The sequence below is a fragment of the Oncorhynchus clarkii genome, unplaced genomic scaffold (assembly GCF_045791955.1).
Source record: "Oncorhynchus clarkii lewisi isolate Uvic-CL-2024 unplaced genomic scaffold, UVic_Ocla_1.0 unplaced_contig_12719_pilon_pilon, whole genome shotgun sequence".
In the NCBI taxonomy this organism is placed as follows: domain Eukaryota; kingdom Metazoa; phylum Chordata; class Actinopteri; order Salmoniformes; family Salmonidae; genus Oncorhynchus; species Oncorhynchus clarkii.
Genome location: NW_027261034.1, coordinates 31,664 through 103,752, shown reverse-complemented (window position 1 = coordinate 103,752; position 72,089 = coordinate 31,664). Strand labels below are relative to the sequence as shown.

The following is a 72,089-nucleotide window of genomic DNA, read 5'->3' as shown; positions in this document are numbered from 1 at the left end:
AGAACCGTTTTGATCAGAAGAACCCTTTTGGAAGAGAAGGGTGCTTTGTAAGGCAAAGGGTTTCCTCTCGAACCTTTTAACATCCTAAGAGCCGTTTTTAGAAGAACGGGTTCTTTGGTGATTTTTTTGGAAGGCAAGAAGGATTCTTTTTTAAGGAAAAAAGGGTTCTACACAGAACCATAGTATTTCCCAGCATGCTCTGTTGCAGGAAGACATTCAGATTGGTTTGTTTTACTGTAATATCTGTGTTTTTGCATGTACATTGACTGGTTAATATATTTTATGCTACACAAAGATAAATAACGTACAGTTTTCTAAACTAATCCAATCTGTCGGATTTATGGCACCTTTTACTGAGATGGTTGTTCCAGTTGAGATGATTGAATGACTGCCTACCCTGGCAGTCATTCTGAATGCAGGTTGCGTGTAACGGTTTTCCGTATGAGAAGGAGAGTCGGACCAAAATGCAGCGTGTCTATTGCAATCCATGTTTAATGAAGAAACACACTAAACACAAACACTACCAAAACAATAAACTTAACGAAAACCGAAACAGCCTATACTTGTGTAACCTAACACAGAAACAATGACATCAGGACACTAAGGACAATCACCCACAAACACACAGTGAAACCCAGGCTACCTAAATATGGTTCCCAATCAGAGACAATGACTAACACCTGCCTCTGATTGAGAACCATATCAGGCCAGACATAGAAATAGACAAACAAGACATCCAACATAGAATGCCCACCCAGTTCACGTCCTGACCAACACTAAAACAAGGAAAACACACACGAACGATGGTCAGAACGTGACAGTACCCCCCCTCCAAGGTGCGGACTCCGGACGCACAACTTAAACCTATAGGGGAGGGTGTGGGTGGGCATCTGTCCGCGGTGGCGGCTCTGGCGCTGGACGTGGACCCCACTCCATAATAGTCTTTGTCCACCTCCTTAGCGTCCCTAGATAGGTGACCCTCCTAAGAGACAGCTCGGGACAGAGGGGAAGCTCGGAACAGAAGGACAGCTCGGGACAGAGGTAGCTCGGGACTGATGGGTAGCTCAGCACTGAGAGGAAGCTCAGCACTGAGAGGAAGCTCAGGCAGGTGGTTGGATCCGGCAGATCCTGGCTGGCTGGCGGTTCTGGAAGATCCTGGCTGACTGGCGGATCCGGAAGATCCTGGCTGACTGGCGGATCCGGAAGATCCTGGCTGACTGGCGGATCCGGAAGATCCTGGTCGACTGGCGGATCCGGAAGATCCTGGTCGACTGGCGGATCTGGAAGAGTCTGGTCGACTGGCGGATCTGGAAGAGTCTGGTCGACTGGCGGATCTGGAAGAGTCTGGTCGACTGGCAGATCTGGAAGAGTCTGGTCGACTGGCAGATCTGGAAGAGTCTGGTCGACTGGCAGATCTGGAAGAGTCTGGTCGACTGGCAGATCTGGAAGATTCTGGTCGACTGGCAGATCTGGAAGAGTCTGGTCGACTGGCAGATCTGGAAGAGTCTGGTCGACTGGCAGATCTGGAAGAGTCTGGTCGACTGGCAGATCTGGAAGAGTCCGGTCGACTGGCAGATCTGGAAGAGTCCGGTCGACTGGCAGCTCTGGCTGCTCCATGCTGACTGGCGGCCCTGGCTGCTCCATGCTGACTGGCGGCCCTGGCTGCTCCATGCTGACTGGCGGCCCTGGCTGCTCCATGCTAACTGGCGGCCCTGGCTGCTCCATACTGACTGGCGGCCCTGGCTGCTCCATACTAACTGGCGGCCCTGGCTGCTCCATGCAGACTGGCAGCTCTGGCGGCTCCTTGCAGACTGGCAGCTCTGGCGGCTCCTTGCAGACTGGCAGCTTTGGCGGCATCCTGCAGACTGGCAGCTCCTTGCAGACTGGCAGCTCTATGCAGACTGGCAGCTCCTTGCAGACTGGCAGCTCCTTGCAGACTGGCAGCTCCTTGCAGACTGGCAGCTCTATGCAGACTGGCAGCTCTATGCAGACTGGCAGCTCCTTGCAAACTGGCAGCTCTATGCAGACTGGCAGTTCTGAACAGACGGGAGACTCTGGCAGCGCTGTAGAGAAGGAAGGCTCTAACAGCGCTAAACAGGCGGGAGACTCCGACAGCGCTGGAGAGGAGGAGGGCTCCGAGGCGAGGCGCACTGTAGGCCTGATGCGTGGTGCTGGCACTGGTGGTACTGGGCCGAGGACACGCACAGGAAGCCTGGTGCGGGGAGCTGCTACCGGAGGGCTGGGGTGTGGAGGTGGTACTGGAAAGACCGGACCGTGCAGGCGCACTGGAGCTCTTGAGCACCGAGCCTGCCCAACCTTACCTGGTTGAATGCTCACGGTCGCCCTGCCAGTGCGGCGTGGTGGAATAGCCCGCACTGGGCTATGCAGGCGAACCGGAGACACCAAGCGCAAGGCTGGTGCCATGTAAGCCGGCCCAAGGAGACGCACTGGGGACCAGATGCGTAGAGCCGGCTTCATGGCATTAGGCTCGACGCTCAATCTAGCCCGGCCGACACGCGGAGCTGGAATATACCGCACCGGGCTATGCACCCGCACTGGAGACACCTTGCGCACCACTGCATAACACGGTGCCTGTCCGGTCTCTCTAGCCCCCCGGTAAGCACAGGGAGTCTGCCCAGGTCTCCTACCTGGCGTAGCCATACTCCCTGTTAGCCCCCCCCAAGAAATTTTTGGGGCTGCCTCTCAGGCTTCCATCCGCTACGTCGTGCTGCCTCCTCATATCTGCGCCTCTCAGCTTTCGCCGCCTCCAGTTCTTCTTTGGGGCGGCGATATTCTCCTGGCTGAGCCCAGGGTCCTCTTCCTTCTAATTCGTCCTCCCATGTCCATACCTCCTCTTTGGGCTGCTCCTGTTGCCTCTTCTCCTGCTGCACCTTTAGGCGGCTACACTCCCCTGGTTTAGCCCAGGATCCTCTCCCGTCAAGGATTTCCTCCCATGTCCAGAAATCCTTATTGCGCATCTCCTCGCGCTGCTCCTGCCTGTTGACACGCTGCTTGGTCCTTTTGTGGTGGGTGATTCTGTAACGGTTTTCCGTATGAGAAGGAGAGTCGGACCAAAATGCAGCGTGTCTATTGCAATCCATGTTTAATGAAGAAACACACTAAACACAAACACTACCAAAACAATAAACTTAACGAAAACCGAAACAGCCTATACTTGTGTAACCTAACACAGAAACAATGACATCAGGACACTAAGGACAATCACCCACAAACACACAGTGAAACCCAGGCTACCTAAATATGGTTCCCAATCAGAGACAATGACTAACACCTGCCTCTGATTGAGAACCATATCAGGCCAGACATAGAAATAGACAAACAAGACATCCAACATAGAATGCCCACCCAGTTCACGTCCTGACCAACACTAAAACAAGGAAAACACACACGAACGATGGTCAGAACGTGACATTGCGGGTGATTAACAATATCATAACTCTGGTTGGATTCCAATAGGAAATGCACATCACTTTGCAAGCCAGCATAATGTGACTTGCAGGCCTGATGTGGCCTGTAAACCAGGAGTTTCCTAACACCACTGTGTTAAGGTATAACTAGGTCCTTTAAGAAAGGCCTTATGTTAAACAGTGCATTTGGAAAGTATTTAGACCCCTTGACTTTTTCCACATTTTGTTACATTACAGCCTTGTTCTAAAATTGATTAAATAAACTATTTCCTTCACCAATCTACACACAAACCCCCAGAATGACAAAGAAAATCAGGTTTTTAGACATATTTGCTAATTGATCAAAAATAAAAACTGAAATGGCTTATTTAAATAAGTATTCAGACCCTTGGCTATGAGACTTGAAATTGAGCTCAGGTGCATCCTGTTTCCATTGATCATCCTTGAGATGTTTCTACAACTTTTATTTGTATTTATTTATAAATGTGCAAAAAATTGCTTTGTTATTATGGGGTATTGTGTGTAGATTGATGAGGTCGGAAAAAAAACAATTTAATCAATTTTAGAATTTCACAAAATGTGGGGAAAAATCAAGAGGTCAGAATATTTTCCGAACGCACTGTATGTATTTCCATAAATAATACCATTGTAAAGGCTAATAAGGCTGGTTTAACCCTTCATAGACGGTTCTAGGAAGAACCTTCAGAAGATCAAATGGCTTTTGGCATAACCCTTCATAGATGGTTCTAGGTAGAACCATATACAGGGGGTTCTTTGAAGTACCCCACATAAAGGGTTCTAGATGAAGCCTCTGATAAGGGTTCTACCCAGCAACAAAAAGTGTTCCACTATGGGGACAAACCGAAAAACCCTGTATGGTCTTACTTAGCACCTTTTTATCTAAGAGTGAAGTCATGGCTCATCCTATATAACTGCTGCTATATACACCTTCTCTATTCACACACTGTCCATACTGTCTATTTCAAACCCTTCACATACATGTACAGTACTGTGCAAAAGTTTTAGGCAGGTGTGAAAAAATGCTGTACTCGTTATTCTTCTTTACACTGAAGACAGTTATTAATGACTTGCACTGTATGTTTGGGGTTGTTGTCATGCTGCAGAATACTTTTGGGGCCATTCAGATGCCTCCCTGATGGTATTGTATGATGGATAAGTATCTGCCGATACTTCTCAGCATTGAGGAGACCATTAATTCTGACCAAATCAACAAATGAATTTGCAGAAATGCAGCCCCAAACTTGCAAGGAACCTCCGCCATGCTTCACTGTTGCCTGCAGACACTCATTCGTGTTCTGTTCTCCAGGCCTTCGGCAAACAAACTGCCTTCTGCTACAGCCAAATAATTCTAATTCTGACTCATTAGTCCAGAGCACCTGCTGCCATTTCCCTGCTGCCATTTCCCTGCTGCCATTTCCCTGCTGCCATTTCCCTGCTGCCCTTTCCCTGCTGCCATTTCCCTGCTGCCATTTCCCTGCTGCCATTTCCCTGCTGCCATTTCCCTGCTGCCATTTCCCTGCTGCCCTTTCCCTGCTGCCATTTCTCTGCTGCCATTTCCCTGCTGCCACTTCCCTGCTGCCATTTCCCTGCTGCCATTTCCCTGCTGCCATTTCCCTGCTGCCATTTCCCTGCTGCCAAATCCCTGCTGCCACCCTGCTGCCATTTCCCTGCTGCCACCCTGCTGCCATTTCCCTGCTGCCATTTCCCTGCTGCCATTTCCCTGCTGCCATTTCCCTGCTGCCCTTTCCCTGCTGCCATTTCCCTGCTGCCATTTCCCTGCTGCCATTTCCCTGCTGCCATTTCCCTGCTACCACTTCCCTGCTGCCATTTCCCTGCTGCCATTTCCCTGCTGCCATTTCCCTGCTGCCATTTCCCTGCTGCCATTTCTCGGCACCCCAGTTCTTTCTTTGCCCATCTCTTTGTGCTTCTTCACAGGAGCTTTACAGCACATCTGGAAACCCCTGTCTGCCTTAATGTCTGCCTGGGAGAGACCTTACTGATGCAGTACCTTGTGTCTTGTTGCTGTGCTCAGTCTTGACATGTCTGCCTGGGAGAGATCTTACTGATACAGTACCTTGTGTCTTGTTGCTGTGCTCAGTCTTGACATGTCTGCCTGGGAGAGACCTTGCTGATACAGTACATTGTGTCTTGTTGCTGTGCTCAGTCTTGACATGTCTGCCTGGGAGAGACCTTACTGATACAGTACCTTGTGTCTTGTTGCTGTGCTCAGTCTTGACATGTCTGCCTGGAAGAGACCTTGCTGATGCAGTACCTTGTGTCTTGTTGCTGTGCTCAGTCTTGACATGTCTGCCTGGGAGAGACCTTGCTGATACAGTACCTTGTGTTTTGTTGCTGTGCTCAGTCTTGCCATGTCTGCCTGGGAGAGACCTTACTGATACAGTACCTTGTGTCTTGTTGCTGTGCTCAGTCTTGACATGTCTGCCTGGGAGAGACCTTACTGATACAGTACCTTGTGTTTTGTTGCTGTGCTCAGTCTTGCCATGTCTGCCTGGGAGAGACCTTGCTGATACAGTACCTTGTGTCTTGTTGCTGTGCTCAGTCTTGACATGTCTGCCTGGGAGAGACCTTACTGATACAGTACCTTGTGTCTTGTTGCTGTGCTCAGTCTTGACATGTCTGCCTGGGAGAGACCTTACTGATACAGTACCTTGTGTCTTGTTGCTGTGCTCAGTCTTGACATGTCTGCCTGGGAGAGACCTTACTGATACAGTACCTTGTGTCTTGTTGCTGTGCTCAGTCTTGACATGTCTGCCTGGGAGAGACCTTGCTGATACAGTACCTTGTGTCTTGTTGCTGTGCTCAGTTTTGACATGTCTGCCTGGGAGAGACCTTGCTGATACAGTACCTTGTGTCTTGTTGCTGTGCTCAGTCTTGACATGTCTGCCTGGGAGAGACCTTACTGATACAGTACCTTGTGTCTTGTTGCTGTGCTCAGTCTTGCCATGATGTATGACTTTTGACTGTAAACTGTCTTCAGCAACCTCACCTTGTCAGCTGAGTTTGTCTGTTCCTCACCCAGTTGTATTCCTCCTACACAGATGTTTCTGTTTCAGTTAATCATTTTGTTTCAAACTACACATTGAATTGATGATCATTAGCACCTGTTTGTTATAATATTTTTTAATCATACACCTGACTATATACCTACAAAATCCCTGACTTTGTTCAAGTGTACCTAGAAGATCTGATGCTGTTCTGAAGCCAAAGGGTTTGGTGTAGATTTTTCTCTGTTCACTCACTTTGCATTTAGTTAATTGATAAATATAATCTATTAACGTGTCTATTGTTGAAAACATTCTTACTTTACAGCATTTTTTCAGACCTGCCTAAAACTTTTTGACATTGCTGAATAGGATTTAGATTCTGGACTCATTTTGTTATGGGGTTTTGTACTGTGTATTTAAATACTGTATTTTCGACATAGCTCATTCTAATATTTATACTACTCTACATTACATTTTAGTTAGACTGTTTTAACACACCGCGTATTTATTTACATACTGGATTATTGACATAGCTCACTAATATTTCTGCTGCTGTGCGTATCATTGTTAGTATATATTGTGTAGTATCATCCGGTGTATATATGTATAGATTGCTCCTGAATTACTGTTACAGTGCTGTTGGGTTGTTAATTGGATTCATTCCCGAACTTTCTCGATTTATTTTTGTTCTTTCTTTTTTGTTGTTTTTAAAATTGATAATTTCTGTGTTTGACATTTTACTGCGTTGTTAGGAACTAGTGACATAAGCATTTCGCTGCACCCACTATAAGATCTGCTCAACTGTCTTGGCGACCAATAAACGTTGTTTTGATTTAAAACCATTCATAAATGACTCAACCATGAGGGGAAAAATACTTCAATATGTAGAATTCATAGATAAATAGGTCAATATAATATTGACAAAAGATAGTAGAGCCAGGCCTAGTTCCTGATTTAAAATGTTTTGAAAGCTTAAATAAAAAAGTCATCCGTTAACTATATTGTCCGTGAGCTTTCAAAGCCTCTGAGCTGAATTTTACACGAGAGCACACTATAAGACTGCTTCATTTGATAAATATAATATAAACATGATCCTTGGAAGGTTTTATAGATACAGGGTAGGCAGTAGGCTACTTAAAGATTGAAGTACTAGAACCGAATCTCAGTTTAAATCTCAGTGTGTTTGTAGGAGGGGGTAGGGGGGGGGGGGGGGGTCACGTTGCCTGAACATCTAAGAAGCACAGGTTGAATCATAAAACGAATACAAATGCTTAGCATTATACATGTATAAAGATCACATGTCATGTGATGTTGCAGCTCTCTGGAATGTCTCCTGTCCATTTACCGGCCCTGAATCCTAATATATTCATAAATATATCATATACTTTATATACTTTCTCTTTTGAACAATTAAATGTGACAAGGGACTAGATCTGCATAATAAAGCCTCTTTGTTTGTCTTTAGTTTCAACCCAAAATGAATATAAATATATATATGACTTCAGCACCACATCTTACCCGACAGCTCCCTTGTAGTGAGTTGTTGTGATACTACTCTCACCTATATCTGATTTTAAATACATCACGTCGCTTAATTAAGGTTATAGCCGATATCCGAACTTTATCTCCCTCTAAACACTGCCAACAGACCGTCAGTAAAGTCAAATCTAGGTGGGTGAAATAATAAATATGTTATTTTATCTCCACTACAAACACCGTTGATTGACGTGAAATATAATCTACTTAAAACTTCAAAAGCACATAGACTCACACCACATACTGTATTTCTTGATTGCGTTATTCGGACAAATACAGGGGGGACATCCGAGCTGTTTGTTGGAGATCGTCTATGTTTATTTTAATATTATTTAACTTCAAGACTATAACACTTGTATTGATACCACCTAATAAAAGCCTTAAATTTACAAGCCTACACTATTTTCAGATTGTTATCCAACTCCTCATCATCTTTTATCAGCGCTTTATGCGGAATGTCTTAGTATTTCAGACATAATTAGAGGCCACCAAGTGCAAACACTTATATACAAAAGTAATAGATTAGGTGAATATTCTCTAAAATTATAGATATATTTTATAGGTCAATTCCATGCTTTTTCAAAAGTAGGCTAATAAGGTAACAACTTTTACACGTTCTGAAAAGTGCTTGTTTGACAAAAGAAGTGCACGATGTTGTATTTTAATATTTTATTGCAACTTTAAGGTACAAATCTACAAGACAAACATGTGTGACGTGTATTATACAAAATACATGTACATCTCCCTCTAAAGCAATATATAAAGCAATCAGTCACAACGGAACACTAACATACAGTAACTTACATAAAGTCATAAACACATGAAAACAATCACATTCCACCACAGATAAGAAAGAGCCCTTTCTCCAGAACTAAACTGATACATTACTCCGTACATTCTGCACACACGGTGCCAAGTTGCTTCTCAAGCGTGCATGGTTGATGGCCTATCTGCATTTTGTGTGACACATAAAGTACAACAACAAAAAGACCTTGCATGAATCAGTAATTGTGTTTTGTCTGTACTGACAAACATAACTGTAACTACATATGAGGACACTGAGGTCCGGACGTCGATCGTTTCTTCTAATTTGAAGAAAAATAATAATAAAAAAATATGTATTTTGTACACAAATAAAATCAATTAGCCTACAGGTCATTTAAATATTGCTCCCAGCGTCGAACGATTATAGTCTGATTGATCTGACTGAGTTATATTCGCACCGTCCTTTTTGCGAAGGCGTGGAATCATGTTTTGTTCGTCTGCGTCACCCGGATTTGCCTTTTTCACATTCACCGCTCTTCCAACCCGCTAACCCCCGCCCTCTTGCCGCACAACGAACTACCCCAGTTCGCAGTAGGCTCTGCTGACAGTGGGTTTAGGAGATGCCGGACAAAAAGCAAATTATAACAGTCCCGCCTTGTCTACAGACATCCCGCAAACAAACAAAAACTGAACAAGTGCACAACTGCTAAGTATTTGCTTATAGGTATGTCAGTCAGGTGGCTATACTATATTGCAGTAAAGTTGAAGGGCTCTGGCTAGTGTTACTTAGCCAGCTAGAAGGATGAAGTGAGAAGCTAACGTTAAAAGGTGCCTACCTCAGCAGGATGAAAAAAATACTCTACTAAGTTATCATTGTAACTTTGTTTTACAGAGAGCAGACTACTGAGACAGACAGTGAGTGATGTGGCACTCAGAGGTGAGGCTGAGGCAGGCTGCAATGCATACAGGAGGAAGTAGAGTAGACAGAGAGAGCGAGGAAACTTGGGGTAGGGGCCCCATGTGGGGTCCCCTGAGAAAATCTGAACTAATCTTATCAAACAATTTAGGAACTAAAAAATAAGATATGTTTCAATATGATCTCCACAGGACCTATCTTCCCTGGAGGCCAACATTAAAATACAACCCCTGTATGTTTCTATGTGAACATCTCCACAGGACCTATCTTCCCTGGAGGACGACATTAAAATACAACCCCTGTATGTTTCTATGTGAACATCTCCACAGGACCTATCTTCCCATGGCCCTGATGACTAAACAACAAACCTGGTTGTGGCCCTGCTGACTAAATAACAAACCTGGTTATGGCCCTGATGACTAAATAACAAACCTGGTTATGGCCCTGATGACTAAATAACAAACCTGGTTATGGCCCTGATGACTAAATAACAAACCTGGTTATGGCCCTGATGACTAAATAACAAACCTGGTTATGGCCCTGATGACTAAATAACAAACCTGGTTATGGGCTTGATGACTACATAACAAACCTGGTTGTGGCCCTGCTGACTAAATAACAAACCTGGTTATGGCCCTGATGACTAAATAACAAACCTGGTTATGGCCCTGATGACTAAATAACAAACCTGGTTATGGCCCTGATGACTAAATAACAAACCTGGTTATGGCCCTGCTGACTAAATAACAAACCTGGTTATGGCCCTGATGACTACATAACAAACCTGGTTATGGCCCAGATGACTAAATAACAAACACTTAGTGTTCTTTCCATTCAAAACAATACTACTCCGCAGACAGACAGTTTGAGCAGGTATGGGGCAGATTATTCTCTCTCTCTCTCTCTCATAATTACATTTATTTGGCTGTGCACTATGTGGTCCAATGGCACTAAACCTTCTGAGCCCATAATTATAGAGCCAAATACACCAAATGGCACAAGCACAGTCTGTTTCCAGACTTGTTTACTGTGGATGGCACACACAGACACACACACACACCACACACACAGACACACACACACACCACACACACACACACACACACACACACACACACACACACAGACACACACACACACACACACACCACACACCACACACACACACACACACACACACACACACACACACACACACACACACACACACACACACACACACACACACACACACACACACACACACACACACCACACAGACACACACACACACACACACACACAGACACACACACACACCACACACACACACACACACACACACACACACACAGACACACACACACACACACCACACACACACACACACACACACACACACACACACCACACAGACACACACACACACACACACAGACACACACACACACACCACACACACACACACACACACACACACACACACACACCACACACACACAGACACACACACACACACACAGACACACACACACACCACACACACACACACACACACACACAGACACACACACACACCACACACACACACACACACAGAGAGAGAGAGAGAGAGAGAGAGAGATACACACACAAACACACACACACGCATATATATACACACAGGGCTAACCACACTCAGTCCATTAAAATTGTTTACAGACTCAATTTACCTGTCTGGACCTAAAAATAGGACACATCCTTGTTTTGTGTTTTGAGATTGGGAGTAGAGATCTGTTGAGCAGATGTCAGTGTGTGTCTGTCTCCCTCTCTCTCTCCCTCTCTCCTTCTCTTTGTCCACTCTCTCTCTCTCTGTCCTCTCTCAATTCAATTCAATTCAATTCAAGGGGCTTTATTGGCATGGTAAACACATGTTAACATTGGAAAAGCAAGTGAAGTAGATAATATACAAAAGTTAAATAAACAATAAAAATGAACACTCACTGTCTGTCCTCTCTCTCTCTCTCTGTCCTCTCTATCTCTCTCTCTCTCTGTCCTCCCTCCCTCTCACCCTCTCTTTCTGTCCTCTCTCCCTCTGTCCTCCCTCCCTCTCTCTCTCTGTCCTCCCTCCCTCTCTCTGTGTATATATATTATGACTCTGTGCATCTATATCCACAATTCAGCTAGCACATTTGGTTCCTTGGAAGATGAGGGAACCTATGTTTTTTGTTTTCCATTGGTTCTGGGAACGAAGCCATTTGTTTCCTTTCTGGTAAAACCAAACATTTCGTAAACGTTCTGAGAACGGAAGTGAACATTTCGCCTGTTCTGCGAATGTTCATTTTTAAATTGCATGGAGTTTCTGAGAAAGTTTTACGATGGTTCCTTGAAAGTTTTCCTGGGAGGTTTTATTAACGTTCTGAGAACGTAAATTATACGTTATTTGAAGATAATTAAATAACGTTCTGAGAACGTAAATTATACGTTATTTGAAGATAATTAAATAACGTTCTGAGAACATTCTCTAAATGTTGTGAATGTTTTGAATAAATGTAAAGGTTATTTGGAGATTTTTTATGTATCTTCCTAAAAACTCACTGAATATTGCATCAAGACTTTTAATAACACTGCCAGCTTAGGTCAACTGTTCTGAACTCTCAGCACAGATAGGATACATTGTACATTCATTTGCTTAGGCATTAATCATGCAAACACATCTATTTTCATTGTAGCACAGTGTCAGTGAGATTTGAACCTATGATCTTCTAGTTGTCGATCCATAGAATTAGTCCATTGCCCACCAGGATGGCGCTACCACCCCATGCTTTTTAAAACTCATACAAAGCTGTTCATTGTAGTTTACTCAACCAGCTCTCATTTCAATGGAAACAAGCACTCATTAAGATCAGCTGTGGCCAATTAGTGGGTGCGGCCAACACACCTGAACACACTTAACAAGATCGAGGATAGAGAGTTTTGTCGACCCTGAGAACGGAATGTATATGTTGTTAAATAACATTCTTAGAACCTTATTTGAACCTTCTTAGAACCTTATGAATGCTTTCTTGGGGTTTTTAATGGAACATTTTCTTAATGTTCTGACAACATGACTTGAAATAGAACCATGAGGAAACCTGCAGAAAACATTTAGCTGAATAACTGAAATCCCCACAGAAGAATTTCTTAAATGTGCTGAGAATGTTCCAAAGCCACGCAACTATCCGCACCATTCCCAGAACGTTGTGGGAAAGTTGGATGACTTTGGAGGTTAAAGTGCAGACTGTCAGCTTTAATTTGAGGCTATTTCATATATATTGGGTGAACCGTTTAGAAATTACATCCCTTTCAGTACATAGTCGGCCCATTTTAGGAGACCAAAAGTATTGGGACAAATTCATTTATGTGTAGTAAAAAGTATTTGGTCCCATATTCATAGCACACAATGACTACATCAAGTTTGTAACTCTACACATTTGTTGGATGTATTTGCTGTTAGTTTTGGTTGTGTTTCAGATGATGTTGTGCCCAATAGAAATGAATGTTAAATAATGTATTGTGTCATTTTGGAGTCACTTTTATTGTAAATAACAACAGGATATGATTCTAAACACTTCTACATTAATGTGGATGTTACCATGGTTACAGATCATCCTCAATGAGTGAAAGAGTTACAGATGCAGAAATATCATAAACCCAAGACATGCTCACCTCTCACCTCTCCAAAACAAACAGAAAATGCCTCCAACACATTTGTAGAGTCACAAGCTTGATGTAGCCATTGCGTGCTATGAATATGGGACCAAATACTTACATTTTTACTACTTTAATGCACATACAGTGGGGCAAAAAAGTATTTAGTCAGCCACCAATTGTGCAAGTTCTCCCACTTAAAAAGATGAGAGGCCTGTAATTTTCATTATAGGTACGTACACTTCAACTATGACAGACAAAATTAGAAAACAAATTCCAGAAAATCACATTGTAGGATTTTTTATGAATTTATTTGCAAATTATGGTGGAAAATAAGTATTTGGTCAATAACAAAAGTTTATCTCAGTACTTTGTTATATACCCTTTGTTGGCAATGACAGAGGTCAAACGTTTTCTGTAAGTCTTCACAAGGTTTTCACACACTGTTGCTGGTATTTTGGCCCATTCCCCCATGCAGATCTCCTCTAGAGCAGTGATGTTTTGGGGCTGTTGCTGGGCAACATGGACTTTCATCTCCCTCCAAAGATTTTCTATGGGGTTGAGATCTGGAGACTGGCTAGGCCACTCCAGGACCTTGAAATGCTTCTTACGAAGCCCCTCCTTCGTTGCCCGGGCGGTGTGTTTGGGATCATTGTCATGCTGAAAGACCCAGCCACGTTTCATCCTCAATGCCCTTGCTGATGGACGGAGGTTTTCACTCAAAATCTCACGATACACGGCCCCATTCATTCTTTCCTTTACACGAATCAGTCGTCCTGGTCCCTTTGCAGAAAAACAGGATAAAACATGATATGGGGGCACGAATGTTGAAGTAAACAGAAGCCAGTTCAAACTGTTATCCTAAGACTGGGTGAACGGTAAACACGTGATGATAATGGCAAGACACAAAGAGGGCAGAAACCTTCAAGTGGAACTGACAGCATTTTGAAATCTTATTCAAATCTGTTCATATAGACCCCCAGGGCGAATATGACACCTTTTTTTGTACATTTTCTGACAAGCGAGCACTTAGATATGGCCATTTTCACAAATTAATATAATGTTTGTGAATTACGTATAGTAAGGCATTTGTGAAAGTTCTATAGCAAAATAGAGTAGGAAAGCTTCTGTGCGTTTGGACAACAGAAGTAAATAAAACCCAATAAAAACATCTGTCTCGTCCAGGACCGGTGAGCGATAACCAATCAGAACTACAGTAGGCCTTTATGCAAATAAGCCATTTTCCACATGGGCCTGCCATCATTCACTTTGAACTGGACTGTGTGTTTACAGGCAGTAGGGCCTGTCATCATTCACATTGAACTGGACTGTGTGTTTACAGGAAGTAGGGCCTGTCATCATTCACGTTGAACTGGACTGTGTGTTTACAGGCAGTAGGGCCTGCCATCATTCACTTTGAACTGGACTGTGTGTTTACAGGCAGTAGGGCCTGTCATCATTCACTTTGAACTGGACTGTGTGTTTACAGGCAGTAGGGCCTGCCATCATTCACTTTGAACTGGACTGTGTGTTTACAGGCAGTAGGGCCTGCCATCATTCACTTTGAACTGGACTGTGTGTTTACAGGCAATAGGGCCTGCCATCATTCACGTTGAACTGGACGGTGTGTTTACAGGCAATAGCAACAGCGTGACTTTAGCTCATCAGAACGCATTCGCCAAAAGCCACAAATTACACCTGAATGGATTTCTGCAAATATGTAAATACCACGGGAGTCCTCTTCCATTTGGGATCTTTACAGTCCTATTGATCAAACAACCATGAAAAGGTAGGCTCTCTCTCCCTCAGTTGCATATGCACATCAACAACAACAAGATCAACAACTATTGCTAGCCAAAGGGGATGGCCTAAAATCTAACAAGAGACAGTAGATAAACCCTCTCAAATGATTTCAGCTAGTTGGCAGTCAAAATTGCACTGAGAAACAATGGGGAATAGTAGCCTGCTCAGTGTTCTGCAGCCTGTCTGCCAATGCATGCTTGTCCCAACCCACGTTTTGACAACTGAATAGGAACTTAAACCATTTCATCGATGCCAAATACATTTGATTGACAACTAAGGGTGAGTTGTTAAATTGCCTTCAGTGTGTCAGAGTAGGGTCTGAGTTGTTCGTCTGTTCAGATTGTCTGTTCGTAAATTCAGTGTCTGTTCGTAAATTCAGTGTCTGTTCGTACATTCAGATTGTCTGTTCGTAAATTCAGATTGTCTGTAAATTCAGTGTCTGTTCGTAAATTCAGATTGTCTGTAAATTCAGTGTCTGTTCGTAAATTCAGATAGTCTGTAAATTCAGATTGTCTGTTCGTAAATTCAGATTGTCTGTTCGTAAATTCAGATGGCCTGTAAATTCAGTGTCTGTTCGTAAATTCAGATGGCCTGTAAATTCAGTGTCTGTTCGTAAATTCAGAGTGTCTGTTCGTACATTCAGATTGTCTGTTCGTAAATTCAGATGGCCTGTAAATTCAGATTGTCTGTTCGTAAATTCAGATGGCCTGTAAATTCAGTGTCTGTTCGTAAATTCAGATTGTCTGTTCGTAAATTCAGATGGCCTGTAAATTCAGTGTGTTTCACTTTCGGGGTGTTCAGAACACACACTGCACTATTGACACTGGTCTGGATGCTCTGGCCGAGGAGTAGGGTTGATCCTAGCATTCCTCACAACGGCAGTCAAGCTACATAAATAGATACGCTAGTCTATTAGCCACTTTATGACTGACTTGTGATCATAGCCCTTGCTAGTTTGGTTGTATGTACATGCCTTAGTTACATTCCTCCTTTCTTGTTCCAAATATTGAGTGATTGAAACTCCCCGAAAGGGTGGAGGCAGTAAACAATGTACCAGGTCAGATGTGATATACAACCTGATAGCAATATTTTTTGGACAACCAAGAAATGTATTGGTGAATTATATTAATCATGCATTGAACTTGAGCTTTTCTGCCAGTAATGCCTTACTGTACGTCATGGAATTCTGAATCAAATATAACCTATTTTTTAAAACCTCTTATACAGTTGGCTTTGTAGCATAAACTGGGAATTCTATATTTTTTGACTGATTTTATGATTGTCTGTTTGTTTCATATCTGCAAAGTAGTTAAAACGCTGTCAATTCCACTTTAAGTGGAGCAAGACTCATGAGAGCATTTTCATCGTAGTCATACACTCTCCATAGAACACATTGGTGACGCTCAGGACACCTGACAGAAGATCATAAAGACAAGTGATATGCAACTCAAAGACTCCCAGTGGGTTACAGCACATTCATATAGGACCAGGTTAGATAGGGAGGGGTGAAGAAGCAGTTCAGTAGGGGTGTGCCAGGGGTCTCAAAAGATGCCACAATACCTTGTTGCATATGCATATGATTCCTTATAGATTGAGAAGGGGTTAGTTTGCTCAGGACTTGAGGAAACCCTTAAAACAATGTAGCAGCCATCTTACCCTGCACAAACACAAACCACTACCACAACCACTACTAATAAACAATGTAGCAGCCATCTTACCCTGCACAAACACAAACCACAACCACAACCACTACTAATAAACAATGTAGCAGCCATCTTACCCTGCACAAACACAAACCACAACCACAACTAATAAACAATGTAATTAGATAAAAACGTAACTGTCTCCAACTCGGATGACTGTAATCAATTGATTAGTGGAAACAGGTGTGTTAGTGCTGTGGTGAAACAAAAGCCTGCACACCCAGGACTAGAGTGGGGGGGGGGGGGTCCTGAACTCAGGAAACAATCACCTTGGCTCACTGTTGAACTTTGAACCCCCCCCATGAAAAAACCCAGATGCCAGATACAGTGCCTTGCGAAAGTATTCGGACCCCTTGAACTTTGCGACCTTTTGCCACATTTCAGGCTTCAAACATAAAGATATAAAACTGTATTTTTTTGTGAAGAATCAACAACAAGTGGGACACAATCATGATGTGGAACGACATTTATTGGATATTTCAAACTTTTTTAACAAATCAAAAACGGAAAAATTGGGCGTGCAAAATTATTCAGCCCCCTTAAGTTAATACTTTGTAGCACAACCTTTTGCTGTGATTACAGCTGTAAGTCGCTTGGGGTATGTCTCTATCAGTTTTGCACATCGAGAGACTGAAATTTTTTCCCATTCCTCCTTGCAAAACAGCTCGAGCTCAGTGAGGTTGGATGGAGAGCATTTGTGAACAGCAGTTTTCAGTTCTTTCCACAGATTCACGATTGGATTCAGGTCTGGACTTTGACTTGGCCATTCTAACACCTGTATATGTTTATTTTTGAACCATTCCATTGTAGATTTTGCTTTATGTTTTGGATCATTGTCTTGTTGGAAGACAAATCTCCGTCCCAGTCTCAGGTCTTTTGCAGACTCCATCAGGTTTTCTTCCAGAATGGTCCTGTATTTGGCTCCATCCATCTTCCCATCAATTTTAACCATCTTCCCTGTCCCTGCTGAAGAAAAGCAGGCCCAAACCATGATGCTGCCACCACCATGTTTGACAGTGGGGATGGTGTGTTCAGCTGTGTTGCTTTTATGCCAAACACAACGTTTTGCATTGTTGCCAAAAAGTTCAATTTTGGTTTCATCTGACCAGAGCACCTTCTTCCACATGTTTGGTGTGTCTCCCAGGTGGCTTGTGGCAAACTTTAAACGACACTTTTTATGGATATCTTTAAGAAATGGCTTTCTTCTTGCCACTCTTCCATAAAGGCCAGATTTGTGCAATATACAGGATTGTTGTCCTATGGACAGAGTCTCCCACCTCAGCTGTAGATCTCTGCAGTTCATCCAGAGTGATCATGGGCCTCTTGGCTGCATCTCTGATCAGTCTTCTCCTTGTATGAGCTGAAAGTTTAGAGGGACGGCCAGGTCTTGGTAGATTTGCAGTGGTCTGATACTACTTCCATTTCAATATTATCGCTTGCACAGTGCTCCTTGGGGATGTTTAAAGCTTGGGAAATCTTTTTGTATCCAAATCCGGCTTTAAACTTCTTCACAACAGTATCTCGGACCTGCCTGGTGTGTTCCTTGTTCTTCATGATGCTCTCTGCGCTTTTAACGGACCTCTGAGACTATCACAGTGCAGGTGCATTTATACGGAGACTTGATTACACACAGGTGGATTGTATTTATCATCATTAGTCATTTAGGTCAACATTGGATCATTCAGAGATCCTCACTGAACTTCTGGAGAGAGTTTGCTGCACTGAAAGTAAAGAGGCTGAATAATTTTGCACGCCCAATTTTTCAGTTTTTGATTTGTTAAAAAAGTTTGAAATATCCAATAAATGTCGTTCCACTTCATGATGGTGTCCCACTTGTTGTTGATTCTTCACAAAAAAATACAGTTTTATATCTTTATGTTTGAAGCCTGAAATGTGGCAAAAGGTCGCAAAGTTCAAGGGGGCAGAATACTTTCGCAAGGCACTGTATACTGTTGTGTAGCCTACAGCTAACTTAGTTGGAGCAGATGTATCTTTATTCAAAAGTGACGTGTCCTACCATGTGGAATACATGTCCTAGGTGTGAGCTGTTAGGATATTTAACCAACATCTAAATGATCTGCTCCATCTAAGTCAGTTATTAACTCACCAAGGGGGCACTAGCCTCTTTGTATTTCTAGACAGTTCCTATATTACAAAACACAAAGAATAGACCAGAAAACACCCATTTCATAAATCAACATTTTATTCAAACAGCAAACTCATACAATTATCCAACATAATTGTGTTTTGAGAAATACGGAACTCGTGTAAAAAAAGGTGACAGATAAAATTGAACCGCAATCGAATATTACAACATTTAACACGAGTCTCTCTGTGTTCTGTATTGTATGGATGTGTATGTGTCCGTAATGACAGGGCTCTTCTGTAAAACACACCTTGGTCTCAGCATGACTCCCTGTCAAAATAAAAGCTATTAAAAGATAACATGCGTAACATGTCCAGTAAAATGAATGTCATATTGAAAGCCATTAATGTTTATAATTTGACAAATGCCTGGAAGAAGCCAGTTGTCTGAAGTGGAAATAGCATTAAAAGGTGGATGGATGTTGTGTAGTTTCTCCTCCCAGGTAACCTGTACGTGTCACTGCTACACAGTTTCCTACTTTGCTGTTGTGTACACTACATACATTCCCTACTTCTGCTTCCAACCCAATCGATAATATACTTGTAGCCTGTGATCTTACAAAACACACACAGTTCAGTCTTCTATAGGTTTCATATAGACAGTTCAAGATAAGCATCCACAATGATAGGAAAGTTATCCAACTCTCGTGTGTGTGTGTGTGTGTGTGTGTCCGTCCTCTAAAAAGGACTAACAGGTGTATTTCCTATTGTCATGAACTATAGGCCTATACTACACATGGTTATGAAATCACAACAATGCATGCAGATTTTGACTCCCCGAGAAGGGAGATATTTGACGACAAACAACAATTAAAATCTGCAATAATATGACAATAATAATATCACTCGTCAATAAATACAACATTCAATTCGGCGACTGAGTCCTCCACGAATGCTTTTTGGGGTAAGGGCTTCCCAGACTGGTATTTATGAACAGCAAGCCCAGACCGCAAAAAGATTCGTGACGGACAATCTATGGGTCCAGATCCACATCACTCCACGAACTACTGCCGTAAAAAGTCTTCCACTGTCTCTCATCCACACAAAGTGCATCAGTCCAGCAATTGGTACAACACTCACAATCTATCCTTGCGCGCAAGGTTCTTGCATGTGGAATCCGACATTGTAACCACATTCGTCTAAACATATCAATTCACGTTAGGCTACAGAAAACACTGTGTTTTATTTCTAAACCAGCAGTAATCGCGGTGTGTGCACGTACATCCTCTTATTCGCAATGTCGCCTGATGGAGAGCCGATCTCCAGTCGTCTGCCGATAGCTGTGCACGAGGAAGAACGCTGCTCTGCTCCAACATACCGTAAAAAGAGAGCAGCGAAGGCTTTCATTGGAGAGTACAGAACTCGTCATCTACCAATCGCAATCAATCTCTATAGGGACCCCCCTTATCCAACAAAAAAAGACGAGAAGGAAAACTAACTGGTTACCCCGCTGTGAAAAGGTAACGGGACAAACCATTGTCCACACAGTAGCCTTTACGCCTTGCCAAAGCCCAAATAAATGTGTGCAAAAATGGGGAGCTTCTGAAACAAACAAGTACAATAAAAATGTATCTGATCCAACCAAATGTTTGATGGTGAGAAACATATCCCTAATGTTGATACTAGATGATGACATCTGACAGCAAAGCCTACTATGCACCCCACAATGCCGCACGTAAACTTCCCCTAACCAAACATTTACTCAACCATCAACAACATGAACCATCACTGGACAGCCCGCAGTGATGGAACCAACACTGACTTATAGGTCTAACATTACAGATTCCAATGATCATCCATATTTAGACCCAAGGCTGGGATTCATTCTGATCCGCGGTATCCACTTCATAGCGCGCTTGACATTTTAAAGGAGCCGGCAGCTGCAGCGTTTACCTTGAATGCGATCTCAACGACCGCGCTAATATTGCTTTTAAAAGCTGCCTTGTCTACAAGCGCGATGGGATTGAATCCTCAAGTAGCCAATATCTACACTGGTGGACTAGGGAGACAACATGGCACGACATTAGGATAACCCATTGGCTACCCCCTTTTTATACCGCACCCAAATATACATCCTGTATAGCCTGCAGTAGTCTATGCAAGTAGGAGAAGGTCGACAGTCGGTGGCACGAAAATTTAAAAAAAAAAACAGGTTATTCAATAAATTAGATCAATTGGAACCCCAAAAGTTCCCGAACTCTTCAGGCCCGCTCTTGCGCCGATTTGATTGGCCGGGACTTTAATTTGTGGCCGCCTCCAATCGGTCACGATTCCTTCTTTCTGTCTCGAGCACAGGGTGGCTTTCGCCTCTGACGCAGTACGCGCGCTACTCACTTTAGCAGTCACGACTCGAGAAGGGTCGCTCTTTCCACTGAAAACCAAACGCCAGAATGTAATTACGGAGGGCGGTACACCTCAGCTCTGCCCATCTTTGGCCAAAATGGTCCACAGAGCTAACGTTGAGGTAACATAGAGCCATGCCTGTATTTTTGTTCCACAGTCAAAACACAAAATGACGATAACATTCGTGGGGCACAATGTCTTAATTCCCCACTATAGCATAGGAATGTTACACTGAACTATCAGCCGCAGATTTTAAAACAATTGAACATTTCAAGATAAACCCTCACAGAGTGGTGGACCCATATCCATTCTAAGCATAATTCAAACATGGCCTAATGACATCATCAGTCCGCGGTTGCATGCATAGCTTTAGGCTATAGCCTATGTCTACTTAACGATGGTTCAACCATACAAATCAAATTATTTATGAAACAAGAATCCGAATCAAATTGTCATTGGAGACATGGACGTAATTAATTTAAGGTGTAGCCTAAACCACAAATGAATGTAGCCTAGAATATGACCGGGACATAGCAGACTTACGCCAAGTGCTATCTGAATCTAAGAGGATGGCGCTATCCAGACGTGAGAGCAACATAATTCCAAACAAGAACTGAATATTGTTCTATTAAATGTGGTCTAACTCCACACCCATAATGTCAGCCTGGAAACTTTTTGCTTTCAAACTGAGTAGAATTTCTGTATGCTATTGGTCGCGCTTTGAGTTCTGAACATTTCAGCAGCACCCGGAGTGGACAGCACCCGACAGCCTTCACTTTAGTTATGTGCAGCTGAAACGCATTTGACTCTTTCCTATTCTGGTCCCCCAAAAATTATTAAGTAGCCTAATTGGGATACGTTTCCTTCGTCCCAGGCAGAGGTTTACATACATTCATAAGTCCTCGCGGAAAGAGACATTTCAACCATATGTCAGAGCTCAACAGCGCCGATTTACAAACTGCATGATTCTCCGACTGAAAAGAAAGGCTGGTTTGATTTTCATCAAAGCGCTCACATTTCACACCAAATAACTCTGACCATTATTCCAAAGTCATCATTGCTTACAACACACCAGGTAGCCTATACATAACCTACGGACCTTTTGCATGACAACGGTAACCAACAGTCGAGCGTATTAAATGCTCCTTTAACTGAACAAATAAATGCACCGATCACTCACCAATGCGCGAGCCCCTCGCTGAAAGGGGAAATGCGTTTCACTAACATTATTTTTCAAGTGTCACAAAATCACAGAGGAATATATTTATTACAGCGCAAGATCAGCTGCTGTTCTTGATTCCTACACTAAGTGTTCACACTGTACTCTTGAATGGTATGCCTTTTATACGAGTGATGCCCCCTATCTATTTCTGGATCACGAGCCAACCCCGTTGCTATTTTTAGCTCGCATTGAGAGAAAAAAAAGAAAACCTCACAGAGGTTCCTCGGAGGAATTTCAAGCGTAGGGCTGAAACACGCGCGTTCATATTTCCCTTCGCCCAGCACACACTGTATACATGCGCGTTCCCGTGACGTTTTAAACCACTATAATAAAGTGGTGCACGTGACACGACGGCCTTATTGCGTTCATTGCATGACAATGCAGAGATTCTTGCCAATGTAGTCTAATTTATCCAACACTTTTTTTATTTTACTTTTCATGCTCTCTCTCTCTCTTAGTAGAATGGTATACAGCTACATTATATCAATGTTGTATAATTTCACCTCTATGTGAATTTCAGATCAAACTAAATTAACGCTATAGAGGGAGAAAATATATAAATGCATATATTTTTCCTCGTGAGAGCTGCGTCAGTTACTAGGCATTGACGTCACGTTAAGATTCTCCCACTTGGCAGCCCATGGCTGCTGATAGAAAGCCACAGCCGTTGAATTTGCTGTTGAACCGCTGGTTCAGAATTGACCACAAGTGAATGTAAGTGAATGTGAATGTAAAATACAATATTGGGGTTAACATTGTCGCTTTGTTCAGTGACTATAAATGTACGGTATACGAAATCATGGCTCCAAGCATTTCAAAATGCCCCCCCCCCCCCCCTAACTCAACTCTCTCCATAGTTCTCTTTACCTTTCTCTCTGTTCGTTTAGTCTTCCCTTCTTCCTTTCATGTTAGTGGAAGCTACATCCCCCCCCCCCCTCCTCCTCTCTAACTCAACTCTCTCCACAGTTCTCTTTACCTTTCTCTCTATTTCTCTCCTTTCTCTCTATTTCTCCCCCCTCCTCTCTAACTCAACTCTCCACAGTTCTCTTAACCTTTCTCTCTATTTCTCTCCCCCTCTCTCTCTAACTCAACTCTCTCCACAGTTCTCTTAACCTTTCTCTCTATTTCTCTCCCCCTCCTCTCTAACTCAACTCTCTCCACAGTTCTCTTTTACCTTTCTCTCTATTCGTTTAGTCTTCCCTTCTTCCTTTCATGTCAGTGGAAGCTACAGCCCACGCAACAGATTCTCACGCACGCGCGCCTACACAAACACGCGCACTCACACAGACACTGGACACGAATACACACAAGCACAAAACAAACGCCCACTTTCTCTGATGGTAGATAGCTTTCCAAATATATTCCTCAGTGACAACAATGGTAGCCTATATTACCGTCTTAATATAGCTTGCAGGATGTTTCCCTTTTCTTTTTTAACGGAGCAGAATACTGAAACGCGTGGTAACGGAGCGGCGCGGGGCCGTCCGATGATGCTATTTTTAGCTCACATGCTCAATATGCTTGGCGCTGCGGGTTTCTCTCTTTCTGATGTACGCTCCAAAACATAAATACAGCATAGATTATAGACAGTCATGCGAGACCAAGGTATACGTGAAGAATGTTACAGTTATGCCTATAGACTCAAAAATATGCACAACATAATTCAATGAAATATAGGTTTGTTTGCTCATTAAGTTTTTACATGGTTCAATATTAAAGGTGTAATTGTGTAGTTGGTTCATAGGCTGACTGTATAATTAAATGAGTCGATGTGTCTCAATAGTCCGACAGCTTCCTTTGTATCTGTCTTTTTCTCAGATTTGGCAGGAAATGACAGGTGAGCAAAACGCAATATGGTGGAAACTTATAAAGTCCTTTCACTTATTAGTGGAATAATTGCTTCTCGATGTTCGAAAAAGGAGACAAAAATAAGTGTAAATACACAGCCAAGTCGAGGGGTTGGGATTACTAGGTTCTACCGGTATACTTGTTCCAAAGAAAGAATACAATGAAAACAATTGCTGACACCTTTCAAACCAATGAGGGTTCGGGAACTTTAACGGCAATTATCTCAGAATCTTTTTTTTGCAGATAGAACGTTATAGTCCCAAGCTCTCGAAATGTTGTTCTATATATATTTTAGGTCATGCCCCACATTTAGGAAATTATGCATACTGTCCAGCTAAGCTTTTTACCTGCATGATACTTAGGTTTGTTTATCAGTAGGTAGCCATCTCAATTGTCTAATGCGGTGTCCTGTCCTGGTTTCCTGCACTGACACTCAAGACCTCCAGAAGCCAGATCAACCAGGCATCCCTCATTTACAGTATATTAGCTAACCAGTTTTAAATCCCGGAGGAGAGGAGGCCACAATTGTACATGATGGAAAGCTGCTGGAGCTGAAAAGAACAGGGACCTCTGCCTTGTGGACTGCACTTCATGGGAGACTAAGCCTGAGGAACCATAACGGACAAAACTGACATTTGTTTATTGAAGCATATAAGCCTATACATTGCCTTGAATTGTCAGTTATGATTGCATTGATTGCTGCCAGTAACACAGATATGCATCCTTACAGAGAAACCAGCGTCTCCCATTCGTAGGCTGCACTAACATCAATACTGTGGTATGGACAATCTACAGCCTACTGTAGTATGGACAATCTACAGTCTACTGTGGTATGGGCATTCTACAGTCTCCTGTGGTATGGGCATTCTACAGTCTACTGTGGTATGGGCATTCTACAGTCTACTGTGGTATGGGCATTCTACAGTCTACTGTGGTATGGGCATTCTACAGTCTACTGTGGTATGGGCATTCTACAGTCTCCTGTGGTATGGGCATTCTACAGTCTACTGTGGTATGGGCATTCTACAGTCTACTGTGGTATGGGCATTCTACAGCCTACTGTGGTATGGGCATTCTACAGCCTACTGTGGTATGGGCATTCTACAGCCTACTGTGGTATGGACATTCTACAGCCTACTGTGGTATGGACATTCTACAGCCTACTGTGGTATGGGAATTCTACAGCCTACTGTGGTATGGGAATTCTACAGCCTACTGTGGTATGGGCATTCTACAGCCTACTGTGGTGTGGTCATTCTACAGCCTACTGTGGTATGGGCATTCTACAGCCTACTGTGGTATGGGCATTCTACAGCCTACTGTGGTATGGGCATTCTACAGCCTACTGTGGTATGGACATTCTACAGCCTACTGTGGTATGGACATTCTACAGCCTACTGTGTTATGGGCATTCTACAGCCTACTGTGTTATGGGCATTCTACAGCCTACTGTGGTATGGGCATTCTATAGCCTACTGTGTTATGGGCATTCTACAGCCTACTGTGTTATGGGCATTCTACAGCCTACTGTGGTATGGGCATTCTATAGCCTACTGTGTTATGGGCATTCTACAGCCTACTGTGGTATGGGCATTCTATAGCCTACTGTGTTATGGGCATTCTACAGCCTACTGTGTTATGGGCATTCTACAGTCTACTGTGGTATGGGCATTCTACAGCCTACTGTGGTATGGGCATTCTACAGCCTACTGTGTTATGGGCATTCTACAGTCTACTGTGTTATGGGCATTCTACAGCCTACTGTGTTATGGGCATTCTACAGCCTACTGTGTTATGGGCATTCTACAGCCTACTGTGTTATGGGCATTCTACAGCCTACTGTGGTATGGGCATTCTACAGTCTACTGTGGTATGGGCATTCTACAGCCTACTGTGGTATGGGCATTCTACAGCCTACTGTGGTATGGGCATTCTACAGCCTACTGTGGTATGGGCATTCTACAGCCTACTGTGGTATGGGCATTCTACAGTCTACTGTGGTATGGGCATTCTACAGCCTACTGTGGTATGGGCATTCTACAGCCTACTGTGGTATGGGCATTCTATAGCCTACTGTGGTATGGGCATTCTACAGCCTATCGTGGTATGGGCATTCTACAGCCTACTGTGGTATGGGCATTCTACAGCCTACTGTGGTATGGGCATTCTATAGCCTACTGTGGTATGGGCATTCTACAGCCTACTGTGGTATGGGCATTCTACAGCCTACTGTGGTATGGGCATTCTATAGCCTACTGTGGTATGGGCATTCTACAGCCTACTGTGGTATGGGCATTCTACAGCCTACTGTGTTATGGGCATTCTACAGCCTACTGTGTTATGGGCATTCTACAGCCTACTGTGGTATGGGCATTCTACAGCCTACTGTGGTATGGGCATTCTACAGCCTACTGTGGTATGGGCATTCTACAGTCTACTGTGGTATGGGCATTCTACAGCCTACTGTGGTATGGGCATTCTACAGCCTACTGTGGTATGGGCATTCTATAGCCTACTGTGGTATGGGCATTCTATAGCCTACTGTGGTATGGGCATTCTACAGCCTACTGTGGTATGGGCATTCTACAGCCTACTGTGGTATGGGAATTCTACAGCCTACTGTGGTATGGGCATTCTACAGCCTACTGTGGTATGGGCATTCTACAGCCTACTGTGGTATGGGCATTCTATAGCCTACTGTGGTATGGGCATTCTACAGCCTACTGTGGTATGGGCATTCTATAGCCTACTGTGTTATGGGCATTCTAAAGCCTACTGTGGTATGGGCATTCTACAGCCTACTGTGGTATGGGCATTCTACAGCCTACTGTGGTATGGGCATTCTACAGCCTACTGTGGTGTGGTCATTCTACAGCCTACTGTGTTATGGGCATTCTACAGCCTACTGTGGTATGGGCATTCTATAGCCTACTGTGTTGTGGGCATTCTACAGCCTACTGTGGTATGGGCATTCTATAGCCTACTGTGTTGTGGGCATTCTACAGCCTACTGTGGTATGGGCATTCTATAGCCTACTGTGTTGTGGGCATTCTACAGCCTACTGTGGTATGGGCATTCTACAGCCTACTGTGTTGTGGGCATTCTACAGCCTACTGTGGTATGGGCATTCTATAGCCTACTGTGGTATGGGCATTCTACAGCCTACTGTGGTATGGGAATTCTATAGCCTACTGTGGTATGGGCATTCTACAGCCTACTGTGGTATGGGCATTCTACAGCCTACTGTGGTATGGGCATTCTATAGCCTACTGTGGTATGGGCATTCTACAGCCTACTGTGGTATGGGCATTCTACAGCCTACTGTGTTATGGGCATTCTACAGCCTACTGTGTTATGGGCATTCTACAGCCTACTGTGGTATGGGCATTCTACAGCCTACTGTGGTATGGGCATTCTACAGCCTACTGTGGTATGGGCATTCTACAGTCTACTGTGGTATGGGCATTCTACAGCCTACTGTGGTATGGGCATTCTACAGCCTACTGTGGTATGGGCATTCTATAGCCTACTGTGGTATGGGCATTCTATAGCCTACTGTGGTATGGGCATTCTACAGCCTACTGTGGTATGGGCATTCTACAGCCTACTGTGGTATGGGAATTCTATAGCCTACTGTGGTATGGGCATTCTACAGCCTACTGTGGTATGGGCATTCTACAGCCTACTGTGGTATGGGCATTCTATAGCCTACTGTGGTATGGGCATTCTACAGCCTACTGTGGTATGGGCATTCTATAGCCTACTGTGTTATGGGCATTCTAAAGCCTACTGTGGTATGGGCATTCTACAGCCTACTGTGGTATGGGCATTCTACAGCCTACTGTGGTATGGGCATTCTACAGCCTACTGTGGTGTGGTCATTCTACAGCCTACTGTGTTATGGGCATTCTACAGCCTACTGTGGTATGGGCATTCTATAGCCTACTGTGTTGTGGGCATTCTACAGCCTACTGTGGTATGGGCATTCTATAGCCTACTGTGTTGTGGGCATTCTACAGCCTACTGTGGTATGGGCATTCTATAGCCTACTGTGTTGTGGGCATTCTACAGCCTACTGTGGTATGGGCATTCTACAGCCTACTGTGTTGTGGGCATTCTACAGCCTACTGTGGTATGGGCATTCTATAGCCTACTGTGGTATGGGCATTCTACAGCCTACTGTGGTATGGGCATTCTATAGCCTACTGTGTTATGGGCATTCTACAGCCTACTGTGTTATGGGCATTCTATAGCCTACTGTGGTATGGGCATTCTACAGCCTACTGTGTTATGGGCATTCTATAGCCTACTGTGGTATGGGCATTCTATAGCCTACTGTGTTATGGGCATTCTACAGCCTACTGTGGTATGGGCATTCTACAGCCTACTGTGGTATGGACATTCTATAGCCTACTGTGGTGTGGTCATTCTACAGCCTACTGTGGTATGGGCATTCTATAGCCTACTGTGGTATGGGCATTCTATAGCCTACTGTGGTATGGGCATTCTACAGCCTACTGTGGTATGGGCATTCTACAGCCTACTGTGGTATGGGAATTCTATAGCCTACTGTGGTATGGGCATTCTACAGCCTACTGTGGTATGGGCATTCTACAGCCTACTGTGGTATGGGCATTCTATAGCCTACTGTGGTATGGGCATTCTACAGCCTACTGTGGTATGGGCACTCTATAGCCTACTGTGTTATGGGCATTCTACAGCCTACTGTGGTATGGGCATTCTACAGCCTACTGTGGTATGGGCATTCTACAGCCTACTGTGGTATGGGCATTCTACAGCCTACTGTGGTGTGGTCATTCTACAGCCTACTGTGTTATGGGCATTCTACAGCCTACTGTGGTATGGGCATTCTATAGCCTACTGTGTTGTGGGCATTCTACAGCCTACTGTGGTATGGGCATTCTATAGCCTACTGTGTTGTGGGCATTCTACAGCCTACTGTGGTATGGGCATTCTATAGCCTACTGTGTTGTGGGCATTCTACAGCCTACTGTGGTATGGGCATTCTACAGCCTACTGTGTTGTGGGCATTCTACAGCCTACTGTGGTATGGGCATTCTATAGCCTACTGTGGTATGGGCATTCTACAGCCTACTGTGGTATGGGCATTCTATAGCCTACTGTGTTATGGGCATTCTACAGCCTACTGTGTTATGGGCATTCTATAGCCTACTGTGGTATGGGCATTCTACAGCCTACTGTGTTATGGGCATTCTATAGCCTACTGTGGTATGGGCATTCTATAGCCTACTGTGTTATGGGCATTCTACAGCCTACTGTGGTATGGGCATTCTACAGCCTACTGTGGTATGGACATTCTATAGCCTACTGTGGTGTGGTCATTCTACAGCCTACTGTGGTATGGACATTCTATAGCCTACTGTGGTATGGGCATTCTACAGCCTACTGTGTTGTTTTGTTGTTGCTTATGCACGGATGATGGCTTGCAGAGTTAATCAAACAATTGCCACAACGTAAAGGCCTACCTGACCTTTCCACATCTGAGGGCTACATGACGTCCGTATGAAGACCTGGGGTCGATTTGGAATGAACATATAGCCTGTATGCAGTGCAATATATATTTTGGGTTAATATTGATTGTGTGCTGTAATGTCCAACATCCGGTAATGACCTAGCTGCAACTTACATTTAAAGGTCTGGTAAGGTCGTAGGTCAGATTTATATGCGTATATGTGGAATTGTAAGAGAAACGTGATGCAGGTGTAAAAGCAATAGTTCTGATCGGAGAGGGTCTATACCTTGGTGCCACTGCCTTTCTCTAATGATAAGGCTAGAAACAATGTTGACTCTTGTAGAGGTCGACAGATATAAATGTAATGTATAGAACTGAATGATCAGAGAGGTTCTATAATGTTGATTATACATTTCTATGTCAACGTTGATCGCTATATCTAAACGGTAAATGGCTTTGTCTTGTTGCTGTCTAAGGCTGCCTTTACACAGGCTTATACAAATTATTGTCAAAAAAAGCTGATTTGATTGGTCAAAATACCAATTAGTGGAAAAATATCATAATTGGGCTGCCTGTGTAAATACAGCCAATAGTTTATGAAAACAGTTCCGTGTACAGCAGGTACTGTCCATGGTTCTGAAAATCATTCGTGTACAGCATGCGCTGTCCATGGTTCTGAACCCTCTTGGTGTATAACGGGCGCTGCCCATGGTTCTGAACCCTCTTGGTGTACAACGGGCGCTGCCCATGGTTCTGAAACTCCTTCCTGTGCAACAGGAACGGTCTGGTTCTGAACTGCTTCTCATGCAATAGGACTGAGTAAATCCGGGCCTCGTGGACCACATAAAGCATGTTTTTCATCCTTCATCTAACTGATGTAGACCTGGGATACCACGTGATTCCACGGTCAATCAATGACATCAATCAGTCAATATAGGTGAAAAAAGGACCACACCAGCAGCACCGTGGACCTCAACATTTGACTTCATAGGTAAAACGTACAAAAATGTAAGGATAACCTAGGACAACACACCATACAAAATGTCTCTGTCCTGTTGCCACATGAAAAAGACATCGAAAAAATAATAAGAATTCAACACTATCCCCTTGCGGTCAATACATTGTCCAGATCAGCTATTACCGCACATGTGACAGTTTAAAAATGTAGAAATGTCTCCACTTATTGTCCATTGGGCATAGCGAATGTGTAGATAGTTACAGGCCAAAATGCCTCGTTTAAAGCATACAATACAACATGCCCATAAAACGAAAATACAGGCTACACACAGCTACGCGTGTGCCGGTCGTGACTGAGAAGGGCGGCAACTGGGCCGAATCATATAGAACAAATGAATGATTGAATGGCAATGAGGGAAGTTGACTAAAAGTGAAAACAGCCAACTTCCATATGATGTGCACAGCAGTTTACTGTTTATTAGATGCAGGTTACCCATGTATTGCTTTTATCGTATGAAGCCCTGCAGCTATCAGTGAAACGGAGCAGACACTGAAACTGAAAATATAGGAATTCCAGCGTCTTCACAAATAGTCCAGCCTGCACGGTTCTCTGTTTTCTGTGTCCGATACCTTGTCTGTTTGCGTTCACAAATCACCGTATCCCTCGTATCTCCTCACCGGTACATATCTCCCACACATCAAGGATAAAATATTTTTGGAAACGGCACCAGTAATGTACTAATTTAAACTGTGGTTTGAAGTCTCACAACAGAGAGAACGTCCCACCTTTTAACGGAGAAATCACATACCTTCTCAAATGGCACAACTCTAATTCACTGCGCAACCAGTGGCTCCGTGACTATGGTAAGTTCCTTGTGGGAAGAGTTGATCCAAGGAGGAATGTAGCCTACAGTAGCCTATAGCTATATAGATCACCTCGCATCTAGACGAAGACGTTCACAGTGTGTGTGTGCGTGTATGTTGAGCGGGGTTTTAAGAGGACACGCATGAGGCTGTCCGTGTCAGGGTGTGCATTTGTGGTTAAAGATTACGCACCAGACATAAATATGTAAAAGATCGCTGCTACCCTCTTGGTGTGTTAAAGTTCACAACATTAATACATTATTTTGACATGCAACCAAATAATGTCGTATTTTTACAATTGAACTATACTTCTTTGCTTTAATTACAACGAATTGAAAGCATGATTTTATAGGCTCTCATTGATAAAGCTCGGTTCCTGAACACTACCGTCTCAACCCCCAGCATGCCAGTGTGCTACTGACCCGCATTGACGTCATTGCGTCATTAGGTATCCCTTAGAAACACAGAGCTTCAAAAATAGAATCAAATGAATTCAAATCGCGAGAAAGGAGGGCGGGGCGGTTGGAAAAAATACGGGCTGCTGAAAATGCATGCGTCTCTTGGTCACCACAAAAGACAATGCATTGGACCATGTGAATTGTAAAATATTTGGACGTTATTTCCAGGATGAAAATGGCCTGCTTACAGGGCTGTGACATTAGGCAACATAACGTAGCCCAGGTCTCGCTTTGTCGCTGTCCATGGTTCTCAATCCACTTGACATGCAATAGAACAGACCAGGGCGATAGAACAGACCAGGACAATAGAACAGACCATGGTGATAGAACAGACCAGGACAATAGAACAGACCAGGACAATAGAACAGACCAGGACAATAGAACAGACCAGGACAATAGAACAGACCAGGACAATAGAACAGACCAGGACAACAGAACAGACCAGGACAATAGAACAGACCAGGACAATAGAACAGACCAGGACAATAGAACAGACCAGGACAATAGAACAGACCAGGACAATAGAACAGACCAGGACAACAGAACAGACCAGGACAAATCCCGGCCTCGGAGTCTGCATGTGGACACTTCTAGAATTCAATCCAACACACTCAGAACTGAAACATATACTAGGTAATTCCTCTCATTTACTGATAGCCCATTCAATTTCTCCATGGGCCTATTAATTTTATACGCCAGATTTCAAAGTATACATTGACCTGATAAGGATGTCAGAAGAGCACAAATTAACCATCCATCTGAATGAACCTATGAGATGCTGTTGCTAAGTGGTGCCTCCTATATATCAGATACTGCTGTGCTCTTATCTAAATAGATATAGACACCACAGTAACTTATCATATACTGCTTTGCTCTTATCTAAATAGATATATAGACACCACAGTAACTTATCATATACTGCTGTGCTCTTATCTAAATAGATATATAGACACCAGTTTACCTACCAGATCCTCTGTGAATCCAAGTAGTCTATAGACATTTTAAAGGGAAAAGGGGATGCCTACTCAGTTGTCCAACTGAATGTATTGAACTGAAATGTGTCTTCCACATTTACCCAACCCCTCTGAATCAGAGAGGTGCCCCCCCACCTTAATCAAGGTCTTCAGTGCCCTGCCTTGCTCAGGGGCAGAACAGATTATTACCTCGTCAGCTAGGGGATTCGATCCAGCAACCTTCCGGTTACTGGCCAAACACTCAAACCACTAGGCTGCCTAACCTCTGCTAATCATGTGTTCAAATGTCCCGAGATGTTTTTTCTGCGGTTTCTATTTGTAGGCTCAGTTTATTTGTATACTTACTTTTTCAACAAGGACTATAAAACAAAGTTATATAATCTAATGTCTTACACACCAAAACACAGCGAGCCAATACATTCTCAGCTGAGCCATAGGCCTGCCTGCTACCCACTCCCATTGGCTGATCTCACTCTTACAGCCTCAATGGGTGCAGAGCGTCACAGCTCCATTCAAAGCAGTGTGTGTGAGTTAGTGTGTGTGTGTGTGTGAGTTAGTGTGTGTGAGTTAGTGTGTGTGTGTGTGTGTGTGTGCTGGTCACTCACATCACATGTCTATTACATAACTGAGCACCCAGTCCTCCTCTCACCCCCCTGACAAATTCACACGCTTTGTTGCACACAAGTTATTTATACACTGTACCCAAGACGTGTGGGTTCAGAAATACCACCCGAGTTAAATATGAACTGAGAAACATTCTAAAAGGGGTCGGTTCTGAGGACAATAATAGACTAACAACCATAAGCGACGAGGTTGCTCTCCGAGGTGCTGTGCAATATGAATTCTCCAGTGTTTACTTTATATTTATAGCAGACCGTGCATGTGTGCCAGCCTCTCTGCAACTGACATGTTCCCTCACAGGCTGCTAAAAATAGCAGGCCGCACTGTGCTTGCACTATTTCCAGCACTTACAGACAAAACACATGGTCTCTGCAGAATTGCGGCTCTGGCTACGGGCAAGTCCTAGCCCATGTAGACTAACGGGTCATTGGTAATGACTGAACAGTATATGAGTGGGTTAACGACGCCTCGGAGTGTGTTAGTTCCCAACCTGATATAGTTCCACCATCTTCTACCCTTGATTTGGCAGTGCCTTCTGGGTTGCCAGGTAGCCTAGTGGTTAGAGTGTTGGACTAGTAACCGAAAGGTTACAAGATTGAATCCCGAAGCTGATAAGCTAAATATTTGTCATTCTGCCCCTAAACAAGGCAGTTAACCCACTGTTCCTAGTAACCGAAAGGTTACTAGATTGAATCCCCGAGCTGACAAGGTAAATATTTGTCGTTCTGCCCCTGAACAGGCAGTTAACCCACTGTTCCTAGGCCGTCATTGAAAATAAGATTTTGCCTGGTTAAATAAAATAAAAACATGGGGGTGATGCTTGAGGCTACAGATCCTGTCATATAAGATCCATTGTATCAGGAAGGGGACAGTCCTGCAAGTCATCTTGTTACTTCTGCAAACACACTCATTGTCACTGGCACATTTGGATTTGAGCAACATGTCCTGGTTGGGGGGGGGGGGGCGACGACACCTGGACAGCATCAATCTGCACCTAGTATAGTACTGAGGAAACCATATCGTTTTCCTCAGGCCAAAAGCAAGGTGAAATACTGCCATTCATTTGGAATATGATCACAGAGCCACAAGGAGTGCATTTTAAAAAGGGCAATTCTAGGAATATGACAAAACCAAAAGTGTAGTGTTACGCAGCTCTTCATCCACTCAGGACCCTAACTGAGCTATGCTTTAAAACACAGCAATGGGAGCAGTGGGTTGGGGGAGGGCCTTGGGCTGTGCTGTCAGTCAGAGGAGTTTCAAAGACCTCTCCGTCCACCATTTACAGAATTATTTCTCCCCACCACACGGCTGCCTCGGGCACGGGTTTCAGTCTCCCCACCACACGGCTGCCTCGGGCATGGGTTTCAGTCTCCCCACCCCACGGCTGCCTCGGGCATGGGTGTCAGTCTCCCCACCACACGGCTGCCTCGGGCATGGGTGTCAGTCTCCCCACCACACGGCTGCCTCGGGCATGGGTGTCAGTCTCCCCACCACACGGCTGCCTCGGGCACGGGTTTCAGTCTCCCCACCACACGGCTGCCTCGGGCACGGGTTTCAGTCTCCCCACCACACGGCTGCCTCGGGCATGGGTTTCAGTCTCCCCACCACACGGCTGCCTCGGGCATGGGTTTCAGTCTCCCCACCACACGGCTGCCTCGGGCATGGGTGTCAGTCTCCCCACCACACGGCTGCCTCGAGCATGGGTGTCAGTCACATGGGTTTCAGTCTCCCCACCACACGGCTGCCTCGGGCATGGTTTCAGTCACATGGGTTTCAGTCACACCACTACCTCTGTTTAAATGCACTCTGAAGTAGACCCCAGAAAACTGAATCCAAAACCCACCTCCATTCAACTTAAGTTTCAAGGCATCAAAACATCTCGCTTTTTATTTCCCAGAGAGGTCTGAAGTTCGTAAGAAGACAATGGATACATTCAAACGATGAGCCGATCAACTTCTATGTCCCACTGCCTTAATACTGTACACAACAGTTAGATTTACAGTTTGAAAAACGGTCAAAAGTGAACCGTGTTTTTTTCTTGGCCCTGACAAATCATTTCTATAAATAAAAGAGCAAACGTAAACACATCACAGTTAACTTTTTGTTGTTGTTGCTATGCATTAACGTTCCTTTCAGAAAAATACATTTTCATTTATTCATTGTAGGTCCCCACATAAATAGGAATGATAAAAAAAAAACAAGGGCAAAACAAGACAAATCGATATTCATTTTTTTAAGCAGCCATAATTGTAAAAAGGTTTTGAGATCCACCACCCGGTAAACCTGCGTTTAGTTAGCGAGTTACAAACCAGCAGCCATTTCTGTCTCTTTATCAAACCTTTTCTTAATCATAAGAAATGACTGTGTGATGACAACTGTTCTTCCAATTAAAATAAATGTAAAAAAAACAGCACCATCTATGGGATTATATCTGTCTGGTAAATCACCTACTGCATTGTCCTTCTGGATCGATTCCTAACCAATTAAACTCTTCCCTTCGGTGTGTTTCACCATCCCCAGAAAAACTAAAACGACTCTCAGCCCTTAAAGAAAAGAGGAATCGTAGGGGCCCCACTTACAACACATAAAATAAAAGCAGATTTCCTTCCCTCAATACTGTGACTGAATTGGGCAGGTTTCCAGTTACATCATATAGTTTCTTCAGTGAACACCTTGAGGAATGAAGGACAGAGGGAAAGATGTTTGTGAATTCATGAAATAAAACAATGTCCTGTCTGTACTTCCTAGTCCAACTCCACTGAAGACAGAACAAAGAACAGCAGCCTTCTGGCTCTGTATACTGTAGTCTATGGGACAGGGAGGCTGAGTGATGGGACTATGCTGGGCTCTATATACTGTAGTCTATGGGACAGGGAGGCTGAATGATGAGACTATGCTGGGCTCTATATACTGTAGTCTATGGGACAGGGAGGCTGAGTGATGGGACTATGCTGGGCTCTATATACTGTAGTCTATGGGACAGGGAGGCTGAATGATGAGACTATGCTGGGCTCTATATACTGTAGTCTATGGGACAGGGAGGCTGAATGATGAGACTATGCTGGGCTCTATATACTGTAGTCTATGGGACAGGGAGGCTGAGTGATGGGACTCTATATACTGTAGTCTATGGGACAGGGAGGCTGAATGACGGGATACATCCCAAAGCTTCCTAATAGAATTGCGAATGGAAGTGGTTGGTTTTACCCCCTACGACCAGAGTCTGAGATCACAGCGAATGGAAGTGGTTGGTTTTACCCCCTACGACCAGAGTCTGAGATCACAGCGAATGGAAGTGGTTGGTTTTACCCCCTACGACCGGAGTCTGAGATCACAGCGAATGGAAGTGGTTGGTTTTACCCCCTACGACCAGAGTCTGAGGTCACAGCGAATGGAAGTGGTTGGTTTTACCCCCTACGACCGGAGTCTGAGATCACAGCGAATGGAAGTGGTTGGTTTTACCCCCTACGACCAGAGTCTGAGGTCACAGCGAATGGAACCCCTGAATTCCTTTGGACATAAATTATATGGCAATGACTTAAAAAAAACATTATTATTATTTTTGTTTTTAAATCAACAACCGATTTCTTGTGAGTAACTACTGTAAGTTATGTTTTTGTATGTGTGTATGGTGTGTGTGTGCCAAGGGCTTCTCCTGTGGAGTCGTCTCAGGGTAGACGGCGGTCCTTCTTGGTTAGCAGGTAACACTGGATGGTTCTCAGGCGGTCCTTGGCAGGGGCAAACTCTGGCTGCAGCTCCAGAGTGGACTCATACCAGCGCATGGCCTTCTCAAACTCCTCCTGGAGAGACACACACACCAGTGAACAAGGAATAATAAATACAACTGATCAGTATTTACACAAATTACCACAATTCAGACTCATGTCATCATTTGACACAGCAGCATTAGCAGCAGCATTAGCATTCTTCAACACACCCCCCTGACACGCAACCAGCATAAGATTCCACACACACACACACTTACCAATACCAGCATAAATAACCTGCTTCACAACCACTGACACTTGAAGGGAATTAAGCACCTAAACCAGACGACAGACCATGAACCAGACGGCAGACCCTGAACCAGACGACAGACCCTGAACCAGACGACAGACCCTGAACCAGACGACAGACCCTGAACCAGACCCTGAACCAGACGGCAGACCCTGAACCACGAACCAGACGACAGACCCTGAACCACGAACCAGACGACAGACCCTGAACCAGACGACAGACCCTGAACCAGACGACAGACCCTGAACCAGACGACAGACCCTGAACCAGACGACAGACCCTGAACCAGACGGCAGACCCTGAACCAGACCCTGAACCAGACGGCAGACCCTGAACCAGACGGAAGACCCTGAACCAAACGGCAGACCATGAACCACGAACCAGACGACAGACCATGAACCAGACGACAGACCCTGAACCAGACGGCAGACCCTGAACCAGATGGCAGACCCTGAACCAGACGGCAGACCCTGAACCAGACGGCAGACCCTGAACCAGACGGCAGACCCTGAACCAGACGGCAGACCCTGAACCAGACGGCAAACCCTGAACCAGACCCTGAACCAGACGGCAGACCCTGAACCAGACGGCAGACCATGAACCAGACGGCAGACCATGAACCACGAACCAGACGACAGACCCTGAACCAGACAACAGACAGACCTAAACCAGACGACAGACCCTGAACCAGACAACTCATGGTCAGGCCATGACAACAATGCTGGTCCGTTCCCATGGTGGTGGGCTCACCATGGCGATGTAGACGTTGGCGAGGGTGAAGTGGTTGACAACGAAGTGCGGGGCGATCTCCACAGCCATGCGGGCCACGGTCAGAGCGTCCTCCCACAGCCGCGCGTTCTGGAAAATGTTGGCCAGGCTGATCAGAGGTACATCCTGAGAGGGAGGGCGGGGAAGGAGGGAGGGAAGGAGAGAGAGATACTGAATTATCACACAGCCCTAAAGCACAGGGTCATGTTCAGCAGTTCACACAGTAGAAAGATGTTTTGCAAAGGAAAACAAACGTGTGTGTTAATATTGGGCAAGTCTCAGTCCATGTTACCTTCATGTGGTGCGGGGCGTAGTGGAGGGCTTGGCGTAGGCAGTCGATGGCCCTCTTGCCCTGACCCTTCACCCTCCAGTAGAGAGCAGACATGCTGGACAAGACCCACGATGTCTGGTTCTGCTCAGGAGAGGAGAGACTTTCATTTGTCTGCATCTTTATACTGCCGGAAGATGCTGTGATTTGGGTGAAACAGGGTTGTAGACTAGCCTGACGGGCAGCTGCCACCTCCACAAACACCTACCTTCTCCAAGACCTTGGCGATGCGCGTGCCCACCTGCTCAAAGGACTGAGGGGAGAATTTATCTTTGCCCAGATTCTGTAGAACCTGAATGACAAACGGAAATCCGGTTGAGGATCATGACAGAACAGTGAAATGATAAAGACTGGTGAGATGTGAGTGACTCTGTCCCCTCCCTCTCAGAGTTGACTCTCTCTGTCCCCTCCCTCTCAGAGTTGACTCTCTCTGCCCCCTCACTCTCAGAGTAGACTCTCTCTGCCCCCTCACTCTCAGAGTAGACTCTCTCTGGCCCTCTCAGAGTAGACTCTCTCTGCCCCCTCCCTCTCAGAGTAGACTCTCTCTGCCCCCTCCCTCTCAGAGTAGACTCACTCTGTCTCCTACCTCTCAGAGTAGACTCTCTCTGTCCCCTACCTCTCAGAGTAGACTCCCTCTGTCCCCTACCTCTCAGAGTAGACTCCCTCTGTCTCCTACCTCTCAGAGTAGACTCGCTCTGTCCCCTACCTCTCTGAGTTGACTCGCTCTGTCTCCTACCTCTCTGAGTTGACTCTCTCTGTCTCCTACCTCTCAGAGTAGACTCCCTCTGTCTCCTACCTCTCAGAGTAGACTCGCTCTGTCCCCTACCTCTCTGAGTTGACTCTCTCTGTCCCCTACCTCTCTGAGTTGACTCTCTCTGTCCCCTCCCTCTCAGAGTAGACTCTCTCTGTCCCCTCCCTCTCAGAGTAGACTCTCTGTCTCCTACCTCTCTGAGTTGACTCTCTCCGGTGTAGTGGATGGCGGCGCGGTTGGCCACGCCAGCCAGGTGGTCCAGGGTGTGCATGCTGGCAGCCAGGTTGGCGTTGCACAATGGCTCCACCGCAGGCTCCTGGAGTGGAGTGGTAAAGTCTATGTGTTCCGTGATGCTGCGGAGGGAGGGGGGAAGCGAGAGAACAGCGGGGGAGCGGGGAAACGAGAGAACAGCGGGGGAGCGGGGAAACGAGACAACAGCGAGGGAGGGGGGAAACGAGACAACAGCGGGGGAGGGGGGAAACGAGACAACAGCGGGGGAGGGGGGAAACGAGACAACAGCGGGGGAGGGGGGAAACGAGACAACAGCGGGGGAGGGGGGAAACGAGACAACAGCGGGGGAGGGGGGAAACGAGACAACAGCGGGGGAGGGGGGAAACGAGACAACAGCGGGGGAGGGGGGAAACGAGACAACAGCGGGGGAGGGGGGAAACGAGACAACAGCGGGGGAGGGGGGAAACGAGACAACAGCGGGGGAGGGGGGAAACGAGACAACAGCGGGGGAGGGGGGAAACGAGACAACAGCGGGGGAGGGGGGAAACGAGACAACAGCGGGGGGAGGGGGGAAACGAGAGAACAGCGGGGGAGGGGGGAAACGAGAGAACAGCGTGGGAGGAGGGAATAGAACTTTAGACATTTTTCTAATTAAAAAGTGGCTTTGGATGATAAGAAGATATTTATTTTGCCAAAATGTTGCACTATCTCCTTCCCCAGAGTCAGATAAAGTCATGGTTACCACTGTTATGTGTACAGTTTGGAGGAAGTTGAAGGTAGTTTTATTTACTACAGTAGACTTCCTGTCACTGGGCTAGTGAGCAATGGCTCCAGACACGACCGTGCTTCATACGGCACAGAGACATACAAATGGTATCCAAGAGTTCATCTTAACAGTGTAAATACATATATTTTTTAAAGAGTTTAAAACTCCTACTATCCCTTTAAGTCCTAATAAAGTGAATCCCAACTGACTTCAGTGGCAGTCAACATTTTACTAGTTTATTAGTTAGTTGAATCAGCTGTCAGTGCAGGGTTGGAACAATGTGGACCGGGAGGTCGATTCCCCAGGGGAGGGTTGGAACAATATGGACCGGGAGGTAGATTCCACAGGGGAGGGATGGAACAAGGTGGACCGGGAGGTAGATTCCCCAGGGGAGGGTTGGAACAATGTGGACCGGGAGGTAGATTCCCCAGGGGAGGGTTGGAGCAATGTGGACTGGGAGGTAGATTCCCCAGGGGAGGGTTGGGAAACCACTGTCACAGACACACTATATATAGTTATCTATGAGATAACCAGAGTTCAAAGGTTGAATTTACAACACTGTCCTAACCCTTTACACAAGACAGACAGAGGTCAAAGGGGAAGGTTGGTACTGACTCGATGTTCTTGGCAGACACGGCCAGCCAGGTACTGGCCACGGTGGTGAGGTCTACCCTGCGTGTTCGCTGGCACTCCTCTGGCCCCGGCCAGCCCAGACCGGTATAGTCCCTCCATCGCCCTACACACACACACATACACATACACACACCTTTCTTAGTATGGTTCAATGATGATGACTAAGAGAACTGTCTTTATGGGAGAATCTCAAATTGTATTTCCTTGATTCCTCACATCCTTCTCAGAACCCATTGGATGTTAAAGTCAGAGGTCCCTCCCAACTGGCCTTCTTCTCCAATGGGTTTTGAGGAGGCGGCGAGAGGTCACGAGGAGTCAAGTAAATACAATTGAGATTGTCAGTGTGAGTTTGTCTGTGAGCATGCAGGCTGTTTATTACCTGAGGGCCCGGGGGAAGGGATGGTGGGGCCGCTGATCTCCAGAACAGAGTGGCCTCCAGGGAGCAGTGTCTCCCCCTGCAGGGTGTCCTCAGCACTGCCCCAGACCTCAGGGCTGTCCGCCTTGGGCTTCCTCACACGCTTCACCTGGAATGTGATCTGTGGAGGACCAGGAACACAGAGAGGAGGGGGGGGGATGTTGGGCTGGGGCCTGGCTACTGTTTGGACAGAACTTATTATACATCATGGTAGTTACTCAGGACATGTACCACTCAGCCCCCTGTCTGTCTCTATATTACATCATGGTAGTTACTCAGGACAGGACATGTACCACTCAGCCCCCTGTCTGTCTCTATATTACATCATGGTAGTTACTCAGGACAGGACATGTACCACTCAGCCCCCTGTCTGTCTCTATATTACATCATGGTAGTTACTCAGTACATGTACCACTCAGCCTCCTGTCTGTCTCTATATTACATCATGGTAGTTACTCAGGACAGGACATGTACCACTCAGCCCCCTGTCTGTTTCTATATTACATCATGGTAGTTACTCAGGACAGGACATGTACCACTCAGCCCCCTGTCTGTTTCTATATTACATCATGGTAGTTACTCAGGACAGGACATGTACCACTCAGCCCCCTGTCTGTTTCTATATTACATCATGGTAGTTACTCAGGACATGTACCACTCAGCCCCCTGTCTGTCTCTATATTACATCATGGTAGTTACTCAGGACATGTACCACTCAGCCCCCTGTCTCTCTCTATATTACATCATGGTAGTTACTCAGGACATGTACCACTCAGCCCCCTGTCTGTCTCTATATTACATCATGGTAGTTACTCAGTACATGTACCACTCAGCCCCCTGTCTCTCTCTATATTACATCATGGTAGTTACTCAGTACATGTACCACTCAGCCCCCTGTCTGTTTCTATATTACATCATGGTAGTTACTCAGGACATGTACCACTCAGCCCCCTGCCTGTCTCTATATTACATCATGGTAGTTACTCAGTACATGTACCACTCAGCCTCCTGTCTGTCTCTATATTACATCATGGTAGTTACTCAGGACAGGACATGTACCACTCAGCCCCCTGTCTGTTTCTATATTACATCATGGTAGTTACTCAGGACAGGACATGTACCACTCAGCCCCCTGTCTGTTTCTATATTACATCATGGTAGTTACTCAGGACAGGACATGTACCACTCAGCCCCCTGTCTGTTTCTATATTACATCATGGTAGTTACTCAGGACATGTACCACTCAGCCCCCTGTCTGTCTCTATATTACATCATGGTAGTTACTCAGGACATGTACCACTCAGCCCCCTGTCTCTCTCTATATTACATCATGGTAGTTACTCAGGACATGTACCACTCAGCCCCCTGTCTGTCTCTATATTACATCATGGTAGTTACTCAGTACATGTACCACTCAGCCCCCTGTCTCTCTCTATATTACATCATGGTAGTTACTCAGTACATGTACCACTCAGCCCCTTGTCTGTCTCTATATTACATCATGGTAGTTTCTCAGGACAGGACATGTACCACTCAGCCCCTTGTCTGTCTCTATATTACATCATGGTAGTTACTCAGTACATGTACCACTCAGCCCCCTGTCTGTTTCTATATTACATCATGGTAGTTACTCAGGACATGTACCACTCAGCCCCCTGTCTGTCTCTATATTACATCATGGTAGTTACTCAGGACAGGACATGTACCACTCAGCCCCCTGTCTGTTTCTATATTACATCATGGTAGTTACTCAGGACATGTACCACTCAGCCCCCTGTCTGTCTCTATATTACATCATGGTAGTTACTCAGGACAGGACATGTACCACTCAGCCCCCTGTCTGTTTCTATATTACATCATGGTAGTTACTCAGGACATGTACCACTCAGCCCCCTGTCTGTCTCTATATTACATCATGGTAGTTACTCAGTACATGTACCACTCAGCCCCCTGTCTGTCTCTATATTACATCATGGTAGTTTCTCAGGACAGGACATGTACCACTCAGCCCCCTGTCTGTCTCTATATTGCATCATGGTAGTTACTCAGGACAGGACATGTACCACTCAGCCCCCTGTCTGTCTCTATATTACATCATGGTAGTTACTCAGGACATGTACCACTCAGCCCCCTGTCTGTTTCTATATTACATCATGGTAGTTACTCAGGACATGTACCACTCAACCCCCTGCGTCTCTATATTACATCATGGTAGTTACTCAGGACATGTACCACTCAGCCCCCGGTCTGTCTCTATATTACATCATGGTAGTTACTCAAGACAGGACATGTACCACTCAGCCCCCTGCCTGTCTCTATATTACATCATGGTAGTTACTCAGGACATGTACCACTCAGCCCCCTGTCTGTCTCTATATTACATCATGGTAGTTACTCAGGACATGTACCACTCAGCCCCCGGTCTGTCTCTATATTACATAATGGTAGTTATTCAGTACATGTACCACTCAGCCCCCTGTGTCTCTATATTACATCATGGTAGTTACTCAGGACATGTACCACTCAGCCCCCTGTCTCTCTCTATATTACATCATGGTAGTTACTCAGGACAGGACATGTACCACTCAGCCCCCTGTCTGTCTCTATATTACATCATGGTAGTTTCTCAGGACAGGACATGTACCACTCAGCCCCCTGTCTGTCTCTATATTACATCATGGTAGTTACTCAGTACATGTACCACTCAGCCCCCTGTCTGTCTCTATATTACATCATGGTAGTTACTCAGTACATGTACCACTCAGCCTCCTGTCTGTCTCTATATTACATCATGGTAGTTACTCAGGACAGGACATGTACCACTCAGCCCCCTGTCTGTCTCTATATTACATCATGGTAGTTACTCAGTACATGTACCACTCAGCCTCCTGTCTCTCTCTATATTACATCATGATAGTTACTCAGGACAGGACACCTACCCACTCAGCCCCCTCGTCATCCTCACAGTTCCCGAAGCAGGGCCCTCCTCCGCTCCGGCCCGCTCCCATCACCCGGTCGTTCTTCAGCACGCGGATGCCCCTCAGGTCGCCTCGCTTGCCCCCCACGTCCATAGCCCCCTCGAAGGCTCCCATCAGCTCCTCCTTCAGCTGCCACTCCTCCTCATCCCTCTCTCCTCCTCCAGGCTGTTGGCTTGCCTCTCCAGAGCCGTTACTGTCCAGCACCACCTCTGTTACAAACAGAAAGGCAGGGAGGGTCCTGTTCATTAGGTACCAAACGGAAGAAAACGGACAGAAACAGGGAGGGTTTAACATGACATTTGTAGTTTTTCCGTTTCAAAACGTTTTGCTACAGTGCCCTAATGAACAGGACCCAGATGTTTGAGAATCTGAGTGTGCATAACTCCATGAACAGTTCTGTTCATTTGATTTCATACAGTCATAGTCCAAATCACAAGGGTCTTACTCTCAAACAGGAGGGCTTCCTCCACTGTGGAGACAGGCAGAGCCTGGGCAGCCGTGGTGGTGGGGTCCTCCTGCTGCTTCTGTCTACTGCCAGCCTCCCATTCATCTAGATGTAGAGTCACATCCTCCTCACCGACACACAAAGCACCCTCTGTTGACACACACACACAAAAGCCATCATCACACACACACAGAAACCAGAACTGGACCTCCTAGTGGAGACGGGTCTCTCTTGTAACCCTGCACCTTTTCACCTCTACATAGAAAGTGTGTGTGGAGGTTCTAAACATGGTGAGAGGGTTGGTGTCTGATTGGCAAATATAGACTTTTTTAAAAAGCAGCAGCAGCAGGACTATTTTTAACGGCTTCAATTATTGAGAGGAACATTTCTCCACTTAAATCACTTTCCTCTTTTCTCCACATTCTAGAGAGAAACACAGAGAGAGAGAAAGCGAGAGACACAGAGAGAGAGACAGAGAGAGAGAGACAGACAGAGAGAGAGACAGAGAGAGAGACAGAAAAAGAGACAGAAAGACAGAAAGAGACAGAAAGACAGAGAGAGACAGAAAGACAGAGAGAGACAGAAAGACAGAGAGAGACAGAAAGACAGAGAGAGACAGAAAGACAGAGAGAGACAGAAAGACAGAGGGAGACAGAGAGAGACAGAAAGAGACAGAGAGAGAGAGACAGAAAGAGACAGAAAGACAGAGAGAGACAGAAAGACAGAGAGACAGAAAGACAGAGAGAGACAGAAAGACAGAGAGAGACAGAAAGAGACAGAAAGCGAGAGAGAGACAGAAAGCGAGAGAGAGACAGAAAGCGAGAGAGAGACAGAAAGCGAGAGAGAGACAGAAAGCGAGAGAGAGACAGAAAGCGAGAGAGAGACAGAAAGCGAGAGAGAGACAGAAAGAGAGAGAGAGACAGAAAGAGAGAGAGAGACAGAAAGAGAGAGAGAGACAGACAGAAAGAGAGAGCAAAAATCTGAGGTTGGACTGCAGATAGACCTGGAATCTAACTCCAATACTGCAGCTGATCACCTGATTAATATTAAAGCCTTTAGACAAGATAGTCAGACAGAGGTCAAAGGTTGAATTTACAACACTGTCACCCCTTACACAAGACAGACAGAGGTCAAAAGGGGAAGGTTGGTACTGACAATAAAATAAGCCAAGTACCACTTATCCCAGGCCTCCCAAATTAATTTCCACAACAATGGACAATAAAGTATGGCATGAGAGGTGAACCGGGGCACTCACGCGGACATGGCGAGCGCTGCAGGTTGTAGAGGAATGGGTAGAACTGCAGGCATCGCAGAAGGGGCAGGCTGGCACGGCACTGGGCACAACTGGCAGAGAGAGCCAGGGTCTGGCGGAACAGGTCCAGGGCGCCCGTCACGTTGCCCTGGGCCAGATTCACGCTCACCAGGCTCAGGAGAGTGTGGGGCTGCAGGGGACCAGAGGAGAGCAGGGAAACAGAGTCATTAGAATGGATATCATTATATAACATCCCATTGGGACCATACTGTGGATATCATTACATAACATCCCATTAGAGAACACTGTGGATATCATTATATAACATCCCATTAGGACCATACTGTGGATATCATTATGTAACATCCCATTAGAGAACACTGTGGATATCATTACATAACATCCCATTAGAGAACACTGTGGATATCATTACATAACATCCCATTAGAGAACACTGTGGATATCATTACATAACATCCCATTAGAGAACACATTGTGGATATCATTACATAACATCCCATTAGAGAACACTGTGGATATCATTACATAATGAGAGAACACTGTGGATATCCTTACATAATGAGAGAACACTGTGGACATCATTAAATAACATCCCATTAGAGAACACTGTGGATATCATTACATAACATCCCATTGGAGAACACTGTGGATATCATTACATAACATCCCATTAGAGAACACTGTGGATATCATTACATAACATCCCATTAGAGAACACTGTGGATATCATTACATAACATCCCATTGGAGAACACTGTGGATATCATTACATAACATCCCATTAGAGAACACTGTGGATATCATTACATAACATCCCATTAGAGAACACTGTGGATATCATTACATAATGAGAGAACACTGTGGATATCCTTACATAATGAGAGAACACTGTGGACATCATTACATAACATCCCATTAGAGAACACTGTGGATATCCTTATATAACATCCCATTAGAGAACACTGTGGATATCATTACATAACATCCCATTAGAGAACACTGTGGATATCATTACATAACATCCCATTAGAGAACACTGTGGATATCATTACATAACATCCCATTAGAGAACACTGTGGATATCATTACATAATGAGAGAACACTGTGGATATCCTTACATAATGAGAGAACACTGTGGACATCATTACATAACATCCCATTAGAGAACACTGTGGATATCATTACATAACATCCCATTGGAGAACACTGTGGATATCATTACATAACATCCCATTAGAGAACACTGTGGATATCATTACATAACATCCCATTAGAGAACACTGTGGATATCATTACATAACATCCCATTAGAGAACACTGTGGATATCATTACATAATGAGAGAACACTGTGGATATCATTACATAACATCCCATTAGAGTACACTGTGGATATCATTACATAACATCCCATTAGAGAACACTGTGGATATCATTACATAACATCCCATTAGAGAACACTGTGGATATCATTACATAACATCCCATTAGAGGACACTGTGGATATCATTACATAACATCCCATTAGAGAAAACTGTGGATATCATTACATAACATCCCATTAGAGAACACTGTGGATATCATTACATAACATCCCATTAGAGGACACTGTGGATATCATTACATAACATCCCATTAGAGAACACTGTGGATATCATTACATAACATCCCATTAGAGGACACTGTGGATATCATTACATAACATCCCATTAGAGAACACTGTGGATATCATTACATACCATCCCATTAGAGAACACTGTGGATATCATTACATAATGAGAGAACACTGTGGATATCATTACATAACATCCCATTAGAGAACACTGTGGATATCATTACATAACATCCCATTAGAGAACACTGTGGATATCATTACATAACATCCCATTAGAGAACACTGTGGACATCATTACATAACATCCCATTAGAGAACACTGTGGATATCATTACATAACATCCCATTAGAGAAGACTGTGGATATCATTACATAACATCCCATTAGAGAACACTGTGGATATCATTACATAACATCCCATTAGAGAACACTGTGGATATCATTACATAACATCCCATTAGAGGACACTGTGGATATCATTACATAATGAGAGAACACTGTGGATATCATTACATAACATCCCATTAGAGAACACTGTGGATATCCTTACATAATGAGAGAACACTGTGGACATCATTACATAACATCCCATTAGAGAACACTGTGGATATCATTACATAACATCCCATTAGAGAACACTGTGGATATCATTACATAACATCCCATTAGAGAACACTGTGGATATCATTACATAACATCCCATTAGAGAACACTGTGGATATCATTACATAACATCCCATTAGAGAACACTGTGGATATCATTACATAACATCCCATTAGAGGACACTGTGGATATCATTACATAACATCCCATTGGAGAACACTGTGGATATCATTACATAATGAGAGAACACTGTGGATATCATTACATAACATCCCATTAGAGGACACTGTGGACAACTCCTAAAGGTGCTGTGTGACACTTTAAAACTGGTTTAATTGAACCTTTATTTAACCAGGCAAGTCAATTAAGAACAAATTCTTATTTACAATGACGGCCTACCCCGGCCAACGCTGGGCCAATTGTGCGCCACCCTATGGGACTCCCAATCACGCCCGGATGTGATACAGTCTGGATTCGAACCAGGGACTGTAGTGACTCCTTTTGCACCGAGACGCAGTGCGCCACTGTAAGAAAAGGTGTGTGTGTGTGTGTGTGTGTGTGTGTGTGTGTGTGTGTACACCTCGGAGGTGTTGAGAACCAAGGTGTCCTCCAGCAGTGTGCAATTTGATTGTTACGTGGAGCAGACCATTGCTGAAATACCAGTCCATCGTATCCTACTAGAACAGCCTCAGATATAGCTGCAAGCTGTTAGTAGTCCTGATATTTGGCAGTCTCAGCCAGGTACAACACCTGACAGTGCGTGGCCTGCAGGCCTGCCTAAGACTCGAGCACAGCAGAGGGCTAGGAACTGCTCCTTGTCAGCTGTTAGGGGTCGCCTGGCTGTCTGGAGAACAAGGTGCTTTCTGTATCCTTAAGTGTCCGCGCATACAAAGACCTTTGAGATGTTTCAATCCTTCTGGAATGTAATGTGATTTGTGGATTTAAATAAAGCAGTTAAAAGTGTGTGTACCTCAGAGGCGTTGAGTGCCAGGGCGTCCTCCAGCAGAGTATGTGCCTGGGCGCTGAGGCCGTGGCGCAGAAGCAGATTGGCAGCGTTGACGAGGGGCAGGTGGCGCTGGGTGGGCGGAGCCGAGGCCAGGGAGTGGCGCAGACACTGCAGCGAGCTGGTACCGTTACCCTTCGCCCGCCAGAACAACGCCGCCTCGTTCTGGAGCAACCAGCCAGGGGCGCTAGCCTGGAGGAGAGGAGGATGTACACTGTCTGAAGACGGATCATTTCCTATTACAACTGTGGAAGGCTGTTCATTCTGACAGAACAGTCCAAAGCCATCGCATTTCTCAGGACAGTAGTGGAGGATATTTCTGATATGAAACAATGTTTCTCTGTTCTATGGCGCTCACCTTCTTCATGGCTTGGGCTATGCTGGCACCAGCCTGCTCCAAACTCCAGCCTCTGCTGCGAGACAGCAGTACCTGCACCCGCACACACACACACACACACACACACACAGGATCAGCACAGTGACACACTTCAACCCTGCTCCAGTGGGGCTGCTCTGTGGCTGACTCAGTGGTGCTCCCAGTGGTGAAGATGGGTACTGTGACAGAAAACACATTTCTGTTGTCTCTGTAAAATGGATTAATAAAGATGGTATTGTATTGAATCCAAAGCCCAGTCTCTAAAATATATTGATGTTACAGACCACCTATCCAACACACGCACTGACCTGGGTGGCGTGAGGGTCTGGCAGCTCCTTGTCCTCCAAGGTCCAGCCCACAGAGGCAGGAAGGTCAGCTGGAGGGGGCTGGAGCACAGGGCCACAGTCTGGAGAAGCCAGGGAGGAGGGAGGGGGTCCGGTACCGTACAGCACCGTCTGCAGGCTGAACACACATCAGTGAGGTCAGCAAATACATGAATGTCATATCATATATCACATGTTACACAAACCATGCTGAGGAAGAGGCTCTACGAGTCAACACAATCGACCAGCACACACACGGCTTCAAGATACAACACACACCATGTTAGAAACAGGCACAAAAAGGTAGCATACACAAACAACCTGGCACACACAAACCCGAGGCCCAGTGTCTAACACGCTAACCCGGGGCCCAGTGTCTAACACGCTAACCCGAGGCCCAGTGTCTAACACGCTAACCCGGGGCCCAGTGTCTAACACGCTAACCCGGGGCCCAGTGTCTAACACGCTAACCCGGGGTCCAGTGTCTAACACGCTAACCCGGGGCCCAGTGTCTAACACGCTAACCCACTGGGGCGGCAGGGTAGCCTAGTGGTTAGAGCGTTGGACTAGTAACCGGAAGGTTGCGAGTTCAAACCCCCGAGCTGACAAGGTACAAATCTGTCGTTCTGCCCCTGAACAGGCAGTTAACCCACTGTTCCCAGGCCGTCATTGAAAATAAGAATTTGTTCTTAACTGACTTGCCTGGTTAAATAAAGGTAAAATAAAAAAAAATAAAAATAAAAACCCGGGGCCCAGTGTCTAACACGCTAACCCGGGGCCCAGTGTCTAACACACTAACCCGGGGCCCAGTGTCTAACACACTAACCTGGGGCCCAGTGTCTAACACACTAACCTGGGGCCCAGTGTCTAACACACTAACCTGGGGCCCTGTGTCTCAGGTGGGAGGTAGAAGGTGGGTAGTAGGTGGGCGGGGGGGATGACAGGAAACTCATCAGCACAGTCTGCCCTCCGAGGCCACAGCAGCCTCTGAATGTCCTACAGACAAAACACACGCAGTCAGCTCCACAGAACCTTTAGACTGCCCTGCCAACACAGCACAAAGCCCACTATCCACACACACTAATAAATCCTGCTAAACACACACACACAGTCTGAACTCACTTCGGTGGGGGAGGCCTGGTGGCCCCAGAGGGCTGCAGGCTCAGGGTCTCCGGACACGGAGGGGTGGAGGTGTGAGCTGGTGGTCTGGTTGGTGCTCGGCTCCGACACCAGAGCAACGCTGCCCGCCACAGAGACCTCCTCTCCAAACTGGATGTGGTGGACGTGCTCAAACAGGTCTCCACGGTGATAACGCACCGGCAGGTCCAAGGGGCAGAACAGGCTGCTCTGTTGTTGGCCCAGACGACACATCTGGTGGTTGCCTGAACAAAACAACTCATTATTGATGCACTATTTTATGTTTACCAAGGTGAATAGACAGAATTAACTGACCAGCTCTAAATGGACATATTAATTTATATAAAACTCAAATCAAATGTTATTGGTCACATACACATGGTTAGCAGATGTTATTGGTTACCAGATGTTATTGGTCACATACACATGTTTAGTAGATGTTATTGGTTACCAGATGTTATTGGTCACATACACATGTTTAGTAGATGTTATTGGTCACATACACATGGTTAGCAGATGTTAATGCGAGTGTAGAGAAATGCTTGAGGTTCTAGTTCCGACAGTGCAGTAATATCTAACAAGTAATCTAACAATCCCCCCCAACAACTACCTTATACACACACAATCTAAAGGAGTGAATGAGAATATGTAAGTATATGGATGAACGATGGCTGCTCATCCATATACACTGTTTGTATTTGTGTGTATCTGTGAGTGTGTATTGCGCTTGTGTGTGTGTATTGTATTCAAGTGTGTGTATTGCATGTGAGTGTGTATGTATATTGTGTGCGAGTGTGTGTGTTTATTGTGTGTGAGTGTGTGTGTGTATATATTGTGTGCGAGTGTGTGTGTTTATTGTGTGTGAGTGTGTGTGCGTATATATTGTGTGCGAGTGTGTGTGAGTATATATTGCGTGCGAGTGTGTGTGTTTATTGTGTGTGAGTGTGTGTGTGTATATATTGTGTGCAAGTGTGTGTGTGTGAGTATATATTGCGTGCGAGTGTGTGTGTGTGTGTGTATAGCATCTCACCCAGCTGTGCCTCCTTGGCCATCTGGGTCTCGTGGATGATGTTGCGGAGGATCTGCTCTTCCTGCAGCAGCCTGTATTGGTCCAGGGCCTCCTGCTGACGCAGGTAGTGGTCATGCTGTTTCTGGTATTCCTTCAGCTCGTTCAGCGTGCGCTGCAGAGACCTGGGGGGTGTGACAGATCACATATAGCTAGCCCGAGGCCTACTGACAGGTCACTGTGCTGTTATACACCGAGTGTACAAAACATTAAGAACACCTTCCTAATATTGAGTGGCTCCCGTTGCCCTCAAGACAGACTCAATTCATGGGGACATGGACTCTACAAGGTGTTGAAAGCGTTCCACAGGGATGCTGACCCATGTTGACTCCAATGCTTCCCACAGTTGTGTCAAGTTGGCTGGATGTCCTTTGGGTGGTGGACCATTCTGTATACAAACAGGAAACTGTTGGACGTGAAAAACCCAGCAGCATTGCAGTTCTTGACACAAAGTTACTTCAATCTTTTGTCTTTACCCTCAATGGCACACATACACAATCCATGTCGGAACTGTCACAAGGCTTAACAATCCTTCTTTTAACCCGTCTCCTCTCCTTCATCTACACTGATTGAAGTGGATTTAACAGGTGACATCAATAAGGGATCATATCTTTCACCAGGATTCCCCTGGTCGGTCTGTCATGGAAAGAGCAGGTGTTCCTAATATTTTGTCGACTCAGGGTATTTTCAGCATTGTAACCTGTGCCATATGAAGAGGAAGTCTGTGTCCACAACAATACTTCCCTTCTCATCAAATCCCCTTCAAAAAGGTTCCTCACTCTCTGTGAACCTAACCACACCCTGAGCAGTGAGGCGCTGTGCCTTTACCTGTGTTGGGCCTCCAGGCGCTGCTCCAGTTTCTGCTGACAGAGGACGGCGTGCTTCCTCCTCAGGGCCTGCTCAAAGCCCGGCTGGGCCTGGAGAGCCTGCTCATAGCACAGCACTGAGTGGTTATACTCCCCCAGCATCTAAAGACAAAGAGGATAGAGGACAGGAGGTAGAGACAGACAGAGATAAATAATCTATTAGAGATGATTCACTCGTCTAGTATAAATGGAGAGAGAACTGAAGGTCAGGGCCGGTAACATTGACAATAAATCAGCAGGAATACACTTCCTGAGCACCTGGAGAAAACCATGCCAACAAGCACTGCAGTCACATCCTACATCCATATTCACTGCATAACTGTTGGATAAATTATTGCTATACTCCAGTTTTGTAAAAAATCTTAGTGTCAGTGTATCATCCTAGTGCATCATCCTAGTGTCAGTGTACCAGCCTCGTGTCAGTGTATCAGCCTCGTGTCAGTGTATCAGCCTCGTGTCAGTGTATCAGCCTCGTGTCAGTGTATCAGTCTCGTGTATAAGCCTCCTGTCAGTGTATCAGCCTAGTGTATCATCCTAATGTCAGTGTATCAGCCTAGTGTCAGTGTATCAGCCTAGTGTCAGTGTATCAGCCTAGTGTATCAGCCTAGTGTCAGTGTATCATCCCAGTGTGAGTGTATCAGCCCAGTGTCAGTGTATCATCCTGGTGTATCAGCCTACTGTCAGTGTATCATCCTGGTGTATCAGCCTAGTGTCAGTGTATCATCCTGGTGTATCAGCCTAGTGTCAGTGTATCATCCTGGTGTATCAGCCTACTGTCAGTGTATCATCCTGGTGTATCAGCCTACTGTCAGTGTATCATCCCGGTGTATCAGCCTACTGTCAGTGTATCATTCCGGTGTATCAGCCTACTGTCAGTGTATCATTCCAGTGTAAGTGTATCATCCTCCTGTCAGTGTATCATCCTAGTGTATCATCCTACAGTAAGTGTATCATCCTCCTGTCAGTGTATCATCCTAGTGTATCCTCCTAGTGTAAGTGTATCATCCTCCTGTCAGTGTATCATCCTAGTGTATCATTCCAGTGTAAGTGTATCATCCTAGTGTATCATCCTACAGTAAGTGTATCATCCTACTGCCAGTGTATCATCCTAGTGTATCATCCTACTGTAAGTGTATCATCCTACTGTCAGTGTATCATCCTCCTGTCAGTGTATCATCCTAGTGTATCATCCTACTGCCAGTGTATCATCCTACTGTAAGTGTATCATCCTAGTGTATCATTCCAGTGTAAGTGTATTATCCTCCTGTCAGTGTATCATCCTAGTGTATCATCCTACTGCCAGTGTATCATCCTAGTGTATCATCCTACTGCCAGTGCATCATCCTAGTGTATCATCCTACTGTAAGTGTATCATCCTAGTGTATCATCCTACTTTCAGTGTATCATCCTCCTGTCAGTGTATCATCCTAGTGTATCATCCTACTGCCAGTGTATCATCCTAGGGTATCATCCTACTGTAAGTGTATCATCCTAGTGTATCATTCCAGTGTAAGTGTATTATCCTCCTGTCAGTGTATCATCCTACTGCCAGTGTATCATCCTAGTGTATCATCCTACTGTAAGTGTATCATCCTAGTGTATCATCCTACTGTCAGTGTATCATCCTAGTGTATCATCCTACTGTAAGTGTATCATCCTACTGTAAGTGTATCATCCTACTGTGTTGATGTAGTGAAAACATTAAAAGCAGACAGTATGTGAACAAAAACCAACACAACTCTACGTCAACGTCCCTCCAGAAATGTTAAAACGTAGTGGAAACAAATGTTCCAGAGCCACGTGTTCTATTTAAAGGCTAAGTTTGGTTTAAAATCACCTAATGCCTGCTTCCTTTATCGTCATTAGACATCCCTAAAAACTGACTTCGGTGTTCCTCAAGGGTCAGTGCTTGGACCCCTGCTGTTCTCTTGATAGATGCTAGTACCGTTTCACTACACACGATGTAGAATGGTGCCTCAATGGGAATGATAGAGCTGCAACTGTTGATGAAACCAGATGATGATGTCGTACAGCTAGCTTTCTGTGGTTTTGTCTGTCTTGTGTGTATTCCATCAGGAACCAACTTGGAAACAAGTGGAATCTCTTTAACGTGTTATCTCTTGGGTTGTATTCAGTGCATCTACTAGTGGTGCTATAACTCACTGCGTAGATGTTGCCCAGGGTGTAGTGGCTGGTGAGAAGGTCAGAGGTCAAATCCAGGGCAGTGTGAGCCACGATGGCAGCGTCAGCCGAGAAGTGGGCCCGATGCAGGATGTTGGCCATGTTCACCAGGGCCAGGTCCTTGTGCTGCCTGGATACACAACAGACAACGAGAATGGGACTTAAAACTCTTATATGATCCACTGTTTGAATGTTGAATAACCATAGCTGGGACATGTTCATTGGCCACCAACGGGCAGACAACATTATGGAATACTAGGACTTGTCCAATAAGAAAGGCTCATTTAGTTTTCCATTGCAAAGTGCTTTACATCGTGTGTCCTAATGAACATGACCCTGATGCCTGACAAGCTGAAGCCAGGGGCTGAGTTTTCCTTTGTTCGTACCTGGGTGAGAAGTGCAGGGCCCGGATCACACAGTCCACCGCCCGCCTGGGCTCATTCTTTATCCTCCAGTAGAACGACGCCAGGTTATACAGCACCCAGGATGAGGAGTTCTGGACAACACAACAAACAGGTCATCAAAAGGGAACTATATGAAAGTCAAACCCGAACACTATTAAAACAGTGACTGTCCATTTATAACATTGAACAAATCAGTGCATAAAAGTTCAAAGTAATCCCATACGGCTAAATGTAAACCAATAAAAACAGACCAGACAGTGTTGTTGAGGGTGAAGAGTGGCGATAGAGCGCAACATACCCTCAGCAGGCCCTGCTGGATGTGATGGCCCACCTCATCCATGCTGCGGCCCAGTTTGTGGGACAGGGAGCCAAAAATGGGGTCCTCTTTAGAGAGCAGAGGAGAAGTGAGGTTCACCTGTTCCTGCACGCCCTAGAAAACATAGACATATATGGCACAGATCCAGACATGTATGTGCAATCGCATTAACAAGCGGGTTTGCTTTCCCCTTCAACTCACCCGGAGATGCTGGAAACCGTGGATACTATATGGGAGCTCAAATACTCTGGCACAGTCAGGCTTCTCCAGATCCGGGGGTAGAGGGGACCTAAAATCTACATAATCCTCAGGGCTGAAAGAAACATCCATAGTCAAGGTCCAGGGAGCATTAGTGTAGTGTCCAGCAGAAGAGGGGGAACAAGAGCAGAAAAGGTAACAACCAGTGGTTGACTTGTATCATGTAGCTGTTTAAAATGCCTGTTGATGTAGGACATGCTGATCTAGATGTGAAAGACAAGCCATCATGGTTTATTCTATCAGAAATCTTTGTTGATTTCTCATCACCAGGGTGTCATCAATAATACTTGTTCTCTTGTAAACAACCTACGTTCTCCAATGTTCGAATATCACTTTGTGTGTTCTAATAATGACTTCTGACAGTATGTAAATACTTTCATTGTTTATTTGTGGGCGGCAGGCAGCCTAGTGGTTAGAGACTTGGGCCAGTAACCAGCAAGTAGCCTAGTGGTTAGAGCGATGGGCCAGTAACCAGCAGGTAGCCTAGTGGTTAGAGACTTGGGCCAGTAACCAGCAGGTAGCCTAGTGGTTAGAGCGATGGGCCAGTAACAGAAAGGTTGCTAGATCGAATCCCCGAGCTGACAAGGTAAAAATGTCGTTCTGCCCCTGAACAAGGCAGCTAAACCACTGTTCCTAGGCCGTCATTGTAAATAAGAATTTGTTCTTAACTGACTTGCCTAGTTAAATAAATGTTCAATTAAAACAAATATATACTTGTTTGTATAAAAGTTGATTTTGTTTTGTGCTGTAGTGTCATGACATATGTGACGTGATCATCCAATGCTTATATATTGTATGTTGTTGAAAATCTCCCAAAAAATGACTCATGTCATCGGTCAATGTCAATGATAAGATGAAGCCGTTTTGGAGCGCGACCAATGGATTCGTTACACGGCCCGGATGACATATGTCAACATCCCTTATCAGTGCTTCCCCTTGATAATGAGTTATGTGAGGGCACATTATTAGTAACAACCAAATGATTGGTCAAGAGTGCACAGCCTGGGCTTACCTGATGTCTTTACTCTCCAGGGAGATGTAGGTACCATCGTAGAGATCCAAGTCTCCCAGGGGTACTTTAGCCATGACACAGTCGGCATCCTCTTTATAGTGCCTCTGCTCCAAGCCCGTGTCCCTGTCCTCATTCTCCTCAATGTGAATCTTCTGAGCGACAAGCTGCTTCTGAACAAAGCAGGGGTCAGAGACATGAGATTCAGACCTTTCAGTGTGGCTTGATTTAGAAGCAATGCTATATCTCACTGGAACATAAAGAAAGGAAGACATGTTGCCCCATCTGATGTGATCCAATATATTCTTCAATAATCAATGAGTATTAAATGACTATTGAACAGCTGTGACTATTGGAGATATTGCATCTTTCAAGTAAGGGAGAGCACAGCAGTATAGATGTTTAACACAGTGGCCTTGGACTAACATTGTAAAACCAGGAAGTAGAGCAATAGGCTATGAGCACAGTGAGGTAGTCATTAAAAGATGATCATCACCTCTAACTTCTTCAGGTAGTTGACACGGGTCTCCTGTCGCATGAAGATGACAAGGTCATGTGGATGTTTAAGATTTAAAGGAGAGTCAACCTGCAAAAAAAATGAAAATGTTAGTCTTAAATTAAACAGTGACAGTACGTTTCCACTCTATGACTCGACCCCAAAGACTAAAGACCTCTGACCACAGTACACATGAAGTGAGACAACACCAAAACAGAATTGAGGCAGAGGAACCTGGCTGATTTGACACCGTAATTACGTAGTAGTAGCAGTTGGTAATCTTTGTTTTTTCCCCAATCCATCCATTTTAGATAGTTTGGTCACAGCTGAACAGAATGTCCATGGCTAAATAATCTGAACATTTAATGTCCTTCTAAACATCACTTGTAAGTGGATACTTTAGATTAGTTGTGTATAGCTACAAAGGTTACATCAAATATTATTTTATTTAAACCCCTATTATTTCTGGGCTTACATCAAGCCCGAAGCACAATTTTACATTCAATTCACTTAGCTTCGATGCAACCAAGAGAGTTTTGACATTGTGCTGGATGTCAAAACTATTGGTTGCATCAGAACTACTAGTTAGCTGGATGTGCCGACTCTGAGTCTGTCAGCTCTGTTGTGCCCATTTTATCTTTGAGCCCAGTAGCTAATTAGCTAGCTTGCCAACCTACTACCTACCAATCACCTATCACTAGTTTGCGTTATTTTAGATTTTCTAGGATGATTGGATGCCTTTAGCTAGTTAGAGCTAGCTAATATGTAAGTTAATTCTGGCTTACCCAGAGACCCCGTTCTCTAACTAACTTAGCTAACGTTATTTATCTAGGGGGTCAGCATTGCTGCATTACTGTGCTAGCAAAAGTCCCAGAGAGGAACTTATAAGTAGTTAATTGGCAATCGACAAGCTAGTATGAGCCTTCAGCCGTGTTAGCTAATGTTAGCAACAGTAAAGTCAAAGACACTGGTTCTACCTATATGTGATAAAATGGTTAGCTAGCTAGCAACATACGGTTATAAACACGGGCCGTTAACGTACTTGCTGTTGAATTTTTCCATCTTCAGTGACGACCCAGTGGGTGGTAGCTCCTCCGGGTTCGGCCAATATTATACAGAGTAGGATAAAAATCTTCCCTTGAACTGACACTTTTCGGGAAACGTTTACATAGGGCAGAGACCCAGAACTGATTTTCCTGAGGTCCGCCATTTTTCTGTCTTCTTTACAGATGTGTTGTGGCAGAAGAAGAAGAAGAAGAAGAAAAAGCCGAAAAAAAGTTAACTTCCTGTGTGTCACTTCCTTGTTTATTTTTTTACATTCCTTGGTCTAATAGTTGTTAGCTAAAACTAGCTACCGAGCAAAAATGCCAGGGCGTTGTTCAGCTTTCAACTGTAGGAATACGTTTAAAAATGTTAAACATAAAACAAACAAGGTTACATTTCACAGGTAGGCTTTCAGCATCTGATTAACGTCGACATTTGGACAGCTAGCTAATCAGCTTACGTTAGCTACAGGTCTTGGTTAGCTTGTGTAGCTAGTTTAAGATTTCCAGTAATACATCGGCTATACCTTGATTTAGGCGAATGTGACATAAATGTTAGTTACCTTATCATAAAGAACGTGTAACGTCTAAACAACTGAACACCCCTTAGTACCCCGGCCTAAGTGCTCGCTGTTTCATCCCTTGTCTTTTTCGATTTGCATTTCAAACAATAACAATAACAAAGCCTCGCCACTGATTTTGGTAAATAGATGAGGGATGGGGCTGGAGAATGTAACTAATGTCAAGTTCACAGACATAGCTATGAATGCAAGGACTGATCAGAGTGACCATCCATGATGTCAAAATTATAGTTTTAGCAATGTTGTGAGGCTATAAAGTGTTTGTTTACAATTACACTTTTATATTTTGGGTTCTGATGGGGTATGACAGTTGAACTAAGCTCATGGTGCATTTCTAAGTTATATTCTTCAAGAATCAATGGTTATATATAATTCATTTAAAAGTTCAAAAATGTATGTTACAATCACAGATTGCCCTGTTGTTTACATTTGGTTCTTTTAACATTTTTCCTATGTTAACAGCTTTCCAAAGCGTGATCCTAAACGAATAAAAGAGTGGGTGGGTCAGATGAAATGGAAAGACTGGCAGCCAACCCCTCATTCCTTACTGTGCTCAGAGCATTTTGAGGAGAGGTGCATGGATAGAACTGGGCAGACAGTGCGTTTACGTGATGATGCAATACCAACTATCTTTGCCTTTCCTAGTCACCTACAAAAAAAGGTATTTAGTAAATTGAGACAGGTGTGTTGTTTTCATTTAAACTATTAGACCTAACAGTCTGGCGGTTGTGAATTTAGCATATGAGGGATTCTTGAAACGTGCTTTGGCTTTGTTGGTTGAGTTGAACTTTGTGTTTTATTGTTGAGTTCTTGTAGTTTCAGAAAACAGCCGGAAGGAGGAAAAGAGTAACCTTGGTGAGAAATGCAACTTTAAAAAATGTAATACTGTACTACCGGTTTTCCATTGGTGTTGCTGTTTACACTGAAGGATATGCAAACTGTAATACCGGTTTTCCATTGGTGTTGCTGTTTACACTAAAGGATATGTAAACTGTAATACCGGTTTTCCATTGGTGTTGCTGTTTACTCTGAAGGATATGTAAACTGTAATACCAGTTTTCCATTGGTGTTGCTGTTTACTCTGAAGGATATGTAAACTGTAATACCGATTTTCCATTGGTGTTGCTGTTTACACTAAAGGATATGTAAACTGTAATACCGATTTTCCATTGGTGTTGATGTTTACACTAAAGGATATGTAAACTGTAATACTGGTTTTCCATTGGTGTTGCTGTTTACACTAAAGGATATGTAAACTGTAATACCAGTTTTCCATTGGTGTTGCTGTTTACACTAAAGGATATGTAAACTGTAATACCGGTTTTCCATTGGTGTTGCTGTTTACACTAAAGGATATGTAAACTGTAATACCGGTTTTCCATTGGTGTTGCTGTTTACTCTGAAGGATATGTAAACTGTAATACCGATTTTCCATTGGTGTTGCTGTTTACACTAAAGGATATGTAAAATGTAATACCAGTTTTCCATTGGTGTTGCTGTTTACACTAAAGGATATGTAAACTGTAATACCGGTTTTCCATTGGTGTTGCTGTTTACACTAAAGGATATGTAAACTGTACTACCAGTTTTCCATTGGTGTTGCTGTTTACACTAAAGGATATGCCACATATGTATTTCCCTTTTTAATTTCACAAATAAAAGTGTATTTTGCCTCTACTGGTAATTTCAGTTTCCAGAGGATCCTGTTCCTGAGGAGTCGACACAACGGGAGAAGTCTCCACCCACCTACTTAAACCACAGTATATGGCACCCAAGTCGTTTCCATGACGATTACTGTGTTCCACAGGTACAAAGTACATATCACTCTTATCTAGATTTTTTTTAAAGATTATTTTTTTACAAATATTTAATTCATGCTTATTTATTTAGTATTTATTTGTTTTTCAGAGTATTGACTGGGCTGTAAAAGACATGCCTAAAGAAGTAAGTTGTGAGTTAGCCCTCATTATGAAGCTGATTGAGCTCATCAAAATTGTTGGTTGGGAAGGGTTCCCCTAATTCCTTACAGACCTTACAGAACAACCATGTATGTATCTTCTGCCAAATATTCCACATGTTTCCATCCAAACAGCTTAATGCACAGTACCTGCTCAAAAATCCCAGGGAGGAGCGTGTTGAAAAGTAGTGTCACTGTTACTCCCAACCAAAACGGTGTTGATGAGGCCCGGACCTCTAGGGCCAGTTGCGTGTATGATTACAGCATCCTATAAAGGTCTTCTATAACCTTAAACCTTTCCATACGCGTGCTTTAATAACTGAACTCCTGACAATTTCAGATCCCATCTGCAACTTTAGAAAAGCAAGGTCTGATCTTCATCCCCAAGCACGCAATCAAGGTAAGGTTTCTGACAGACCATTGTATTCTGGACAGCGGGCAATAACATTATTTTGACCCATGTCAGCTTAAAGGGTTACTGTCGTGTGTATTCCCCAGCCCATTACCTCATGTTAATGGATGTGCATATAACTACACATTATAACTACACATTATAACTACACATAACTACACATATAACTAACTACACATTATAACTACACATATAACTAACTACACATTATAACTACACATTATAACTACACATATAACTACACATATAACTAACTACACATTATAACTACACATTATAACTACACAAAGAAACTACACATTATAACTGAAAATTACTTCATCTGAACCAGATCAAGGAGAAATGGGATTGGCTGACAATGGATGTGAAGGGACCATTTCCAGAGACCAAAAGTAGACACAAGTTTGTACTAACTGTAATGGACTACTATTCCAAATGGATGGAAGCCTACCCCATGAAGACCAACAACAGTAAAGAGATTGCCAAAATCATCTCTGACCTCATCTCTCGCTTTGGCTTCCCTGTTGGAATCCTGTCTTGTTTGACTCGAGCACACATTTTAGAGGTAAGAGATGCATGCATGCATGCATGTATGGATGTAAGTGTTACTGTACTGCCCCAAATAAAAATGTTTTGGGGGGGAAATTAAGTTTTGCACTAAGTTATCTCATGAATATCAAGTACCGGGGGTGGAACCAAAATTATTTTCCATTTGTTTCGCTCTGAACAAAATCATAATTTGTGTAGTTCCATTCCACTGTTCTGACCAGCACTGTAAGGTCTACTACACCTGTTGTATTCAGCATATGTGACAATCAAATTTGATTTGATGTTCAGCAGGCAGGCACTGGAATACGTTTCTGAGTGACAGAGTGAGGGCTTTGCATAGACGCTTTGTAGCAATTTTTTGTGGGCCTGGAAAGTAAAATTACTTTATTAACCGGTTCCCATGGTTTTCAAACAACTGTTCTGTTCCGGAACAACTTTCGTTCCCTGTTCTGATTCTGTTCCTCCAAAAATGTTGTTGTTTTCTGGTCCAGTTCCCTGAACTGGTTCAAACCCCTGTTAAGTTCCCCTTCTCTTTTTAAATTTTACAGATCAACTTGGCTTTGGGTGATCTGAAGAAACTGACATGCCAACTCATATTCTACCGTCCTCTGGGAGTGTCACTGGATCCAGTAACAAAGTCCCTTGTAGACCGGTTTGTCCTCCAATGTACCATGCTACATACACAGCCACCTGATTCTAAAAGCTTATACTATGGATAATAGTCTAGTAAATAGAATTGGGACGATTGCAATAATCTTTTGGCAGTTTACTGAATCCAAACACATGTCATGCTAGCCCAACTGACTTGCTGACTTGTTATTTTATTTTAACTAGGCAAGTCAGTTAAGAACAAATTCTCATTTTCAATGACGGCCTAGGAACACTGCCTTTTCAGGTGCAGAACGACAGATTTGTACTTTGTCAGCTCGGGGATTTGAACTTGCAACCTTCCGGTTACTAGTCCAACGCTCTAACCACTAGGCTACCCTGCCCCATTATAATATGCATGTGTTTTGTTTTAATACATTTTTCATCATATACCTGGACAGGTTGGTGTCAGATTTGGTGAAAGAACATCCTGATCGTTGGGATGTTTACCTGGCTGCCAGTGTGTTCAGCTTCTGCTGCAAAGAGCACCCCACCACCAGACAAATACCCCTGTCTCTGCTGCGCTGCGGAGGGACTCAGTCTGTCTCCACCTCACCAAGAAAGCTGCCTGTAAGTTGGAGACTGCCCGTGTTTACACTTTACCACTCCTACAACAAAACATACTCATATTATTGATTCCCATTGAATGAATGAAGAAAATGCACATAGAAATAGAATTGTATCATATTTTAGTTGAGTGTTTATACTGACTTGTGCTTTGACCAACCTGTTTGCATTGAAGGATAATGGGATAAAAGGAAGGACCTTTGTCATACTAGATGCCCAGCCACCTCAAAGGGAAGTCCGTGTGGAGTGCAATCAGTGCAGTCAATGGAGCACGGTCAGCCAGGACTCAGAGCTGAAGAGATATGAGGAGATGAAACTTGGGGAGGAGGACTACACCCACACCTGTGTGAGCTGCAGGGTGGCCATGAGCTGCAGGGTGGCCCTGGAGGTCATGAGGGGTTAGGAGACAAGGACATGAAGAACTGGATGTAAATGAGAAAGCTTTTCAAACAAGGACTGAAAAGATGGAGGATATAATAAGGACGTTGGAAACCAAGTGGTGGTGAAGGAAGAGATTGCTGTTGGAGTGAAAAAAGGTTCCTAGGGGAAGAAGTTTGAACAATAGGAGTTTATAATGTGTATATACTTACATGTTTCTCAGTCATACACGTTTTTGGAATGAAATAAAAACAGATAGTGTTGTTTTCAAGTTGTGTGTGCTCAAACAGTGGATTGTTGTTTAATAATGCATTTGGGCAGACATCTATATACTGCTTCAGTGCTTCATCTATTCCTCTCTGATTTGGGGTATTTTAGAGAATGGGGTAGCTGCAGTCCATTATGGGAACCAGAGTATGGGAGAGTGGGCATGTTGAAAGGAAAGGAGTGGGTGTGTTGAAAAGAACTCTGCTATAGGTTAGTTAGACTGTTGCTTACTGTGACTATCACCTTGATGTTGGCTACTAGGCAGCTACTTTACACTCTGTTGGGGGACAGTAGACAGAGACATTTGATTATGCTGAACTGGGGGGCAGCGGTCTATGGCCCGTGATTTGAAAGGGTCAAAGCGGGGAGGGAGGAGCGCCCTTCTCAAATGGAACAGTAATCTGTGCCGCTGGGTCATGTCAACAAGGCAGCATTGTGCATCGTCTAGAAACATACATCTCTTTTTCATAAAATACACATTTAAACTAAACTAGTTTCCATTTGGGAAGGCAGATATGGTCCTCTGTAGTTGGTAGAGCATGGTGCTTGTAACGCTAGGCTTGAGTTCCTTTCCTGCTCGGAACACCCATACATAAAATGTATGCACGCATGACTAAGTTTCTTTTGGATAATTTTATTTTCTGTATTTTTATTTAACTAGGCAAGTCAGTTAAGAACAAATTCTTATTTACAATGACGGTCTACCAAAAGACAAAAGGCCTGCGGGGACGGGGGCTGGGATTAAAATAACAATATAGGACAAAACACACATCACGACAAGAGAGACACCACTACACTACATAAAGAGAGACCTAAGACAGCATGGCAGCAACACATGACAACACAACATGGCAGCAGCACAAATCATGGTACAAACATGTTAATGGGATTTATCTGTTAATTGAATGATTAGAATATTCCACCCTGAAATCATATAATTGTATGGAATTGGTTAGAATGTATAAAATTATAATTAATAAATGTGTAGTTCTAGTCAGAATTTGGGTAAAACAATATAGCTAATGTTTGTCTTTATGGAATTTTAAAGACAGACTGAGCAAAATTTGTCGCCGACCTGACCAGAGATTTGGGAGAGAACAGGGAGTACGGCTCAAGGTCTCCCTAATCTCTGTCGGCTGGGTAGTGAGGACATTGTGTGCGTCTGTTTGTGTGAATGTGTGTGCGCGTATGGTTGTGTGAATGTGGGCGTGAGAAGTCAGTATAAAATGAATTGATTTGTATTCTTGTCTTCAGAACGTTCCCGTGAATAAACCTTTTTGACTATTTTAGCTGGGCTCCGTCTGTTTCATTCGACCAGGATCTTACACATTCTGGTTTACAGACTGAGTAATATAATTAAATTGGGTGATGTACCTGGAGAACATAATTCTCTTATCAAAACACTATTGGGCACAGACAGCAGCACAAAGGGCAAGAAGGTAGAGACAAAAATACATCATGTGAAGCAGCCACAACTGTCAGTAAGAGTGTCAATGATTGAGTCTTTGAATGAAGAGATGGAGATTAAAACTATCCAGTTTGAGTGTTTGTTGCAGCTCGTTCCAGTCGCTAGCTGCAGCGAACTGAAAAGAGGAGCGACCCAGGGATGTGTGTGCTTTGAGGACTTTTAACAGAATGTGACTGGCAGAACGGGTGTTGTATGTGGAAGATGAGGGCTACAGTAGATATCTCAGATAGGGGGTAGTGAAGGGGTGTTGTATGTGGAAGATGAGGGCTACAGTAGATATCTCAGATAGGGGGTAGTGAAGGGGTGTTGTATGTGGAGGATGAGGGCTACAGTAGATATCTCAGATAGGGGGTAGTGAAGGGGTGTTGTATGTGGAGGATGAGGGCTACAGTAGATATCTCAGATAGGGGGTAGTGAAGGGGTGTTGTATGTGGAGGATGAGGGCTACAGTAGATATCTCAGATAAGGGGTAGTGAAGGGGTGTTGTATGTGGAAGATGAGGGCTACAGTAGATATCTCAGATAGGGGGTAGTGAAGGGGTGTTGTATGTGGAGGATGAGGGCTACAGTAGATATCTCAGATAGGGGGTAGTGAACGGGTGTTGTATGTGGAGGATGAGGGCTACAGTAGATATCTCAGATAGGGGGTAGTGAAGGGGTGTTGTATGTGGAAGATGAGGGCTGCAGTAGATATCTCAGATAGGGGGGAGTGAAGGGGTGTTGTATGTGGAAGATGAGGGCTACAGTAGATATCTCAGATAGGGGGTAGTGAAGGGGTGTTGTATGTGGAAGATGAGGGCTACAGTAGATATCTCAGATAGGGGGGAGTGAAGGGGTGTTGTATGTGGAAGATGAGGGCTACAGTAGATATCTCAGATAGGGGGTAGTGAAGGGGTGTTGTATGTGGAGGATGAGGGCTACAGTAGATATCTCAGATAGGGGGTAGTGAACGGGTGTTGTATGTGGAAGATGAGGGCTACAGTAGATATCTCAGATAGGGGGGTAGTGAAGGGGTGTTGTATGTGGAGGATGAGGGCTACAGTAGATATCTCAGATAGGGGGTAGTGAAGGGGTGTTGTATGTGGAGGATGAGGGCTACAGTAGATATCTCAGATAGGGGGGTAGTGAAGGGGTGTTGTATGTGGAGGATGAGGGCTACAGTAGATATCTCAGATAGGGGGTAGTGAAGGGGTGTTGTATGTGGAGGATGAGGGCTACAGTAGATATCTCAGATAGGGGGGTAGTGAAGGGGTGTTGTATGTGGAGGATGAGGGCTACAGTAGATATCTCAGATAGGGGGTAGTGAAGGGGTGTTGTATGTGGAAGATGAGGGCTACAGTAGATATCTCAGATAGGGGGTAGTGAAGGGGTGTTGTATGTGGAAGATGAGGGCTACAGTAGATATCTCAGATAGGGGGTAGTGAAGGGGTGTTGTATGTGGAAGATGAGGGCTACAGTAGATATCTCAGATAGGGGGGTAGTGAAGGGGTGTTGTATGTGGAGGATGAGGGCTACAGTAGATATCTCAGATAGGGGGTAGTGAAGGGGTGTTGTATGTGGAGGATGAGGGCTACAGTAGATATCTCAGATAGGGGGTAGTGAAGGGGTGTTGTATGTGGAGGATGAGGGCTACAGTAGATATCTCAGATAGGGGGTAGTGAAGGGGTGTTGTATGTGGAAGATGAGGGCTACAGTAGATATCTCAGATAGGGGGTAGTGAAGGGGTGTTGTATGTGGAGGATGAGGGCTACAGTAGATATCTCAGATAGGGGGTAGTGAAGGGGTGTTGTATGTGGAGGATGAGGGCTACAGTAGATATCTCAGATAGGGGGTAGTGAAGGGGTGTTGTATGTGGAAGATGAGGGCTACAGTAGATATCTCAGATAGGGGGTAGTGAAGGGGTGTTGTATGTGGAGGATGAGGGCTACAGTAGATATCTCAGATAGGGGGTAGTGAAGGGGTGTTGTATGTGGAAGATGAGGGCTACAGTAGATATCTCAGATAGGGGGGAGTGAAGGGGTGTTGTATGTGGAGGATGAGGGCTACAGTAGATATCTCAGATAGGGGGTAGTGAAGGGGTGTTGTATGTGGAAGATGAGGGCTACAGTAGATATCTCAGATAGGGGGTAGTGAAGGGGTGTTGTATGTGGAGGATGAGGGCTACAGTAGATATCTCAGATAGGGGGTAGTGAAGGGGTGTTGTATGTGGAGGATGAGGGCTACAGTAGATATCTCAGATAGGGGGTAGTGAAGGGGTGTTGTATGTGGAGGATGAGGGCTACAGTAGATATCTCAGATAGGGGGTAGTGAAGGGGTGTTGTATGTGGAGGATGAGGGCTACAGTAGATATCTCAGATAGGGGGTAGTGAAGGGGTGTTGTATGTGGAGGATGAGGGCTACAGTAGATATCTCAGATAGGGGGTAGTGAAGGGGTGTTGTATGTGGAGGATGAGGGCTACAGTAGATATCTCAGATAGGGGGTAGTGAAGGGGTGTTGTATGTGGAAGATGAGGGCTACAGTAGATATCTCAGATAGGGGGTAGTGAAGGGGTGTTGTATGTGGAAGATGAGGGCTACAGTAGATATCTCAGATAGGGGGTAGTGAAGGGGTGTTGTATGTGGAAGATGAGGGCTACAGTAGATATCTCAGATAGGGGGTAGTGAAGGGGTGTTGTATGTGGAGGATGAGGGCTACAGTAGATATCTCAGATAGGGGGTAGTGAAGGGGTGGTGTATGTGGAGGATGAGGGCTACAGTAGATATCTCAGATAGGGGGTAGTGAAGGGGTGTTGTATGTGGAGGATGAGGGCTACAGTAGATATCTCAGATAGGGGGTAGTGAAGGGGTGTTGTATGTGGAGGATGAGGGCTACAGTAGATATCTCAGATAGGGGGTAGTGAGGCCTAAGAGGGTTTTATAAATAAGCATCAACAAGTGTGTCTTGCGACGAGTATACAGAAATGACCAGTTTACAGAAGAGTATAGAGTGCAGTGATGTGTCCTATAAGAAGCATTGGTGGCAAATCTGATGGCTGAATGGTAAAGCACATCTAGCCGCTCGAGAGCACCCATACCTGCCGATCTATAAATTACGTCTCCATAATCTAGCATGGGTAGACTGGTCATCTGAATCAGGGTTAGTTTGGCAGCTGGTGTAAAAGAGGAGCGACTACGATAGAGGATGGGAGATGAGGAAATGCTGATTTAATGAAGTAGATAAAAGTGTCGGCTAAATAGCCTACGTTATAGATAGTTTAAACACAGAACCCTATTCATTACTCCATGTGCCTAATTACGTCACTTTTGTTTTGAGCCGACTTCACCGTGGGCTTTGAACAGGAGGCAGCCCTGTTCCAAAATGAATGCAATCAACTTTCTCCTGATACAAAACACACCTACTCGATCTACTGCATTTGGGGCCCGGGAAAACAGCTAACTCACTGCATTTTAACACATTTTGCCATGTTGCAGAGGGAAACATTTGCAGTTTTATAATTCTATATTACAGATTTTGTCATGAGGCCAAGATAAAATGTTGCAGTTTTAAAGCTAATTTCCAGCAATTCTACACTCGTTGCCATGGGGTAGAGAAAACAATGTGCTGTTTTTATAGCTCATTTCATTCTTTTGTTCCTATTTTTCCATTAGGCTGACATAAAATTTGCAGTTTTAAAGCTAATTTCCTGCAAATCTACACATTTTGCTATCATATGCTATCTGGAGGACCCCTTATGATAAAATGTGTAGATTTACAAGAAATTGGCTTTAAAACTGCAACTCTGCATTTCAACACACCCACTCGCTCATACCCTAGTCACCATATTGGGCTGCAGCTACCCATACTTGGTATTTTACATGGTGTTATTTTCCTTTTTTCCACCCTGTCCAGTTGGTGGCGGTGTTGCACAACCTTTTCATTTGCCACAAGTCATAAAACCACTAATGAGGAAGAAAAGAAATATAAAGCCCTGTCTGTCTTATTGAGCTTTGATGCAGAGTTTCGACCTGGTGCAATTTAAGATTTTCCCATTCCACCTTTCCCTTTTATTTTTGGGTGACCATATGTGCAATACGCCCCCCAGACCTTCGAAAGGCAGCAATAATACATAACACAACGTCTAAGTCTGCCGGAAATTCACACGAAGAAGGAAAATATCAACAATTTGTAAATCAGAAATGTCATGTTCAGCTTACAGCTGTAAGAATAGAGGACATGATACATATGATAAAAATAATCAGTTGCGTGCTAAAAAAGTTAGGCTTCACAGGTAAGGCTTGCAGCATTTGACTAACAACACGCTATTAGCGAACAACGGCATGTGAGCAACTGGTTAGCCAACAAGTTAGTTAGCAGCTAACGTTATCTTGTGAGGCTAGCAGACAGATTTACGGTCATTTCGATGTTATAGATCATGTCGTATTGTAACTTATCATAACAAACTAGTTAGCTAGCTAACGTTATTACTACATTTATTTTTGTCTTTATTGCTAAACAAACAAGTCCTGCTGTTGTGAAGGGATCTGGGAATATGTCCTATGCAATGCTTTTTAAAATTCGGCTATTGTCGATATTTAGGCTAGCCATAACTGTTTTTCTATATCATACCCAAAATATAAGGTTTTATTACTCCATTGTTTTACATAACAATGATGTAAACAAACAACACAGGGCTTCAAAATATGTTTCAACCCGTCGTGGGGTGTATTCACTAGGAACCAAACATAAGCAAACGAAACGGGAAGGGACCACCTGAATTTGACCAATAGAAACTCTCAAGTGTCAAGGACATCTGTTTTCTCTGAATTAACTTTAAAGGTCCAGCGCTATCACAAACGTGATTTCCTGTGTTTATATATATATATATATATATATATATATATATATATATATATATATATATATATATATATATATATATATATATATTCACACTCTGAGGTTGGAATAATATTGTGAAAATGATGATATTAACCTTTTAGTGTAAGAGCTGTTTAAAAAGACTGCCTGGAATGTTTTGGTGGGATGGAGTTTTGGCCTGCCTGGTGACGTCACCAGGCACTAAATTAGTTGATAGACCAATAAGAAAGAATCCAAACCAATTTTTCAGTTTTCCCCTCCCCACTCAGTCCCCATCCCCACTCAGTCCCCATCCCCACTCAGTCCCCATCCCCACTCAGTCTCCTCCCCACTCAGTCTCCTCCCCACTCAGTCTCCTCCCCACTCAGTCCCCATCCCCACTCAGTCCCCTCCCCACTCAGTCCCCTCCCCACTCAGTCCCATCCCCACTCAGTCCCCATCCCCACTCAGTCCCCATCCCCACTCAGTCCCCATCCCACTCAGTCCCCTCCCCACTCAGTCCCCTCCCCACTCAGTCCCCTCCCCACTCAGTCTCCTCCCCACTCAGTCCCCTCCCCACTCAGTCCCCTCCCCACTCAGTCCCATCCCCACTCAGTCCCCATCCCCACTCAGTCCCCATCCCCACTCAGTCTCCTCCCCACTCAGTCCCCATCCCCACTCAGTCCCCATCCCCACTCAGTCCCCATCCCCACTCAGTCCCCATCCCCACTCAGTCCCCATCCCCACTCAGTCCCCTCCCCACTCAGTCCCCTCCCCACTCAGTCCCCTCCCCACTCAGTCCCCTCCCCACTCAGTCCCCTCCCCACTCAGTCTCCTCCCCACTCAGTCCCCTCCCCACTCAGTCCCATCCCCACTCAGTCCCCATCCCCACTCAGTCCCCATCCCCACTCAGTCCCCATCCCCACTCAGTCTCCTCCCCACTCAGTCCCCATCCCCACTCAGTCCCCATCCCCACTCAGTCCCCATCCCCACTCAGTCCCCATCCCCACTCAGTCCCCTCCCCACTCAGTCCCCTCCCCACTCAGTCCCCTCCCCACTCAGTCCCCTCCCCACTCAGTCCCCATCCCCACTCAGTCCCATCCCCACTCAGTCCCCATCCCCACTCAGTCCCCTCCCCACTCAGTCCCCTCCCCACTCAGTCCCCTCCCCACTCAGTCCCCTCCCCACTCAGTCCCCTCCCCACTCAGTCCCCATCCCCACTCAGTCCCCTCCCCACTCAGTCCCCTCCCCACTCAGTCCCCATCCCCACTCAGTCCCCTCCCCACTCAGTCCCCTCCCCACTCAGTCCCCATCCCCACTCAGTCCCCTCCCCACTCAGTCCCCTCCCCACTCAGTCCCCTCCCCACTCAGTCC

At 44.7% G+C, this 72,089-nt stretch overlaps 3 protein-coding genes across 7 annotated transcripts in view; 2 read left to right on the top strand and 1 right to left on the bottom strand.

The window, feature by feature from the left end:
- Positions 1 to 36,841: 36,841 nt before the first annotated feature.
- On the bottom strand, positions 36,842 to 59,224 carry LOC139403885 (tetratricopeptide repeat protein 17-like). Of its 3 annotated transcripts, none has more exons than XM_071147074.1 (24): positions 59,052 to 59,224; positions 58,010 to 58,099; positions 57,517 to 57,686; positions 56,448 to 56,559; positions 56,229 to 56,360; positions 55,913 to 56,022; positions 55,509 to 55,656; positions 53,308 to 53,447; positions 52,444 to 52,604; positions 51,399 to 51,658; positions 51,157 to 51,272; positions 50,262 to 50,415; positions 49,936 to 50,007; positions 49,545 to 49,769; positions 46,339 to 46,525; positions 45,084 to 45,233; positions 44,600 to 44,847; positions 41,625 to 41,781; positions 41,228 to 41,348; positions 39,809 to 39,968; positions 39,073 to 39,156; positions 38,829 to 38,948; positions 38,519 to 38,662; positions 36,842 to 37,551 (listed from the first exon to the last, which is right to left on the bottom strand). In XM_071147074.1, the coding sequence occupies exons 1-24, from the start codon at positions 59,217 to 59,219 to the stop codon at positions 37,420 to 37,422; spliced, it is 3,561 nt and encodes a 1,186-aa protein (XP_071003175.1). In that variant the 5' UTR covers positions 59,220 to 59,224; the 3' UTR covers positions 36,842 to 37,419. The 3 variants fall into 3 exon arrangements, with proteins under 3 accessions (XP_071003175.1, XP_071003176.1, XP_071003177.1); XM_071147075.1 differs by having other exon boundaries at positions 57,517 to 57,683; XM_071147076.1 differs by having other exon boundaries at positions 57,517 to 57,680.
- A 77-nt stretch (positions 59,225 to 59,301) lies between these two features.
- On the top strand, positions 59,302 to 65,698 carry LOC139403888 (uncharacterized). Of its 2 annotated transcripts, none has more exons than XM_071147081.1 (10): positions 59,302 to 59,456; positions 60,096 to 60,294; positions 60,450 to 60,488; positions 61,324 to 61,440; positions 61,542 to 61,577; positions 61,931 to 61,990; positions 62,334 to 62,567; positions 63,100 to 63,203; positions 63,601 to 63,769; positions 63,942 to 65,698. In XM_071147081.1, exons 1-10 carry the CDS (start codon positions 59,374 to 59,376, stop codon positions 64,167 to 64,169), a joined length of 1,269 nt encoding a protein of 422 aa, XP_071003182.1. In that variant the 5' UTR covers positions 59,302 to 59,373; the 3' UTR covers positions 64,170 to 65,698. The 2 variants fall into 2 exon arrangements, with proteins under 2 accessions (XP_071003182.1, XP_071003183.1); XM_071147082.1 differs by having other exon boundaries at positions 63,979 to 64,289.
- A 4,100-nt stretch (positions 65,699 to 69,798) lies between these two features.
- Positions 69,799 to 72,089, top strand: part of LOC139403884 (uncharacterized) — a 10,068-nt gene continuing 7,777 nt past the window's right edge. Inside the window, exon 1 of one of the 2 annotated variants that reach the window (XM_071147073.1) lies at positions 69,799 to 70,146. In XM_071147073.1, coding sequence (XP_071003174.1) covers positions 70,055 to 70,146 — 92 coding nt within the window. In that variant the 5' untranslated portion in view covers positions 69,799 to 70,054. The remainder of the gene's footprint in view (positions 70,147 to 72,089) is intronic. The other variant, XM_071147072.1, reaches the window with a different exon arrangement.

Coding starts and splice junctions, on each gene's coding strand:
- LOC139403888 (XM_071147081.1), top strand. CDS start 59,374: ATGCCAGGGCGTTGTTCAGCTTTCAACTGTAGGAATACGTTTAAAAAT. Junction 59,457..60,095: donor AACAAGGTTACATTTCACAG/GTAGGCTTTCAG, acceptor CTATGTTAACAG/CTTTCCAAAGCGTGATCCTA. Junction 63,204..63,600: donor ACAAAGTCCCTTGTAGACCG/GTTTGTCCTCCA, acceptor ATACCTGGACAG/GTTGGTGTCAGATTTGGTGA.
- LOC139403885 (XM_071147074.1), bottom strand. CDS start 59,219: ATGGCGGACCTCAGGAAAATCAGTTCTGGGTCTCTGCCCTATGTAAAC. Junction 55,657..55,912: donor GCCCTGCACTTCTCACCCAG/GTACGAACAAAG, acceptor TTGTGTATCCAG/GCAGCACAAGGACCTGGCCC. Junction 50,416..51,156: donor CCTGAGACACAGGGCCCCAG/GTTAGTGTGTTA, acceptor ATGTGTGTTCAG/CCTGCAGACGGTGCTGTACG.